The sequence below is a fragment of the Schistocerca piceifrons genome, chromosome 11, assembly GCF_021461385.2.
Source record: "Schistocerca piceifrons isolate TAMUIC-IGC-003096 chromosome 11, iqSchPice1.1, whole genome shotgun sequence".
Lineage (NCBI taxonomy): Eukaryota > Metazoa > Arthropoda > Insecta > Orthoptera > Acrididae > Schistocerca > Schistocerca piceifrons.
The window spans coordinates 58,929,881-59,001,969 of NC_060148.1; the positions used below are offsets into that span (position 1 = coordinate 58,929,881).

Consider the following 72,089-nt stretch of genomic DNA (forward strand, 5'->3'; position numbering starts at 1 on the left):
TAGGTAGGATTCTGCCATCCCATGCTCATATCCAGAATATTGTGTGTTTGAGATGGTAGAAGGCTGAGTGGTTCTAGAATTAACACAGAAATTCTCGAATCACTACACTGCCTGTATTTCTTCGGGTATACCACATGAACAAAAATTTCTAAAACAGTATATCTTCACTCCTCAATACTTCAATAAATAGTAACGATAGATTTTATAAAGAATTTCTATCAAAAAAACTATACAATTTGAGAAAAATGTATAAGACAAAACTGCTGATTTTCGTACATTTGAATGGTAAATATTAGGTACTGTGGGGAAAAATATTAGTATGTCAGTGGGTTGAAATGCAGCAACACTTGATTTGCTTACACCTGATTCACACACAGCTTGCCGTATAGCCTTCTTTGGAGATCTTGTGAAAGCTTGTACCACTGCATCCACTCCTACTTCATCCACTACCAATTTTTTCCTTCCACATAATCCCTTCTTCAAGATTATGCGTAATTTTGTTATTGTTACATGTGATGTGCCATCATCTATGTACTGCTTCCATGTTTTCATATTTCCAATAACATTTTCAAATCCACTTTCTCTGCTACGTGGACAAGTTTCTAGCCACCTTGTTATCTTCATCTACATTGATACTCTGCATAGCGGAGGGTACCCTGTGCCACTACTCATCATTTCCTTCCCTGTTCCACTCAGAAATAGAATAAGGGAAAAATGACTGCCTATATGTCTCCGTATGAGCTCTAATTTCTTGTATTTTATCTTTGGGATCTTTATGTGCAATATATAATGGAGGCAACAGAATCATTCTGCAGTCAGCTTCAAATACCAACTCTCTAAATCTTCTCAGTAGTGTTTCTTGAAATGAATGTTGTCTTCCCTTCAGGGATTCCCAGTGGAGTTCCCAAAGCATCTCCGTAACAGTTGCATGTTGTTCAAACCTACCAGTAATAAATCTAGCAGCCCACCTCTTAATTGCTTTGATGTCTTCCTTCAGTCTAACATGGTAGGAATCTCAAACACTCAAGCAATACTCAAGAATAGATTGCATTAGTATCTTCCTCTGGTGCCCAAAATTAAAGCAACAAACCGCTGTTTCCCCATCCTGTGTCTAATTCGTGACGTAATCGTACAAACTGCCAATCAGATGTCCGTACATTCATGTACTGCACTGAAGACATTCTGGCCAATGCACAACCACGCCAATGTTGTCAGGGCACCTACGAAACGAGATAGTGTTTGCCAGGTAGCCCCACGTCCACAAGCACTACGTACACAGTCACAGACAGTGCAGTACGGCACAGAGATGATGCCTACGAGGATCTCTGAGGTGGAGGGCCACAGAAAGAAAGGAAGCAAAACAGTCGCAAACTGATGTGGCCCGATAGCTTAATGTGAATCGTTCTATTGTTTCTCAGATGTGGATATACTTTATAGAGATTGAAACTGTATCCTGAAGACCAGGGCAGGCTAATCACATGTGACTCCAGACTTGTTGGGTTTGTTGATTTATCATAACAGTTAGGAAGGTCTAGGGAATGGTAGCAGAGGCGGTGGAAGACTTACTCGGCTCATCGTATCAAAATGTTCTTTAGTTTTAGAACAGTCATAGTAAATATATACATAATTTTACAATATTTAATGTCAAATAAAAAATTGTATAATATATTGCACAAGATCAGCCCATCTCTCTCACTGCCCTTCTTCCAACACATCATATTTATTGACTCGAAATAATGATATGTTATCACAAGAAAATTTCAACAAGTCAGTGTCTTAAAGTAAGGATACAGGACACACCACTACATCTGCGGACACAGGCCACAGCACAAGGATCCTACGAGGAGAGATCCTGAAGGACTTCACACCCATTTATCGTACAGGACTCCAAGTGGGGAAGGCCGGCCACACAACTGCCGACAGTCTGCGCCTCGACGTGGCAGTCCGACAGCCGCAGCACGCGCAACCTCTCCAGATAGCGTAGATCTGCGAACGCGTCCTCCAAGAGGCGTCGGCAGTCCGAGACTTCCAGCTCCTCCAGCGTCGCGCTGCAGCCCCGCACGAAAGTCAGGCTGCGGAGCCGCTGGCACCGGACGTGCAAGGTGCGCACTGGGCCCAGACTGCAAAGCCTCTCAAGGTGTTCGTCCCAGATGTACTTGCTGAACACATTCACTTCCTCCAACGCCGGGCACACGGCAGCGTCCGCTCCGGACGTCGCAGCGGGGACCTCCGAGGCACTGCCGCGGCGGCGACCCTTCCCGGAGAAGAGGTCACGGTGTATGTCTCTGACCCTCCGTACGGGACCGTCCGCACTAGCAGCTTCGCGAACCGGCCCGGCGGATTCACACGTACTTTCGGACGGGTTACAAAAATACGACTGTTCTACGACGAATATCCTCCTCAACGTGAGGCGGTCGACCCACGACAAGTAGAAAAAAATGTTTTTCTGCATCGAGTGGTCTATCACGAGGCACTCGGTATCAAAACACCGGAAGTACGGCTCCCACGTCAGGGGGGCGTCACCGTAGTGGTGGAAGACGGTGGCCTCCGGCCAGGCGACGTGGATCCCGAACGAGCCGGAGTAGAGGAGGTAGAGCGTTTCCAGCTGCGGCACCGCACCCGCCGTAGCTAGCACTTCCCTCACGTTCCCCACGTCGTACGTCGCGCACTGCCAGCACCTCCACAGCGACTTCTCCTCCCGTAGAATGGCACGCCACCTGCTGCACGTGTGCGAACACCACGTCAAGTCACACAGCCGCAAGTAGGAGAATATTTCGATGAGAACCTCGTCTGGAAGATTATCTATTCCACAGAGAGCTGTTCCCGGTGCTACTGTCTCTCTGTAAACAAGGAACAAATTGAAATAGCAAGTTATGTAATGCTGCAGAAACATTTGCAAATATACGAGGCGGTTATCATTAAACTTACTTGACAAGGCCTGCACGATAAATGAGTTACTGTAGGGCAGTGAAACTTTTTGGAAATATTTGTAAGGATATGCAGAAGAGAATTAATTAATAAACCTTGGAAAGAAAGATATTTTAATTTGCATACAAGTGGGTACCATTTGTAAACTGTGTACCAAGTTCACATTCCCGGTTACAAACATTGCTCAAAGTGACAACCCTTGCATCCGCAACATCCCAGAGCCACTAAGAGATGCCATTTCATTTCACAACTGTTCACGGCACACTTCGAACAGTGGGCTATGAAATGCTTAGCTGTCGTTAAACGACTCGTGCAATGCTTGAAGATTGCACATTGCATCCAGCATTCTCAGACAGGGCAACAGCAATTTCTTCAACAATTTGTGGTACAACTGGTCCTTGGCCTCCCCCAGCAACAATTCTGAAATCGCCAGTTAATTCGAACTCCCGACTCACGTTCTTGCTGAAAGAGGACCTCTCTGAATTTTTATAATCCGTCAGTAGCCACGCAGAGCAGAAGCACTTTTGCTACTGTTTTGATAAAACAACGAGTAAAGTCCTGCTCACCTCGTCCAGACCCACGTTGACTGCCTGCAAGTTGCTGTTTGTGCTACAATGTACATCACTGCACCAGTACTGATGCCTAACAGCTGACACTGCTAGAAAAGCACGTGCTGCTGTGCGCAGTCTGAACATCATTCCTGTACAGTTGGGTACACTTACAGTAAATAGTTTTCCATCTACACTGGGTCAAGTAACAGATGTTTAATTATAACCACTCTGTACTTTATGACACTGTAATTCTGTCAGAGACGACACAGGACATGGAATATCAATTGAACAGAATGAATAGTGCCTTGGAAAAATGTTATAAAATGAGCATCAGTAAACGTAAGACAAAGTTAACAGGTAGTCAAATTAAAATTAGGTGACACAAAAACTAGTAGACAGGTTTCACTATCTGGGTAGCAAAATAACAAACAATTGTAAAATTGAAAAGAATAAAAAATGACAATAGGGGAAAAAAGTGAATTGCAAACACTTGATTAAGGATGGGTTCAAAGCAGATAATATGAGGATCATATGCCTGGCTTTTGCTAATGAGCTAATATTGCTGGCAAACAACATGCAATAGACTTCTGTGCAATATAGCTCCAAGGACTGTATTTAATATGACATGCGAGAGCCTTTTATGCAACCCTGGCACTGAGGCAAATGCATTTGTTCAGATGTAGACTCTTTACAGCAACACACCACCATTCTCACCTCAACCCTCACAGGACCCTTCACAGGACGTAATCATCCCACCAGTCTAGTTCAAAATCAGATTTCCCAGACCACCACATCCAATTCCAGTACCATTGATCCCTCCAAAAAATTATTTAGGAGTACACCTCTTCTCAATCTGTACAATCCTAGTCTCGAATGTAGTAATCAGCTACATCGACAAGGCCACAACTCCCTAAAATGAGGTTAATTCTGTCGGAGATTTTGCCCACCACACTAAGAATAGCTTTTCATCGTCCTCCCAATTTCCGCAATAGCCTTGTCAGACCGTGTGCACCTTAGTCACCCATCTCCCTACTCTGTGACTGTCCCCACTGCAAGACTCACCCTATGCACCCTCCTACCACCACCTTTTCCAGCTCTGTAACTGGCAAAACATATAATATCAAACGGAGAGGCACTTGCGAAATGACATGTCATATACCAGCAGTTACGTAAACACTGTTTGGCCTTTTACATCGGCACGACTACCACCGAGTTAGCAGTTGCAATGAATGGGTGCAGGCAGAGGGTGTATAGCAGCAGTCATTACAACATCACAGTCATGACCTCAGAGCCTGTTTCACCACACGCATTATCTAGACTCTTCCCCCAGACACCAGTTTCTCAGAACTCCACATGTGGGAACTGGTGCTAAAACATGTCTTCAGTTCTTGCCACCCAACTGACATTAATTTATATTGATTTCTTCAGTTTCTGCGTTTCTTCACAGTAACTATTCTTTTCTTTACTCATTTTTAGTTTTCTACATCTTTCACTTTCTGACCTGTCTATTTTCTGTCGTACCACTCCCACCTCTATCACATTCAATGCAGTCAGCTTCCTGCTCTTATTAACTTGTGCACAATGTTTTAGCATTAATCTCTGTCTAGCATAATACCCTATTTTCCACCTTTAAGCTTTCAGGTTTTCAAATCTTGCCCAGAGCAGTCCCCAGCAATGAGTCTTTCCTTCCCATCCTCTCCGGTAAGTCTACCCTGAGCTGGAGTTCTGAGCAACTTTTCCGAACTCTACTCCTTTTTCTAAACCTCGCCAGTCCTTTACCTTCAACCCTCTTCCTTCCCCTTCAATCGTTCTGCCAGAAGAACCCACTGCCTTGAAAGCTTGCACACATACTACCTTTTATATGTGTGTCTCCTGGCACCACTTGGTGAGTACATTTTTTATCTATCCAATTACATTATGTTTTCAACAACTGTATTTAACAGCAGATAGATCTATTGATCAACATCCATGAAGCATATCAAGAGAGCCAAAGCCACTGTTTTGAGGCATACATTTTTCTGTCCTGTCTGGTTTGATTTTCCTTTGTTTGACAGCTTCTATTTCATTGAGATCATCCGACACGGGGACCGCATGGTAACCACATTTTTATAAGTTTTTGTGTTTATGGTATGTGAAGTTTAGAATTCAAATATAACTCTCCCAGAGCAATTCTGTGCAACTCTCAGAAACACACAAGTATATTAACTTTGAAGTTTTCAACTTTTTTTTTAATATGCTAAACTAAAGTCAAATTAGGTATCTTGAACAGAATGACCCCCTCAATACCAACCAGTGTGGTTTTTGTAAACTATAGTCACCTGAAACCTAACTCGCACTTTTCCCCGTGACATACTGAAAGCTCTGGATCAATGCAACCAGGAATATGCAGTGTTTCTTGATTTCTGAAAAGCATTTGATTCAGTACTGCATATACGCTTATTGTCAAAATATGATCATACGGGGCATCAAGTGAAATTTGTGACTGGATTGATGACTTTTTGGTAGGGAGGACACAGCATGTTATCTCGGATGGAGAGTCATCGTCAGATGTGGAAGTCACTTCGGGTGTGCCCCAGGGAAGTGTGTTGGAACCCTTGCTGTTCATGTTGTACATTAATGGACTTGCAGACAATATTAATAGTAACCTCAGAGTTTTTGCAGATGATGCCATTATGTGAAATGAAGTATTGTCTGAAAGAAGCTGCATAAATATTCAGTCATATCATGATAAGATTTCAAAGTGCTGCAAAGATCGGAAGCTTGCTTTAAATGTTCAAAAATGTAAAATTGTGCACCTCACTAAACATAAAAACGTAGTATCCTATGACTGTAATGTCAATGAGTCACTGCTGGAATCAACCAACTCATACAAATATAAGTGTGTAACTCTGTAGGGATATGAAATGGAATGATCACATAGGTTCAGTCATGGTTGGTTGGTTGGTTGGTTGGTTGGTTTAAAAGAAGGGGGGAAGGGGGGGTGGGGGAGGGAAGGACCCAACTGCTAGGTCATCAGTCCCTCGTTCCGATTAAAATAATTCCACAAGAGTGGGAGTAAAATAACCGAGACATACAAAACATAGCTGGAAGAAAGGAGAAAGCCACAAGACTGACAGAAGAGCAACAAACACTAAAATGGGCAAAATGAGACACGAAAACCACACAGAGACACAAGAAACACATAGAAGAGATCAAAACAAGAGCTCAGATTACTGTGGCTGGATGACCATGAGAATAAAAAGGAGAAACCAGCCACTCTGCAACTCATTAAAACCTACACCCTAAAAGCACTAGGGTGGAGGTCACAGAGCGACAAAGTACATGCGCTAAACCTTAGATCAAATGATAAAACCCACCCTCACGAATAAAATGTAAAACTAAAGCTGCTGTTGAGTCACTGTCACCCAACACCGAAGGTAGGGTGCTGGGAAAATTAAAAACTTGCCGCACAGTGGCTAAAAGTGGGCAGTCCACCAAGAGGTGGACGACCGTCATTTGTGAGCCACAGCGACACTGAGGTGGGTCCTCGCGACGGAGGAGGTAATCGTGCATTAACCACGTGTGGCCAATGTGGAGCCGGAAGAGGACAACTGATTCCCTGCGAGAGGGCCACACAGAAGACTTCCACACATACGCAGTCACCTTAATGACACACAGTTCGTTGTGCAAACTGTTACGCCATTCCGTCTCCCAAAGCCGAAAAACCCTGCGGCGTAAGACACAATGCAGATCAGTTTCGGAGATGCCCGTCTCCAGAAGTGGTTTCCGCGTGGCCCGTTTGGCCAGCCTGTCGGCAAGTTCGTTGCCTGGGATTCCGACATGTGCAGGGGTCTACACAAACACCACTGAATGACAGGACCATTCGAGCACAAAGATGGACTCCTGAATGGGCACTACCAAGGTATGGTGAGGGAAGCACCGGTCGATAGCTTGCAGGCTGCTCGAGCAGTCAGTACACAAAAGAAATGAGTTGCCAGAGCACGAGCGGATGTGCTCGAGAACACGAGATATGGCTGCCAGCTCTGCAGTGAGAACACTGCAGCCATCTGGCAAGGAGTGCTGTTCAATATGTCCTCCACGAACATACACAAAGCCTACGTGACCATCAGCCATCAAACCGTCGGTGTAAACCACTTCAAAGCCACATTAAGTGTCAAGAATCGAGAAGAAATGAGCCGCAGTGTTAAGATAGCCCTTAAGGCAGTGCGAAAGGTCCAGAAGAATCTGAGGCCTCGGTGTACACCGTGGAGGTGTACGTGAATGGACCTTGAGGAGAAGTGGTAACAGGAAGGACTCCAGTTCAGACAGAAGGGACCGGATGCGAACCGCAATCATAAGTCCTGACCTGGGACGCCGATACGGAAGATGAACAGCCGTGGTTGGGAAAAGGAGACGGTAATTCGGATGCTCAGGAGAACTACGAACGTGTGCAACATAACGGGTGAGCAGCTGTTCACGCCTAATCTTCAATGGAGGGACTCCAGCCTCCAGCAGGACACTGGTCAGCGGACTCGTTGTAAAAGCTCCCGTCGCTAGGCGAATGCCACAGTGGTGCACTGGGTCGAGTAAACGCAATACTGAGGGTGCCGCCGAACGTAAACCAGACTCCCATAGTCGAAGCGGGATTGAACAAGGGCTCTGTATAGCTGCAGCAGTGTAGAGTGATCTGCACCCCAGTTGGTGTTGCTCAAGCAGCAGAGGGCACTGAGATGCTGCCAGCACTTACACTTAAGCTGACAAAGGCGAGGTAGACAATTCAGTCGGGTGTCGAAAATCAGTCCTAAGAATCGATACGTCTCCACTACAGTGAGTAGATCACCATTAAGGTAAATTTCTGGTTCCAGATGAACGGTACGACACCAACAGAAGTGCATAACACACGACTGAAAACTGAAAGCCGTGGTCTAGAGCCCACGACTGCACCTTGTGAAGCTCAGCAACACCAGTACTGGAGAAGCAGTACAAAAGGCAGAAATCATCCGCATGCGGAGAAGGTGAGACCGACGGCCCGACAGCTTCTGTAGACCGTTAATAGCCACTAAAAATAGAGACACACTCAATACGGAGCCCTGTGGAATGCCATTCTCCTGAATATGGAGGGAACCGGTTGAGGCACCGACTCGGAACGGAAAATATGGAGCGACAGGCCTCTGGACCTGATGGGATACCAGTTCAATTTTACACAGAGTACGCGAAGGAACTTGCCCCCCTTCTTGCAGTGGTGTACCGTAGGTCTCTAGAAGAGCGTAGCGTTCCAAAGGATTGGAAAAGGGCACAGGTCATCCCCGTTTTCAAGAAGGGACGTCGAACAGATGTGCAGAACTATAGACCTATATCTCTAACGTCGATCAGTTGTAGAATTTTGGAACACGTATTGTGTTCGAGTATAATGACTTTTCTGGAGACGAGAAATCTACTCTGTAGGAATCAGCATGGGTTTCGAAAAAGACGGTCATGTGAAACCCAGCTCGCGCTATTCGTCCATGAGACTCAGAGGGCCATAGACACGGGTTCACAGGTAGATGCCGTGTTTCTTGACTTCCGCAAGGCGTTCGATACAGTTCCCCACAGTCGTTTAATGAACAAAGTAAGAGCATATGGACGATCAGACCAATTGTGTGATTCGATTGAAGAGTTCCTAGATAACAGGACGCAGCATGTTATTCTCAATGGAGAGAAGTCTTCCGAAGTAAGAGTGGTTTCAGGTGTGCCACAGGGGAGTGTCATAGGACCGTTGCTATTCACAATATACATAAATGACCTGGTGGATGACATCGGAAGTTCACTGAGGCTTTTTGCAGATGATGCTGTGGTGTATCGAGAGGTTGTAACAATGGAAAATTGTACTGAAATGCAGGAGGTTCTGCAGCGAATTGACGCATGGTGCAGGGAATGGCAATTGAATCTCAATGTAGACAAGTGTAATGTGCTGCGAATACACAGAAAGATAGATCCTTTATCATTTAGCTACAAAATAGCAGGTCAGCAACTGGAAGCAGTTAATACCATAAATTATCTGGGAGTACGCATTAGGAGTGATTTAAAATGGATTGATCATATAAAGTTGATTGTCGGTAAAGCAGATGCCAGACTGAGATTCATTGGAAGAATCCTAAGGAACTGCAATCCGAAAACAAAGGAAGTAGGTTACAGTACGCTTGTTCGCCCACTGCTTGAATACTGCTCAGCAGTGTGGGATCCGTACCAGATAGGGTTGATACAAGACGTAGAGAAGATCCAACGGAGAGCAGCGCGCTTCGTTACAGGATCATTTAGTAATCGCGAAAGCGTTACGGAGATTATAGATAAACTCCAGTGGAAGACTCTGCAAGAGAGACGCTCAGTAGCTCGGTACGGGCTTTTGTCAAAGTTTCGAGAACATACCTTCACCGAAGAGTCAAGCAGTATATTGCTCCCTCCTACGTATATCTCGCGAAGAGACCATGAGTATAAAATCAGAGAGATTAGAGCCCACACAGAGGCATATCGACAATCCTTCTTTCCACGAACAATACGAGACTGGAATAGAAGGGAGAACCGATATAGGTACTGAAGGTACCCTCCGCCACACACCGTCAGGTGACTTGCGGAGTATGGATGTAGATGTAGATGTAGATGTAGAAATTTCGGATAAAAATCGGGAGCAGGACCCGAAGACCTCACTCCTACAATGTGGCCAGCATATGATGTCACCAGGTCATGTCGCATGCTCAAAAAAGATGGCAACCAGACGTTAGCATCTGGAAAAGGCTGTTCGGATGGCAGACTCGAAGGACACAAGATTATCAGTGGTAGAGCTACCCTGGCGGAAGCTGCCCTGACACGGAGCCAGTAGGCCACGCGACTCCAGAACCCGACCCAACCGCCGACACCTCGTACGTTCCAGCAGTTTACAAAGAAATTGTGGGGCTTGATGGGCCGGTAGCTATCCACGTCAAGTGGATTTAGACTGAGTTTGAGCACCGAAATGATAGTGCCACAGCGATGGAAATTTGGCATCACACCAGATCAAGATGAAGATGATGAGAAGATGTCACTTGCAGTCAGACGAGAGATGTTTAATCGTCTAATTGTAGATCCGATCTGGTCCAGGATCTGTGTCGGGGCAATGTGTAAGGGCACTGAGGAGCTCCCACTCTGTAAATGGGGCGTTATAGGGTTCACTGTGGTGTGTAGTGAACACGAAGACTTTCATTTCCAGGCACCGTTTGAGGGAGCGAAAGGCTGGGGGGTAGTTCTCCGACACAGAGGCTCGAGCATAGTGCTCAGCAAAGTGCTCGGCAATTGTGTTTGCGCCGGTAGGTAACACACCATTGATGCTAATGCCAGGGACACCTGTTGGGGTCCGGTACCCAAAAAGATGCCTGATCTTCGTCCAGACTTGGAAAGGTGACATACGACACCCAATGGTCAACACGTACCTCTCCCAACACTCCTGTTTCCATCATTTTATAAGCAGGTGAACGCGGGCACGGAGCCACTTAAAGGCTATTAGGTGCTTACTTCACTGTAGAGCTTGCCTACACTCTTTAAATGCCTCAGCAACTTCCGGCGACGACCAAGGGACTGTGTTTCGCCGGGGGCACCCTAAACAATGAGGGACCGCGTTTTCCACCGCAGGAACGATCGTTGTAGTGACCTGCCCAACGACAACATCCATGGCACAATGTGGGGGCGATTCAGTGGTGACAACAGAGGTGAAAGCTTCTCAGTCTGCCTTGTTTAAAGCCCATTTGGGTAGGCGTCTGTGGGCATGACGCTGGGGGTGTGACAGGAAGATGGGGAAGTGGAAACTACCACACAGGTCATCTTGTGCTCTCCAGTGGATAGATGGGAGAAGGCCAGGACTGCAAACTGAGTGATCAATGGCTGAATATGTGCCATCTGCCACACTGAAATGTGTGGGGGCACCTGTATTTAAGAGGCAGAAGTCAAGTTGTGACAGTAAATTTTCGACCTCGCTACCTCAGCCAGTAAGCAAGGCGCCACCCCATAAGGGGTTTTGGGCATTAAAATCTCCCAAAAGTAGGAAAGGTTTAGGGAGTTGATCAATCAGTGAGCCAATACATTCAGGGGTACTGCACCACCTGGAGGAAGATATACATTGCAGACAGTTATTTCCCGTGTCATACTTATCCTGACAGCCACAGCTTCAAGAGGGGTTTGAAGGGGCACAGGTTCACTACATACTGAGTTGAGGACATAGGTCCACATTGCCGGGAACCAAGTTTCCTGGAGGGCATTGCAGAAAGCTTATCGGTTGCCGTAGCTCAGCCAGGTGATGGAAAAAACTGCCGCAATTCCACTGGAGGATTACACGATCGTGAGACTGGGTAGGCACGAAACAGTCAATGAGGCTGCCTACGCCTTGGGGTCACCTGATACCACCAGATGAGTACCTGTGGGATCGACATCCATTGTGTCTGAGGGCCCAGTGAGATCTAGGTCCTCAGTGGACGCCAGAATCTGCACCTCATCCTCAGACACACAACTTGTAGGTAGTGGTGGTGTGGGTGCCACTGCAGTGCCTTGATTCTTGGAGATCTTTTTCTTTTTAGGTTTCTCTCCCTGCTCCTTAGGTTTGTCCTGCTGGGAGGGCTTCACTGATTCAGTCTCAGGGACTGAGGAGGACCGTGAAGCCCTACGACCAGCTACCTGTGGTTGCTCCAGCCACTGGCAGCTGTCAGCTTTGCCACTGGTAAGAACCTGGGAAGGGAGTGATCCAAGGGATACCTCCTTCCTGGAGAGAGGAGCCGAAGACGATTTACGCTTCCTAGGCTGAGAAGTGGTGACTGACGTCCCCGATGGTTTGGGGGGGGGGGGGGGGCGGGGGGGGGGGGTCTCCTGAAGTAGGTTGTGCAGGAGCAACAGTGAGGGAAGTGCCCCCCACCACCAAGGGGGCAGGTGGAGTCTGACAGCTCTGAGAGCCAACTGTACCCGGCAGAACGGAAGATGGTACAACCGTTGTCATAGCAGCAGCATAGGTTGGCATCATATGCACAGGATGTAGCCTCGGTGTAGGTCAGTTGGTCGAGGGGTCTTGTATTCCATTATTTTTCTTTCTTTCTGGAGAATCCTGCAGTCTGGCCTGCAAGGCGAATGGTGCTCTCTGCAGTTGACACAGATGGGAGGTGGGGCACAGGGAGTATTGGGATGTTAAGGACATCCACAATCCTGACAGGTGACGCTGGAAGTACAGTGGGAAGACATATGGCCGAACTTCCGGCACTTAAAGCACTACATCGGGGGAGGGACATACGGCTTTACATCACAGTGGTAGACCATCGCCTTGACCTTCTCGGGTAATGTGTCACCCTAGAAGGCCAAGATGAAGGCACTGGTGGCAACCCGATTTCCCTCGGACCCTGGTGGACGTACCGGATGAAATAGACACCTCACCACTCTAAACTGGTGCACAGCAAAAGAAGGTCCATGTGAAATATGATACTCTGCACCATATTTAAGCTCTTATGGGGTGTGATGGAAACAGAAACATCCCCCAGTTTGTCACAGGCGAGTAGCGCCCATGACTGGGCAGAGGATGCTGTTTTGATCAAGACCGACCCTGACCGCATTTTGGACAAGCCCTCCACCTCCCCAACTTGTCCTCTAAACGCTCCACAAAAAACTTTCACTGAGAAGAAAGATTCCCCATCAAGTCTCGTACATACAATGTACCAGGGTGAATAATCTTCGCTGCCATCCTTCGCCTGGCATTCCTCCCATGGTGTGGCAGGGGAGAGGGGGGGGGGAGGGAGGGGGGGGGAGTGATTTGGAGTCACATTTGTTAGCACTGAATTTTGACCTTGATCATTTAGACACTGCTTGTGTTTGACCACCAGCAAGAGATAATGTGCTACACTTCATTGTGTGTCATCCACCCACTCCGAACAGGGGCCCTTCCCGCACCCAGCTGTAGCAAAGGCCACCCTGTCAGGATGGCAATTGCTGGGAAACCCGATGCCCCAGGCTCCTTGGCATACGTGGGGAGTTAATGGTGCAGGCATCAGCAGAGCAATCCCTGTGTAGTCAGGGGGCTACAACCAACAGGGTACATGGTGACCCCACCACAGCAGACGCTAGACGCTGGATATCAGGTGCAAACGAGCTAAGAAGTCCATTATTGTCAACAGCGCAGAAAGTGATACTGCTCAGAGGATGGAGGAAAACGCACCAAGGAGGGTGACCACACCCAACACTTAGAGAATGAACGGAAGTGCAGATCCGCGTCGACAAGCGATGCGAGAGGTCTCAGTGCATGGAGACTATGCACAATGTAAGGCACCCTTCCCCAATTGGCTCGCTCTTCGGGAAAATTTTGAAAAATGGAGGGCAAACCCTACAGGGGACAATCACATAAAGGCCGAAACGTGAGAGACTCCTTTTAGTCGCCTCTTACAACGGCCAGGAATACCTCGGGAATATTCTAAACCTGGACCCGCACGGGGGTTCAGGCGTGGATAAAGCAGGTGGTAGACTTCTGTTTATTGATATAATACTGGGGAAGTGCAATCAGTCTACTAAAGAGTGTTTACAAATCACTCATGCAACACATCCTAGAATATTGCTCAAGTATGTGGAACCCATACCAAATAGGACTAACCGGGAATAATTAACGTATACAGAGAAGGGCAGCATGAATGGTCACAGGTTTTATTAATCCAGAGGAGTGTGTCGCAGAGATACTGAAGGAACTGAAATGGCAGACTCTTGAACACAGACGTAGCACAGAGGCATAAGCATTGTGGCTATGTAGTAGACTCTTTGTCTGACATGTAAGGGCTTGGGTGCGAATCCTGGTGGAATCAAAATTTTAAACCAAAGGTGCACATTCTGTGAGCATTTTCGTGAAGCATTAAACACAACAAACATAGATTTAACTTTTATTCTTTTTTAATTACACACTCATGATGAACAATCATTTATAAAATTTCAGTAGGCTACTTAAGAATTTTTGAGTGCAATGTTGTTGTTGTTGTTGTTGTTGCTGCGGTCTTCAGTCCTGAGACTGGTTTTATGCGGCTCTCCATGCTACTCTATCCTGTGCAATCTTCTTGATCTCGCAGTACCTACTGCAGCCTACATCCTTCTGAATCTGCTTAGTGTATTCATCTCTTGGTCTCCCTCTACGATTTTTACCCTCCACGCTGCCCTCCAATACTAAATTGGTGATCCCTCCATGTCTCAGAACATGTCCTACCAAACGATCCCTGCTTCTAGTCAAGTTGTGCCACAAGCTACTCTTCTCCCCAATTCTATTCAATACCTTCTCATTAGTTATGCGATCTACCCATCTAATCTTCAGCATTCTTCTGTAGCACCACATTTTGAAAGCTTCTATTCTCTTCTTGTCTAAGCTATTTATCGTCCACGTTTCACTTCCATACATGGCTACACTCCATACAAATACTTTCAGAAACGACTTCCTAACATTTAAATCTATACTCGATGTTAACAAATTTTTCTTCTTCAGAAACGCTTTCCTTCCCATTGCCAGGCTACATTTGATATCCTCTCCACTTCGACCATCATCAGTTATTTTGCTCCCCAAATAGCAAAACTCCTTTACTACTTTAAGTGTATCATTTCCTAATCTAATTCCCTCAGCATCACCCGACTTAATTCGACTACATTCCATTATCCTTGTTTTGCTTTTGTTGATGTTCATCTTATATCCTCCTTTCAAGACAACTGCTCTTCCAAGTCCTTTGCTGTCTCTGACAGAATTACAATATCATCGGCGAACCTCAAAGTTTTTATTTCTTCTCCATGGATTTTAATACCTACTCTGAACTTTTCTTTTGTTTCCTTTATTGCTTGTTCAATATACAGATTGAATAACACCAGGGATAGGATACAACCCTGTCTCACTCCCTTCCCAACCACTGCTTCCCTTTCGTGTCCCTCGACTCTTATAACTGCCATCTGGTTTCTGTACAAATTGTAAATAGCCTTTCACACTCTGTATTTTACCCTGACACCTTCAGAATTTGAAAGAGAGTATTCCAATCAACATTGTCAAAAGCTTTCTCTAAGTCTACAAATGCTAGAAACGTAGGTTTGCCTTTCCTTAATCTTTCTTCTAAGATAAGTCGTAGGGTCAGTATTGCCTCACGTGTTCCAACATTTCTACGGAATCCAAACTGATCTCCCCCGAGGTCGGCTTCTATCAGTTTTTCCATTCGTCTGTAAAGAATTCGCGTTAGTATTTTGCAGCTGTGACTTATTAAACTGATAGTTTGGTAATTTTCACATCTGTCAACACCTGCTTTCTTTGGGATTGGAATTATTATATTCTTCTTGAAGTCTGAGGGTATTTCACCTGTCTCATACATCTTGCTCACCAGATGGTAGAGTTTTGTCAGGACTGGCTCTCCCAAGGCTGTCAGTAGTTCTAATGGAATGTTGTCTATTCCCGGAGCCTTGTTTCGACTCAGGTCTTTCAGTGCTCTGTCAAACTCTTCACGCAATATCATATCTCCCATTTCATCTACATCTACATCCTCTTCCATTTCCATAATATTGTCCTCAAGTACATCACCCTTGTATAGACCCTCTATATACTCCTTCCACCTTCCTGCTTTCCCTTCTTTGCTTAGAACTGGGTTTCCATCAAAGCTCTTGATATTCATGCAAGTAGTTCTCCTTTCTCCAAAGGTCTCTTTAATTTTCCTGTACGCAGTATCTATCTTACCCCTAGTGAGATAAGCCTCTACATCCTTACATTCTCCCTCCAGCCATCCCTGCTTAGCCATTTTGCACTTCCTGTCGATATCATTTTTGAGACGTTTGTATTCCTTTTTGACTGCTTCATTTACTGCATTTTTATATTTTCTCCTTTCATCAATTAAATTCAATATTTCTTCTGTTACCCAAGGATTTCTATCAGCCCTCGTCTTTTTACCTACTTGATCGTCTGCTGCCTTCACTACTTCATCCCTCAGAGCTACCCATTCTTCTTCTTCTGTATTTCTTTCCCCCATTCCTGTCAACTGTTCCCTTATGCTCTCCCTGTAACTCTGTACAACCTCTGGTTCTTTCAGTTTATCCAGGTCCCATCTTCTTAAATTGCCACCTTTTTGCAGTTTCTTCAGTTTCAATCTGCAGTTCATAACCAATAGATTGTGGTCAGAATCCACATCTGCCCCTGGAAATGTCTTACAATTTAAAACCTGGTTCCTAAATCTCTGTCTTACCATTATATAATCTATCTGATACCTTTTAGTATCTCTAGGATTCTTCCAGGTATACAACCTTCTTTTATGATTCTTGAACCAAGTGTTAGCTATGATTAAGTTATGCTCTGTGCAAAATTCCACAAGGCGGCTTCCTCTTTCATTTCTTCCCCCCAATCCATATTCGCCTACTATGTTTCCATCTCTCCCTTTTCCTACTGACGAATTCCAGTCACCCATGAATATTAAATTTTCGTCTCCCTTCACTACCTGAATAATTTCTTTTATCGCGTCATACATTTCATCTATTTCTTCATCATCTGCAGAGCTAGTTGGCATCTAAACTTGTACTACTGTAGTAGGCATGGGCTTTGTGTCTATCTTGGCCACAATAATGCGTTCACTATGCTGTTTGTAGTAACTAACCCGCACTCCTATTTTTTTATTCATTATTAAACCTACTCCTGCATTATCCCTATTTGATTTTGTATTTATAACCCTGTAATCACCTGACCAAAAGTCTTGTTCCTCCTGCCACCGAACTTCACTAATTCCCACTATATCTAACTTTAACCTATCCATTTCCCTTTTTAAATTTTCTAACCTACCTGCCCGATTAAGGGATCTGACATTCCACGCTCCGATCCGTAGAACGCCAGTTTTCTTTCTCCGCTTGAGTAGTCCCCGCCCGGAGATCGGAATGGGGGGACTATTTTACCTCCAGAATATTTTACCCAAGAGGACACCATCATCATTTAATCATGCAGTGCAATAAATAATTAGAAATAAGAAGATATCCACTTTTCATAAAAATGGCAGTTATATGTGTTAAATAGAATATATATGATATATGGTGTATGTATTCAAACAATGAGAGAGAGAGAGAGAGAGAGAGAGAGAGAGAGAGAGAGAGAGAGAGAGAGAGAGAGAGAGAGAGACAGACAGACAGAGAGAGAGAGAGAGAGAGAGAGAGAGAAATAGTAAGCAGAACAAGCTTCACTCAATTACCAGTCTTGCACACGTTATGTATTCTATGCTTCACGGAAATGCTCATACAACATACAACTTTGTTTAAAAATATGATTCTACCAGGAATCAAACACATACCTCCACATGGTGCACGAGCCCTCTACCACGGTGTGGCACTGCCCATCGAAAAAAATGAACCTTATTTTAAAAAATGGAAACTCCAGATCAGAATATCAACAATATAACAAAAAGACAGATTGCCACGCACAGTTAAGACAACACACTGAGTTGCAGACAGGCACAATGAATGCACTTACACATTAGCTTTTGGCTCCGGCTTTCTCCAGAAAAGGAAACACATACATTCATTCACACAAACAAGCACACCTTACACACACGACTGCCTGGCCCAGATGGACATGGCGGTCCTATGTATATGAGATGTGTGTGTTTAATTTTCTGAAGAAGCCTCTGGCTGAAACCTTATGTGTACATGTCTTTTTGTTGGGCCTGTCTACACCTTAACATGTCATCTTTACAGTGAATAGCAATCTATCTTTTCCTTATATTGTTGAAACTTATTTTAGCATAATTAAACATGCCCAGGAAAATTTCAAATTCAATTATCACAAGAATTTTTTAGAGTTGCATGTACTATAGTGCTTTGGGAGAGACATTCAAGTTCTGAACTTCACGTACCGTAAATTTAAAACATGACAAAAATCTGATATGCGTGTGGTCCCCTTGTCAGATGATCTCAGTGAAATGGTAGCTCTCGAACAAAGGAAAATCAAACTAGATAGGGCAATTATGCTTGAGGAAAAACGTACACCTCGAAATGTCTATTGTTGAATATCAAACTACAACGCAGTAGTCAGACTATCAATCCTCTATGCAGCAGTGTGTCTATCCCTAACCAAAAAGATCCCAATAGTGTGTCCTCGAATTACAAAAAAGGAAATTCCTGCAAAAGGTAGTGAGAAGCAAAATCTGAAATGCCATAACTCCATTTTAAAATTGCCCTTTACAAAGGAAAACCCGGGAGAACCGTTCCAATTTAATCCTCGTGCCACTGAAAAGATGACTGAAATAAGTATTAGTGTCAGTGGTGTTGAGAAACAGCTGAAATTGTTAAAACTGAACACAGCTCCAGGGTCCGACAGATTCCCTGTCATTTTCTATATAGTGTTTGTGGCTGGGTTATTCTCTCTTCTAACCATTATCTATTGTAGATCCCTCAAACAGAAAACTATGCCCAGTTCTTGGAAAAAAGCTGAGATCACACCTGTCTATAAGAAGGGTAGTAGAGATGATTCACAAAACTATGTCCAATATCTTTTATATTGATTTGTTGTAGAATCTTAGAACATATTCTGAGCTCAAACATAATGATGTATCTTTAACAGAATGACCTCCTCCATGTCAACCAGCATATATTCTGAAAAGATCAGTCATGTGAAACCCAACTTACACTTTTCTCACACGACCAACTATATCCTCACCCACAACTTATTCTCCTTTGAAGGCATTACCTACAAACAAATCCGTGGTACGGTTATGGGCACCCGCATGGCACCATCCTATGCTAACCTATTCATGGGCCATCTAGAGGAATCCTTCCTAAAAACCCAGAATCCTAAACCCCTCACCTGGTTCAGATTCACTCACTGACGACATCTTTGCTATCTGGATTGAAGGTGAGGACATCTTATTCACATTCCTCCATAACCTCAACAACTTCTCCCCCGTTTGCTTCACCTGGTCCTACTCAACCCAACAAGCCACCTTCCTAGACGTTTACCTCCACCTCAGAGATGGCTACATCAGTACCTCCGTCCACATCAAACCTACTAACCACCAGCAGTACCTCCACTTCAACATCTGCCACCCATTACATACCAAAAAGTGCCTTCCATACAGCATAGCCACCTGTGGCTGTCGCATCTGTAGTGATGAGCAGTCCCTCTCAAAATATACCAAGGGTCTCACTGAGACCTTTACATACTGTAATTACCACCTCATACTTGTACTACCTGTGAAACCAGTCATGTGATCTACAAGCTAAGCTGCAACCACTCTGCTGCATTCTACATGGGCATGACAACCAACAACCTGTCTGTCCACATGAATGGCCACCAACAAACTGTGGCCAAGAAACAGCTGGACCACCCAGTTGCTGAGCACGCTGCCCAACACAGTGTTCTTCATTTCACAGCCTGTGCCACCTAGATCCTTCCCACCAACACCAGCTTTTCTGAATTGTGAAGGTGGGAACTCCCCAGCAATATATCCTATGTTCCTGTAACCCTCCTGGCCTCAACCTTCATTAGCCATTGTCCTTACCCATCCAGCCATTTCCCTGTTCGCATTCCAGTATTACACAGCCTTCCATTCCACCAGCCCAAACTTTTTGTTTCTCTCTTCATCTGCAACCACCCCCTCTCCCCCCCCCCCCCTTGTCTAACCACTCGACTGCACATAGCTGGCCTACCCTCTCTTCACCTTGTCCCTGCACACTCTCACTAGTAGCATTTTATCGTCCCCCACCACTACCCTGCTATCCCTACCCCAGCCTCTTCCTTACCCCCACATAGTTGTCTCTCCTACCATGCACTGCTGCTCGCAGTCTGCCTTCAGCTGCCACACACTGTGGTCGCGTGTGTGTGGGGGGGGGGGGGGGTGGTGGGGGGGGGGGGGGAGGCGCTGCAGGTGTGCATGTGCATGTAGTTGTCTATTTTCAATGAAGGCCTTGTTGCCAAAAGCTCTTTTTCCATCAGTCTTTTTGTTGTGCCTATCTCTTACTCAGTATCTCAGCTATATGGTGAGTAGCACATATCCTTTTCATAATACTGTTACATTCCCTTCTGGATTTTCCATTGTTTGAAAAATAAACATCAGTAAGGTACAGGAAGAGTCCAGGTTCAGAAAAGGAGTTAGACTAAGAAGTCCCCTATCCCCATATTTATTTAATATGTTCACTGAGACAGCTATTCAGATCCTGAGGGAGAATATAAAGAAAATAAAATGGTTACAGGATGCAATGTGTTGTTGTTGTTGTTGTTGTTGTTGTTGTTGTCGTGGTCTTCAGTCCTGAGACTGGTTTGATGCAGCTCTCCATGTTACTCTATCCTGTGCAAGCTTCTGCATCTCCCAACACCTACTGCAACCTACGTCCTTCTGAATCTGCTTAATATATTCATCTATTGGTCTCCCTCTACAATTTTTGGCCTCCACGCTGCCCTTCAATACAAAATTGGTGATCTCTTGATGCCTCAGAACATGTCCTACCAACCAATCCCTTCTTCTAGTCAAGTTGTGCCACAAACTCCTCTTCTCCCCAATTCTACTCAATACCTCCTCATTAGTTACGTGATCTACCCATCTAATCTTCAGCATTCTTCTGCAGCACCACATTTTAAAAGCTTCTATTCTCTTCTTGTCTAAACTATTTATCATCCATGTTTCACTTCCATACATGACTACACTCCACACAAATACTTTCAGGAACGACTTCTTGACACTTAAATCAATACTCGATGTTAGCAAATTTCTCTTCTTCAGAAACGCTTTCCTTGCCACTGCCAGTCTACATTTGATATCCTCTCTACTTCGACCATCATCAGTTATTTTTCCTCCCAAATAGCAATACTCATTTACTACTTTAAGCGTCTCATTTCCTAATCTAATTCCCACAGCATCACCCGATTTAATTCGACTACATTCCATTATTCTCATTTTGCTTTTGTTGATGTTCATGTTATATCCTCCTTTCAAGACCATGTCCATTCCGTTTAACTGCTCTTCCGGGTCCTTTGCTGTCTCTGACAGAATTACAATGTCGTCGGCAAACCTCAAAGTTTTTATTTCTTCTCCATGGATTTTAATGCCTACTCTGAACTTTTCTTTTGTTTCCTTTACTGCTTGCTCAATATACAGATTGAATAACATCGGGGAGAGGCTACAACCCTGTCTCACTCCCTTCCCAACCGCTGCTTCCCTTTCATGCCCCTCGACTCTTATAACTGCCATCTGGTTTCTGTACAAATTGTAAATAGACTTTCGCTCCCTGTATTTTACCCCTGCCACCTTTAGAATTTGAAAGTGAGTATTCCAGTCAACATTGTCAAAAGCTTTCTCTAAGTCTACAAATGCTAGAAACAGGATGCAATGTAGCACATTAAAATGAACACATGGAAAATGAAAGCAATGGTAGTACAGAAAAATACAGAAGAAATTAAAACCAACATAAAAATTGATGACGTCAGAACTGATCAGATGAAACAATTTTGTTATCTCGGTAGTGTAATCCCACAGGACTGTACATGCTTAATGAAAGTGATGAGAAGGACTGCAGACATTTATGACTAGGGCAGATGCTTTAACCAGCAAACATATGATTACAGATGTCAGAAAATCATTTGTATGGAGTAAACTGCCCTATGGGAGTAAAACTTTGATCTGGATACATTGGATAGGAATCAACTTGAAGTTGCAGAAATGTGGACACAGTGGAAAATGACAGGAAACGACAAGCAACCTGGAAGTCTTAAGGGTAGTCAACAAATATTAACAAAAAATTAAAAGAGAAAACTAAAATTTATTAGGCATGTCATCAGACACAACACTTTCACCGTTCACATTCTTGAAGGGAAAGTGGTGGAAAAGAAAGGGAAAGAACAATATAGGAAGAGGTATTCGGAAGACATCAAGAAGAGGATACCATCTGGAATATTTTTTGACATTAGTACAGCCTTTGATGTTACTGATCATGAAATTCTCTTGCATAAGTAAAATAATTATGGAATTCGAGGCCAGTCCGAAAGGTAAATCGAGTCAGACCTCAATAATCGTCAACACAGTACAGAAATAGAACTCAAACACAAGTGAAACACAGGAAGTTCTAGTCTTTGCAGTAATGAGGAAAAAAAATTATCAAGTATGGAGTCCCATTAGTGTCAGTGCTGTGATCTGTCCTATTTTTGCTGTATGTAAATGACTTGCGTGATAAAATACATGATGGAATCACAGTACTTTTTTCAGATGACACAAACATTCTAATTAAATCGCACAGTGACAACAATCTGCAGAAAACTGCAGCATCAGTTATGCGTAGTTTCACACATTGGTTCAACACCAACAGCCTCATCATAAAATCGGATAAAACTGGGGCAATTAACTTTCACACCATATAAAAACCTCCATCCTGCAAACCCTGTTTTCAAAATTAAAGGAAAAAAGTCTCAAATGTCAGTGATACAAATGATATACATGTATATGAAACTGGGCAGAAGCTGAACCTACACATAAACACAGTAAGCACAAACTTACACAAATGAGGAGTGTATCGTACTGGAGTTATGTTATTTAACTATATGCCGCCTCACTTAAAACACCTATCAACATTAAAAATATTTAAGGTAAAGTAGAAACAATTCTTGCTTGACCACTACTTCTACTCCATCTCTGGACCGTCATAATACGTAATTTACTTTGAGTTTATCATGTAATCTCTCTTGCTAACCTCTGCTATTAAATGTATAAGCAATGTAGTATGTCAATTTATATTATTATCACACTGAGTGTGTTGACCAGCTAGTTACAACAACTGCTCTAATCATTAATTAATTATCTTTAGCCTTGTCCTACATCATATGTAAAAACAATGTCCTAAAAATGATTCTTGGACTAAATAAATAAAAAAAATAAAACAAATACATGTACAATTACGTGGAACTGAAATGAACAGCCAATGACAGGAGTGAGTGGATTCACTGACACAGCATTAGCCATTAGAATACATAAGTATATATGAAACTTTAACGGTGCACTTGCCTCGAGACAGTTGTTCCTTTGATAAGGTCATCCATTAGAAGAGTTCCTTACAGTTGCCAGTAAATCTCAATCCCTGCTTCAACTGCATCCAGGCATCACTGAACAGGGAATCAGGTATTCCTCCTTCCTGAATATGAGATACTACTCCCAGTTTGCAGCAAATGTTACACACTGCAGAAACAACATCCTTGGAAGTGTTCGACCAAATTTATCAGTCATCTGTGGGCGAAATATCTAATTAGTCATCTTATGCATACAGTGGGAAAAGGACAGGATGTCATGGCAGCTAGCAAATAACAAGCATGCACAAACATAATAAAAATCCTAGAGAAAAAGAGTAAAATTATCTCACTTAATATTCACTCTTTTGTTTCATGTTTCAAACAATAACACACAGTTAAATTTATGTTTTTGACAATAGGGCTTTTTATACACCTACATAAAATGTATTCACAGTTCTGAATACCGAGAATCATCGGCAGTATAATGGAATGATGACAACGAAACTTTTTGTGGGACAGGGACTCGAACCTGCATTTCCTGCTTATTGAGGATCATTGCTTTAACATTAGGCTACCCAAGCATGTGTCTAAGCATCATAATTCTGACCAACACAGACACTGAAATATTGTAATTTTATATATCCGTGGTCCAAAAGTTACAAAAATGGAAAGACAGTTGAAAAATTATCATCATTACCATAGCAGGGTTCACAGTTCACAACTGCCAAAAGGTTACACAATTTAGCAGAATTAAATTTTGGGTAATGTTCCATATACGTTAAAAGTGTGAAAATTTTTGTACTCTAATCGTCTACAAATGAGCAAGTGTGTGCTAATGCAATTGTAATATCTAATTAAAAATAAGAGAGGAGGACAAAAATGTGCTAGTTGTCAGAAAACATGAATAATTTATTTATAAGTTCCTATATTTGTCTTTTTATTTGGGGTACACTCTGAGTGACAACAAGTGGCACACAGAGTGTTAGTCAGCAGATATTCCGAGATCACAGCAGTTGCTGCATGGTGCACCTAGGGGAATGTCAGAGCATTTCATCCCCATACTTCCATGGACATAAAAAAATAATTAATAAATATGCAAATGTTGAATGTATGAATTGAAAGCTATTAACAGTTAGTACCACAAATATCTATACTCTACAAACCACTGTGAAGTGCATGGCAGGGAGTCTGTCCCATTGTACCAGTTATTAGGGTTTCTTCCCCTTTGATTCTTAGAGTTGTTTGGTGGGTCCATTTGGGGGAGGGGACCAATCAGTGAAGACATTGGTCCCGTCGGATTAGGGAAGGATGAGGTAGGAAGTCGAACATGCTCTTACAAAGGAACCATCACAGCATTTGCATGAAGCGATTTAGGGAAATCACAGAAAACCTAAATCAGGATGGGCGGACGAGGATTTGAACCGTCGTCCTCCCAAATGCGAGTCCAGTGTGTTAACCACTGTGCCCCCTCACTCGGTCATTCTTAGAGTACTCATTTAAAGCCAATTCTTGAAACTTGTGTTAGTAGGCTTTTTCAGTCTGCCAGTTCAATTTCTTCAGCATGTCTGTGACACTCTCCCACAGGTCAAACAAACCTCTGATCTGATTCAAATGGCTCTGAGCACTATGGGACTTAACATCTGTAGTCATCAGTCCCCTAGAACTTAGAACTACTTAAACCTAACTAACCTAAGGACATCACACAACACCCAGTCATCACGAGGCAGAGAAAATCCCTAACCCCGCCGGAAATCGAACCCGGGAACCCGGGCATGGGAAGCGAGAACGCTACCGCATGACCACGAGCTGCGGACCTTCTGATCTGATGGTAGAGCATTTGCCCGCAAAAGACAAAAGTCCCGAGTTCGAGTCTCGGTCCGGCGCACAATTTTAATCTGCCAGGAAGTTTCATATCAGTGCACACTCCGCTGCAGAGTGAAAATCTCATTCTGGAAACCTTTGGTCATTCATGCTGACCTTCTCTGTATAAGTTCAACATCCCCTTAGTCCTATTTGGTGCGGGTCCCACACACTTGGGCAATATTCTGGAATGAGTCACATGAGTGATTTGCAAGCAACCTCGTTTGTAGACTGAGTGCACTTCCCCAGTATTCTACCAATAAACCGAAGTCCACCACCTGTTATACCCACAACTGAGCTTATGTGATCATTCCATTTCTTTTACTGAGAAAATTCTGGTCCTATGTACAATTGTTGAGGTGTAAAGGCTTCTATCCAGTCACTTGCTGACCAGTCTGGTGTGGCAGTTGAAGATAGCAAAACAAAGACTGGAAGTTTTAAATTTCACGTTCAAGAAATCATTCACACAGGAAAATTGTTTGAATGTGCAATCATTTGACCATCAAACAGACAAGCATCTCAGGCATGGAAAAACAACTGAAGGAGTTGAAAACAACTTAAGTCACCAGAACTGGATGAAATCCCAAAGCAACTGGAAGAAAGCACGAGTGACTCCCGTGCATAAGTGCAAAAGAACAGACACACAAAATTATAGACCAATGTGCCTAACATTGGTTTGCTGCAGAGTCCTTCAACTTATTCTCATTTCAAATATAATAAATTTTTCTTGAGACCAAGAAGCTTATGTTTGCGAATCAGCATGGTTTCAGAAAGCATTCTCATGCTAAATTCAGGTTGCCCTTTTCTCACAAGATATACTGTGAACTATGGATGAAGGGCACAGAAAGATTCCATATTTCTACATTTCCAGAAAAGTGTTCAGCACCGTGCATCACTGCAGACTCTTAAAAGGAAATACAAGCATATGGAATAGGTTCACAAGTATGTGAGTGGCTCGAAGACTTCTAGTTATAGAAACCAGTATGTTGTTCTTAACAGCAAGTGTTCATCAGTGACAAGGGTATCGTCAGAAGTGCCCCAGGGAAGCGTCATAGGATCATTCTTATTCTTTATATTCATAAATGACTTGGCATACAATCTGAGCAGCAATCTGTGGTTGCTTGCTGACGATGCTATGGTGTATGGTAAGGCATCAAAATTGAGTGATTGTAGGTGGATGCAAGATAACTTAGACAAAATCTCTAGTTGGTGTGATGAAAGGAAAAATGTAAGTTAATGTGGATGAGTAGGAAAAACTAACCTGTAATGTTCGGATACAGCATTAGCAGTGTCCGGCTTGACACGATGACATTGTTTAAATACCTGGGCGTAACGTTGCAAAACGGTACGAAATGGGACAAGAGTGTTTGGATTGCGTTAGGAAAGGCGAATTATCGACTGCAGTTTATTGGTTGGATTCTATAAGAGTGCAGTTTGTCAGTAAAGGAGACCACATTAGGATGCTAGTGTGCTGCTGGGGGGATTGTGATCTGTACCAGGTCTGATTAAAGGAAGAAATCAAAGCAATCCAAAGGTGGGTTGCTATATTTGTTACTGGGAGGTTCGAACAATACGCAAGTGTTGCGGAGATGCTTTGGGAACTCAAATGTGATTCCCTGGAGGAAAGGTGACATTCTTTTTGTGGAACATTGCTGAGAAAATTTAGAGAACCAGCATTTGAGGCTGACTGCAGGACACTTCTGTTGCCTCCAATGTATACTGCGCATAAGGACCACAATGATATGACAAATTAGGGCTTGTACAGAATCATACACACAGTCGTTCTATTGCAACTGGAAAGGAAATGGCTAGTAGTGGTGCAGGTTATCCTCAGCCATACAACAACATAAGGTGAACTGTCGAGTATCGATGTACATAGTGTTACACCCAGATATTTGTATGAGTTGGCTGATTTCCACAAGCTCATTGATATTTTAGTCATAGGATGCAATGGTTTTTTTTTTTTTGCATTTTATGAAGTGCAAAATTTTACTTTTCTGAACATTTAAATCACATTAATACCACACAGGGAACAGTTGAAATTGTACTCCTGAAAAATCTCTTTGTAAGTAATATGAGGTTGTGTGGAGTTTTAAAAAAATTTATCAATATGGGAATCTGATTATTTAAAGAAGATAAAAATAAAATTATTTATTTATGGAAGAATCTGAATGATGAAAGTAGAGCTGATGCAGTCAGAAAAACTGAGCAGTAGTAGTTCGCCTCAAATAGTCCATAGACAGCCTACTGTTTGAAGAACCCACAAAGTGGAAGCGAATTATGTTAATTCCATATCTCTTTGTTCGCTTTATGTCCCCAAAGCAAAGTCATGTCTTTCACCATCATTCATATTGTGAGAGATTGTGGAGAGGTATCAGACTTTGCTGTGTGGTACAAAACTTTGTTGCAAGTCCTGTTATCAATTCAACTGTTTTAATCTGCCAGGAAGTCCCGTATCAGCACACACTCTACTGCAGAGCAAAAAATTCATTCTGGAAACATTCTCCAGGCTATGGCTAAACCACTCGCCACAATATCCTTTCTTCCAAGAGTGCTTGTCCTGCAATGTCCACAGAAGAACTTATATGAAATTTGGAAGTTAGGAGGTGAGGCAACACTGGAAGAAGAGCTATGAGGACAGGGCGTAAGTCTCGTTTGGGTAGTTCAGTTGGCACAGCTCTTACCCAAGAAAGGAAAAAGTCCTGGTTTCGAGTCCCGATTCGGCACACAGCTTTGATCTGTAAGGAAGTTTCATATCAGCGTACACACTGCTGCAGAGTGAAAAATTCATTCTGGAACAATTGTATTTTTGTTTAATATCTAAGAGCATTTCACTGTCATATTTATAATCCTACTGAAAACATATATTTTCCCATATTTCTCTGGTAGTTTCAGGCTTTTAATACACAGCCTGACAAAAAAGTGAAGAACCCAGAAGACATGGTCAGATGTCAATGAAACTTTGTATATGTGCACACCACTGGATGCCATATAAATGACAAGAGTTGCAATTCTATGTGACATGTACAATACCCACCAGAGGGCATTAATGTTGTTTGTGTTTAGTGTTGTTACGAGGTCTGACAGGATATATAAGGGGCATGAACAGTGTCAGATGTTACGTAATCACTGTGAAGGCAATGGAGATGACGTGTATTCATGTGAGCCAGTATAATCAGCTAATTGGAAGGGGTCTCATTATGACTCTCTAAAAAACAAAGCAACAAAAACCCCATTAACTTTATTTTCCCAAGTGATAGCCTGTGCTTTGAGTAATATTTTGGAGGAGGGGTGGGGGATTTAAGGAACATTCCTTACATTGTATACAATATTCAATGTAACGGTAGAGGATTTGTTGTTGTTGTTGTTGTTGCTTTTTGCAAAATCAAATACAAAATGTAAGTGTAGGCTACATTTCTTTCCGGTCTCGGTGGTTTCATTAAAAGGTATGGCAAATTATTTTCTACAATACTTACACTATAGAGTACATAACCTCCAAATTCCACACTGCCTGCATGATAAACAAAAAAAATGTAATTTATTTTCAAAAAGTTAGAAAGTGTTATTTTGTACCATCACAGTGTTGAAAATGACAAAACTTCCAAACTTTGAAATGCCACTAAAAAAGACATAAAATGCTAAAATTTGGTATGGTTATTTATGTTCATGACAGGACGAATAAGCTGTTTCGTCCAAATCTCAGGTGGTGGATGAGGTGACCTGGACGACTTGAAATATTCTGTGTAGGTCTATGTGTAAATTTGAGCTACCCATTTTCATTTTATCATAAATTCTGTATTATTGTGAGATGATCCTTAGACTAATGAGTAAACAAAAACTTGACAACAAAAATATAAATGATGTTCATTAAAGTCATTCGGATGCAGTTGCTTCTATTTCAGGTGGTGTTTATTACGTAATATCCTATCAGGCTTATACTATAAGATTAATACCTCAGCTTAGTTTTAGAACTAAAGTGCTATTTCACTGTTTGCTACGAAACTTTCTCAGTTCTTTTATGTGGTTTAATGTTCTTAATTTTGTATCTCAAGAACACGTTGTTGAGAATACAATGCTGTTGGTAAATACAAATTTTAGAAAAACCTTGTTTTAGTAAAAAAAACTGTGGTTCTGACAGTTTCCAAAATGTACTTTCATTTTAATAAGATGGTGAATGTTACAGCATTACTATTACATATCAATTTAAGGTGTATACTACAGCATTCACTATATCACCAGTTTTAGCTGGCTAGCATCAATCTTTTTAAAGTTACGGGCATTTTTGTTTTGTGACATTCTTCAAACAGTGATCAATTTCCATTTTTTAAAAACTGTTTTATACATCAGAAGGGGCTGAAATAATGGACTTTTCGTTTGATCCTTGAGTACATTCAATAAAGGAAATAGCAATAAATATATTACCTAACATTTGGCTGCTTTGACACATGCCCACCCTACATATGGTGTACGTAACATGAATAAAGGGGGGGGGGGGGCAGAGGTAAAGAGGAGGGAACTATGAAACGCTCGCTAAGGGTAACTCGATTTAACGCCTCTTATTAACTATTCCAATATTACAGAAAACTTAAAACTTCTGTGTGTTTAATGTGTTATGGGACAATGTTTGACCAGCAGCACACACACACACACACACACACACACACACACACACACACACACACACACACACACACACACTGTTCAGAAAAGGTCTTTTAGTGTTATACTATCCTCACTTAAAACTCAATTCTTGTGGGTACAATTTAAGTGCTGCACCAAGTGAGTATGTCTACCAGTCCGTTGTGCGTAAAAGTGAAAATATCACTACAGCTTTTTTACTAATTTTTCTATACATAATCATGGAACAAGAACTAGTTTGAACTTACTTTTACTAAGATAAAACCAACAAAACTGAAAACAGCATTTTCTATCAGGTAATAAAAAAAAATTATAAGTAAAGCACACTACACAATCAAGGATTCCTCAGAGAAGTCAGAGTGGTGATTAATAATGGAAGGCGATAATAACAGCACCCTGTCACATTACAATCCTGTAACAACTTTGCACGATCATGTCAATAACTACAGTGTTCAATAGTAATGCCTTGTCATTCTCCCAGGTTCAAAATCTCTCTCATTATGGTCAGATGCTGACAGCTTTTCAGTTTAACTAAGGGAAGGACATGCGAGTTTTCTAAACATATTGGATTTACAGCGGGGAATATAACATCAAGTTCGCGGTTCCAGACACATTGACAGCAGTGTTTGATGTGTGCAGCGATGAAGAGTGAAACTGTTTTTATATCAATGAACGTTATACATAGGGACCAAACAAATGACGTGGTGGTGTTACGCCGCAGAAATATTTAGGAGGATGAATTGACCGTTTGGATATAGGTTTTCTGTGGTTTTCCTAAGTCACTTCGGGTAGATGCGAGAGGGTTCCTTCACTGTTGCCACGTCCGACCACTTATGCTATCCTTTTAAAGCAGAATTATATGTTCTAAGATTATGCATTATGTATTTGTTTTGCACTTATTATTTTCATTGATTTATAATGAGAAATTCTACATTATTGTGAGATGACCCTTGAATGAATGAACCAACAAATTAATTAACTGGGGTCTTTTTTAACCTATACACTGTCTGCCGATGAAACATTTCCGTTCTTGCATCGAAGGAAAGGATTTGATTTGGTGCCAGTCATGTAGCAAACTGTAACTGTATATACATTAACTTAACTTTCAGGTTTTCGTAATTGCCGAAATCAGAAAAAATCGCCAGCAGATCGTTTCCGAGTTGCAGATATTAATGTGGGGACTTGACGATGCCAGATTCAGAGTAAAAGGAAGATAACAGTACATTATTACACTGTGCGAAAATATTATTGTAATAAGAACTATTCTCAGGAACTCAACAGCAACGATATCAAACATTAACATACACTACACAGTACACTATAAATAGAATAAAGTTCCCACAGATGTTATTTAGCCTCAGCGCAATTTCATGAATATTGCAAATCACGCTGGAAACAAATGAATTCCGCTCCCAACAAATTCGAACAGCCATGAACAGAAGCACCATAGACATAAATAACATAGATTGCGCACGCTTCTATCTCACGTGCCTTTATTTGCATATCCCACACTCATGGTCTACAGGTCTTACATAAAAGTCGCGACACGAACTGCTGTTAGTGTTAACAGTTGTTACTTGTCACCGTTTGACAGGTGGAGCGACACTAGTGCTCCAAGTGGCGACTAAGGACAACGTCAGATGCGTCTAAAGAAGCATAATGTCCCTTTCCTACGTGACGTACGAAATATTTGAATTAGTTTTTTGCCTCCAAGAACTTGTGTAATAACAGAAGACATAGATGTTTCTAAAAATGATTCTAAAACAAGCGCAAGTAGGGATAAAAATCATGAGTCCATAGGCAAGCTACAACACATTCGAGAAGAAACACTTGTGACGTTGGATACAACTACAGGTTGCCACGTCGATATCAAAAGGATGTACTCACCAATTCACTCGTATGAAGCACAGATACGTACCTCTATGAGCAAAAGGGATCAACGCCCCACTTGACGTTCCGTAGGCCTACTGTGTTTTAATCATTGTCGCCTGTTGCCACATTATATTATTCTAAGTGCGACAAGAAACTGCCAAATAGTGGGAGACATATGCTGTGTGTGTAAACCCTAAGTGCTCAAATACAGAATTGCTGCCATATGTTAAATTTGCCATTAGAGACATTTCACCCAATGACATATTGACTAGAATGAGATTTTCACTCTGCAGCGGAGTGTGCGCTGATATGAAACTTCCTGGCAGATTAAAACTGTGTGCCCGGCCGAGACTCGAACTCGGGACCTTTGGCTTTCGAGGGCAAGTGCTCTACCAACGTTTTTTTTTTTTGTTGTTGTTGATCTCATTTTGTTCTAGATTGTTCGTTGAATTTGTTCTTCGCGGACGTCTGATGACGCCTGTTCAGGTTGATCGTTGATTCGTTCACTCAGTTTTTTGTTACAGAGGGTAGCTAAAACCTCTGACCGAACACGCTGAGCTACCATGCCGGCTCCAACTGAGCTACCCAAGCACGACTCACGTCCTGTCCTCACAGCTTTACTTCTGCCAGTACCTCGTCTCCTACCTTCCAAACTTTACAGAAGCTCTCCCCGCGAACCATATTCACTAGTTTATCTGTACCTTCTGCTTCAATAGTGATATATAATGTCACTTATCCCACATTTTATTTGTATGCCTTCCACATCCCTCTAATGTATGCACTGATGGAAGCATAAACATTCTGACAAAACCAGTATGCCTAAGTTCTGTAATAAATTTAGAACAAACAGCTTATTTTAGTCGTTCCATATTTCTGCACGTTCCTCCTTCAATGGCATGCTAATCTGGCTTAACAGCAAGTCAACAGCATCCTATAATCTTCAATTTTTTTTTGTCCTTCACTTGATCCTTCTAATACAGTTTCTGTTGCTGTCTGCACTTGAATTGACACTAATTTTCCTTGTCCCGTAATAGTTTGCAAGAAGTGTAGTGATCTGCACATTGACACTTTACACGCTTTTGCAAGACACGAATAACTGCACTTAATCTAGCCACTACATCGTCAAAGTAGGTGTGTGTTGTCGATTCAGATGAATCTCGCACTGGAGATTTGAACTGGCTGCCTCTGGGCCACAGTAGTGTTTTACAGCTTTAGACTGATTGCCGAATCTTTTCACAGTTTGCGCTTCATCGTCAGCTGAGGACGTAACGTTAGCGACAGCTCTGGACCTGGAACAAATCCCGCTCACTTAACCATATGCTAAGCCCCGCCCACGGTCACCCACATGTTCCAGCACCAAACTTCTTAGTGTCACAGGTATACCAGTCATGAAAACTAGGGAAAAAATCAGTAATTAGTACTAATTTCTATTTTTCTGGTACCACTGCCAAAAGAGGATATTACTAAAGAAATAAAAATATCTATATTGAGTGTGTGAAGTGAAAACAAAAATAAAATTGTTTCATGAACCTTCTTCTGCAGTATCTTAAAAATCTGGCGTTTGTTAATCACAGTGAGCGCCAGTTTCCATCAACTTACTTACAAGGGAACCTCCCCATCGCACCCCCCTCAGATTTAGTTATAAGTTGCCACAGTGGATAGACCTTGAAAAACTGAACACAGATCAATCGAGAAAACAGGAAGAAGTTGTGTGGAACTATGAAAAAATAAGCAAAATATACAAACTGAGTAGTCCATGTGCAAGATAGGCAACATCAAGAACCGACAGAACACACGAGCGCCGTGGTCCCGTGGTTAGTGTGAGCAGCTGCAGAACTAGAGGTCCTTGGTTCAAGTCTTCCTTGGAGCAAAAAGTTTAATTTTTTATTTTCAGACAATTATCAAAGTTCAGGCGCTCACACATAATCAACTTCGCTCTCGAAAATTCCAGGACATGTTCAGATGTGCTTGGACATATGCAGGATTTGACGGTCTACACACGGAAAAATTTGAAAACGTAAAAAAATATGTTTTGACAGAGCACAGGGAAAAGTGTGCGAGTGTGAGACTTTTGGATTCATTTGTTGCAGTTTATGTGACAAACTCTTATGTTTTCATCACTTTTTTTGGAGTAATTATCACATCCACAAGTAAAACTAAATCGGGCAACGTAGAAGAATCTTTTTACCCATTCGCCAAGTGTACAAGTTAGGTGGGTCGACAACATATTCCTGTCATGTGACGCATATGCCGTCACCAGTGTCGTATAGAATATATCAGACGTGTTTTCCTGTGGAGGAATCGGTTGACCTATGACCTTGCAATCAAAAGTTTTCGGTTCCCATTGGAGAGGCACGTCCTTTCGTCTACTAATCGCACGGTTTTGCGGTGCGGCCGCAAAACACAGACACTAAACTTATTACAGTGAACAGAGACGTCAATGAACGAATGGATAGATCATAACGTTGCTAAAATAAAGAAAAATTTTTCGCTTGATGGGAGACTTCAACCAAGGCCCTCTCGTTCCACAGCTGCTCACGCTAACCACGGGACCACAGCGCTCCTTATCTCGGAATGTCCATGATGTTGCTTATCTTCGCGTGGACTACTCAGTTTGTATATTTTGCTTATTTTTTTATAGTTCCACACAAATTCTTCCTGTTTTCTCGATTGATCTGTGTTCGGTTTTTCAAGGCCTATCCACTGTGCCAACTTATAACTAAATCTGAGGGGGGTGCGATGGGGAGGTTCCCTTGTTAGTATAAGAAAGTCTGTTGAAAATATCTTTTAGTAGCAAAGCCAAGGATGCAGTCTATTATCTCGAGTGCCTAAAGTCAACTTGTGCATAAAGAAGCCAAAATCATTTTCTTCATTTGTTTGTGATTATCTCATCAAAATTAAAGAATACACATGTGAGATAATGTAGATATACTTAATGAAACCAATCAGATATTTCTGTATATGGCATACTTCATTAGTATTTCCATCTGTAACATGCGAATTTTTACTAGTGAACTCTTATGATAGCTTGCATGTTCCAGACATGAGATTATTTTACTTTAAATTAGTCTTTAGTGTTCGAAAGTGTAGTAGCTTCTGGTGAGTGATATGTTATTGTTGTAAAGTCGTTGCAAACACCTTAGTAAAATGAATTGTTGATTTTCTTAGTTGTAGAGCTGTCTGATGTTTAACATTTGTATATAATTTCGTCAGTGTCATTCCAACCCATCTTATTGTACTTAAATGAGCGTTGGAATTCAGTTTTGTCAGCACTTGGAAACAACAGCCAGGACTAGGTAATTTGTGTATGATAAATTTAGCAAAACTGCATACCTATGTTTCCATTCTGACAATGCATAAATTCTGTAAATACTAGCAGTTCCAGTTTACCGTAATGTATTCACATAATTTGACAACATCCTGACAAATGATCAGGGTAGTGAGCATTATATTCAGATGTTTTGTTTTTTACGTTACACTTTCCAACTTGTTCTACACCTATGAGAATCATCTCATTTTTGGGTCTATGGAACAAAAACTGCATATAAACTAATAATTGGGATGTGGATCTAAGAAACATGCTAGCAAACTGGGACAGCATGAAACAAATATCACATTATGTTTTTTTAAGGCCATAACCAGTGTTCTTGATGTATTGCTAAATTCTTTTTCCACCCTGAAGGGGGGATGTAATGGACAATGTAAACATTTATTTAAAAAATCATTACAGCCATATTTACTAATGTACCAATCTAAAATTTTGCATGTGTAAAGCAGAAGAGCTGTGTTACAACAGAAAAATATAATAAAATATGCAGGATTAATATTTTGCTAGAAGTTAGAATTTTTAATTTTTTGAAATTTCTTTTTAATAAAAAGCCCTTAACTCCAATTCCAATCACGCAACCAATCTGAAAATTTTACTCAAGTGTTTTGAGAAGGTTATAAGAACTACAGTTATTAATTTATGGCACAAATTGTATCATTAACGAAGTTTTTAATTTTGCACATTCAAAATTAACTTTTTTCTGCATACAATCATCTAAAAATCAGAACGTAATTGCAGGATCTCGAATGTTTTATTTCCAGGGAGTCAGCAACACATTGCGAGCAGTTCCTGAAAATTTCATAGCATTAGTGCATATGCTTTTTGAGAAAAAGCTTCTAATAACATAAAAAACGTAAAACAGAGAAAATGAAGAGCAAAGATTTTCTTCTCATACTTCTACATGTAAAACGATTACCTCAATTTCAAAATCCTCCATACTGATACTCCTCATCCTCCAGGTTTCTCTTCTGTCCTCTTCGAATCTGCCTGGCCTGTATATGCAGGTAAGGTACTGACTGATCTGTTAGCTTTTTTGACCCTGCTCTCGTCGATGGTGAAAAATACTTTCGTCGTAAGCACAGCAGGACCTATATAAACTCTCTTCAGCACTTCAATACTGTCATTATTTCCGTTATTGTAACATAAAACTGCACCATAAACACCTATTTTGAGAACTTCAAGTCCACAGAATGTCCTTCTTGAACACCTAACCCAAATTAAATTATTGAGGTTTTCAGTTGCATTTTGTGTCTTTCCATGAAGACACTTTCTCATTAAATCAGGGTTTGCAAGAAACCTGAACCTGTGCGTAATTGCATTCATAACAGGTTCTGGTAACAAGGTTTACCTGAATATGTCTCATTTCTGTTGTTGAACTTACACCAACCATCTTTCGGTCACAGATTGTGCATTGGTGTTTGGTTAGTGGATACTTTGTGGAAAAAAAAACTGGCCACTCAGCGCACATCATTGCCTCTAAATTATGTGTGTTTTTCGTGATAGCTCTCCCATAAAATAACTGAAGAGAATCAATTTCTTTCAGACTAAGCCTGCCTTTTCCTCCAAGAGATTTTCCATCCTCAAGTACTTCACCTTTCTTCTCTTTCGACAAGCGACAAAACCTACCACCTAGTCCCTTTTGGATGTGGCCAACACATTCCAACTTTTCTATTGTCGTATTGTACGGATTTTTATCTGTTATAGCTTTGAATGAAGAGGTGTCCTCATCACCAAGGTATCTAATAACGTACTGGTCCTCAGATCTGGAGAACATCCTCACAACTGCAGCAGGTTCCATGCCCCCACTTGAGCCACTATAATTTTAGAGCATGCTACTGCGTGCTTTACTTGTTGAACACTGGTGGCGGTATTCAGACATAATTTCTACATCTACAACTTTACCTGAGTCAATACCAATAACTGATGCAACTTCATGCAGAGATGTGTGACCCCTTATCATCCAGGTAACATCTACACACACAGGTCAGTAACATTTGTAGGAGATACACTGCCATGAATATCTACCCCAGAATCAATTTCTTTTTGGTTTATTTCCATCAGTTCCTCCACTGCTTTGTTGATAGAAGCTTTGGCAGTATCACATACAGCATCAGACATTTCTTTATTTACTTTTTCAGACCTTGCACAAGGTGGAGGCATATTCAGAAAACCACACAATAAATTACCTCCTTCCCTGCCCTTTCCAAGGCATCTCAGAGCACATGTTAACCTAAAATCGCTTTCATAGGTACCAGTGTCAGTCTTTTTGGAGGAGGAAAATGAAAATTAATAGCCACACGAATTACAAATTAATTTAAAATCACAAGCTTTTCCCACTCCTCTTTCTTCAACAACAATAAGCCATTCCGTATTTTTACAGCTAACACATGAACATGAAAACTTCATGGCCCGGCAGAGAAGCTCTAAATCAATAAGTCTGAACCCAGAGGAATACATATCAACATCATTCACGCACCTGTGCAATTCTCCTGTCCCAGATTGCGATGCTTCATTTCAAGCTGCTTCCTCTTTTTGGGTCTAGTTTAGCAGGGGATACAACCTGTCGGCTTTGACCAATGACGTCAGAATTTGCCAGAGAGAATGTATTACAAAGATGAAAGAGCTGAGAAGAATGTTCAGAAACAAAGGAATGCGAGAGAGAAAAACTTTACTTCACATATATAAGGGCCAGTAGTATTTTCACGTTAACGATATCGGGTATTTATGTCTTAGTATTTCTCCGCAAAATACAATGGAAAGAAATGAATGGAATATATTACTAGCAAAGAGTACATCACGTTACATGCACGGGTATGTCAGTTGTATCTTGAAACTCTTTCGAACTATATTGCTTAAGTGCAGTACGGGATACAAGTTTAGCGTACGTCGATTTCTTAGTTTTAAGTAGCATTGCTGTCCTGTTGTTCACTTGAAATATGTATCGCCTGTTTCACTAAACCGTAAATGAAACACCCGATACAAATTAAAAGCTCATTCGAAGTGTGTTGCCTAAGTACAGTACGGAAAACGAGTGTGTCGGAAGTCGATTTCTTCGTTTTCACTAGCATTACTGTTGTGTTCTTCACTTGAACGATATATCCTCCGCTTCAGTAAACCCTAAATGAAACACGGCATACAAAGTTTAGTTGTGTCGGGGGCTTCGCAAGTACACATTCGAAAATGTCGTACTGATACTAGAGCTGGAAAACTAAACAAGATCGACAGCTGTCAAATTTCTGTTACGTACTTCACAACACGAAAATACACATATTGGTGGAATAAAACAGTGAAATATGGCAAAATAGTGAAATACAGTGAAAGAAGCAAATGGAAAAGTGAACTTACCACACGGAAACGTCGAGGAATAACGGAAGCTCGCCTAGACAGACAGTTAACGAAAATCACATACCCACACTCACAACAAACACGACATTACGAAACCTCTCCCTCCCTCCCAAGCTCTCTTCCTCACACACACACACACACATTCCCCAACTCCCCTTCCCTCCCTCCCCTTCTCTGAAATTAACTGAGATGTTTGGGACGGTACATTTTGCCAACGTGTTTAGTAAAACACTCAAACAGGCAATATGTCCGCGGAATACTTTGTCTCCACGAATACTCATCTAGGTGGCTTTCAAGAGTCGAAATCTGACGTTTCCCTTTCCCTATTTTACCGCTGACCAGTAACCCTCTATCCTGTTAGTGCAGGCGCCTGGCGATAGAGATCTAAATTCAATGTTGTGGTTTACTACTAGATGTTGATAACCCCTATCCCCTAAATCCCTATATAAGGAAAACCCGTCTAAAATAACAATAGAACCCTCTGCAACCTGATCTTCAGTTAACCTAACCAAAACTTCCTTACTTCTATTTGGTACTACTGTAAACACTACATCGTCACAATGCTGACTCATACGACATTCATGCAAACAGAGCCACACAGGAAATCTTAAACACCAACCGTTTGTGATTTTCATTATGTCTCTCAGGGCGAGCTTACATTTCTCGAACCACGTTCCCCTCGTAATAGATCGCCATAACCGGTCTCTACTGCCCTACCATACAAATAAGTCGTGAGTGTGGCGACTTGATACACTGGTGAGGCGCATATGTTCGCCGCACTCACGACATCGGACGTATTCAGCAATGAGACCGCACATTTGCAAGAAGCAAATTGTGGTCAACATGTCTTCGCCCATGGCTTCTCTTAAATCGTCAAGATTCATTGGGATAGACAAATCCATTCCTATAAAAGAAAATAAGACACTAAAAATTGTTCTACAGAAAAAACTAATACTCCAAATTACCTCAATATCACTACGAAAACTATTAAGTACCGTCTGAATAAGAAACAAACAATTAACTTAATTAAATCACACGATTAATAATTTAACGAATACCAAGCGATCGCTTTTAGATTCACATTCAATTATTTTAATGATTGCGCTTATTGGAACACAGAACTGTTCCATTATCTACGTCTCGAAGTGAAGACATTACTATCTATGACTAAGGTATGACGTCATTGGTCAAAGCCGACGGGTTGTATTCCCTGCTTCATTAGACCCCTCTTTTTTATTGGTAACCCGATTTCCACGAAACTTTTGTTTCCTAAGCACAGTTTTTCCATCACTCATTATGCATAAATCTTGACTTCCACGTAAAGGTTTGCGAATTCAACCCTCCATCTACTAATATGTGTATTGTCAAAACATAAGTAAACTACATGTAAGAAAATTTTCAGGTGAAGATATAGATGCCAGCCAGAGATATAGATGAAAGGCAAAGATATCGAAAGAAAATAGCCTTCACACTGACAAAAATTCCGTTTCAGCAAGCAGTTTCAAAATGTTGGAAAAGGTGGAAGTGGCTGCCAGTGCAGAGTTAATCAGTTTAACAATTTGAAGGCATTTCTAATGCTGCTATCACGATAAAATTCACACACAATAATGACTAAACTGTGAAGATCATGAAAATAATATTTTTGAAAAATCGATTTTTTGGACCAAAATCCATTACATCCCACCTTAAAACATTGCAGAAAAACTTTACGCTGTGTGAATCACACACATAGAATGTTTGGGTCGCACTAGCAACAATACTGCGATTAGGCTCCCCTGCAGAACTTCAGCCAAAATTTGTATTTTGTCACACATACTGTCTGAATTTTGAAACTTACATCTCATCTAGTGTGTTTGCTCCACTTTCTCTAAGTTCTTCCTCTTATTCTTTTTCTGGTAGTACTACTTAATCCCAACATTGAGGTTACAGTTTTCAGCTTTTCTTTTCCTTACACTGAAGCAAATTTCCTCTGAATCTATTCACCTAAATACCGAGTACTTGTGTTTAAAGAGTATTGTGTAAGTTCAGGTGCTGTCTTCTTCACCTACATTTTCTGTAGAAGTTGCTGTCACAGCTGTGACCAAATCAGCTAGTATAGGGTTTTGTAACGTCTGTCTTCCAACTTGATTGAAAACCAAAGGATACATATTTAATGCTCATACCTGAAAGTCCTTAAACTTTTCTGTACTCTTGCATTACATCTATATGTACTGCATTGGCATGATTTTGACTGAGTTAGTATAACAATGACAAATCTTACATCACTGTAAGATGATCCCTGAATGAATAAATAAACATTGCAACCACGTGGTTAGTTTTTGGCATTTAAAAAGAATACATTCATGTGGACATATGCACTGTACAAATGAAACTGGAAGCAACAGAGATACACACTTTCATATCAGTCTATGGAAGTCACCAGGAGACAACATACTGATGTTAATAAAGGTTCCACTTTACCACAGGCCATCTTGACAGCTGTCTGGCAACAGCCTGGAGTATGGAGGGAGAAGGAGTAGCTATAGGAAGTGAGGTCATGTTACCCAATAGTGTAAAACTCTAGTAATTTATTTTCCAGTGAGAGAATTTCCATTGCTGCAACTGGACTAGAACCACAATTTAGTACTTTACCTTGAGACATATCTGTGTAAAGATTTCATTGTTTCTGAATTTGCAAATGCATAACTTTCCATCGAGTTGTCATGTACTTCTACAAATTGGCATTTTTCATCTCTTACCAGGATCACTGATTGCAGCAAATCGAGGACATTTAAGTTGAAAATGTTTTGCTTTTGTGTTGTCTACAAGGACGATCCATTAATGTACGATTGTTCATCACATTCTCTCAGGTTCAAACAAATAACACTTACTCTTTTCCCCCCTGCCAACCTATTTTGTCTAAATTAGGTTAGTTCAGCTGAGAGTCAACATTTGCTCTCCTAGACGCTACCACCCACTTAATACTGATTCAAATAAAAATGTTTTCCACTATTACAGTTTTTTATGCAGAACAAAATCAGAAAGCCATTACATTACTCTATTATTCATCTGCGTCCACAAGGGCTCTTTCTCACAACAATGTAACAACACATGTCCACATTTGTGTAATTTTATATTGTGCACTAGGTTTTGTTTGTGTTGTCAGAGGACTCATAATATAATAGTTCATTTCAATATAAATATGTTACCATTAGAATAGCAAGTTGAAGTTTCAGTGTTGACAGATTATCCATGTAAAGTAAAAAGATAGACTGCTCTTTCTTCAGTCACCTACATATAACTAAACGGAATTATAGAAAAAAAACTGTGTGCATGTGTTTCTTTCTTGTATATATTTCCTCAGAAGATCACTTTTCAGATGATGTTTTGTTTCCCCTCACCTCACAGTTTCATATCCCTTGTGTACTCGCATTTTTTATTCCAATTGTCCTGTCTCAGGCAAAATCATTCACTCTGCAGGTGAGTATCTGTTCTTTTGAGAACTGTTACTGTCTTCATATATATAGTTAAAGGCTACCCAGCCATTGACCTTCGTCTGTGCGAATGGGCACAGGGTGGCCAAACTCTTATAGGAATCGCCAAAGTGTGCGTGAGTAATGAGTGGATGGGCAAATGTCTATAAGGTACATTACATATGTAGACTTGTGGACAGTTGTGAATGTGAGTCTCGCGGGAAGTGTGCAAGGGATAAGTACCTTCAGTCGCGCTATTCGTCTGTGTCCTCGGTGGCTCAGATGGATAGGGCATCTGCCATGTAAGCAGAAGATCCCGGGTTCGAGTCCCTGTTGGGGCACACATTTTCAACTGTCAACATTGAGGTATATCAACAACACCTGCCGGCAGCTGAGGGTTTCAGTTAGTCATCATTTATTGTTCTACGAGTTTTCACATATCTCCATAAGATTTTCAGTATTATAAATTGTGTGCTGCATGGGAGTCTAATAGTTTAATTTTGAAAAAGCAAGATTTGCAACTCGCCACATGGAGGAGATATTGAGTCACAGGCAGGCCCAACAAAAGACTGATATACATGTGAGTTTTAGACCAAAAGGCCTTGTTCATCACCAGATAGTGTTCGTTTGTGAGAGGGTTGTGGTTGCATGAATATGTAAATTTTCTGTGTTAGAAGAAGGCCTTTTGGCAGAAAGGTCACATATATAGCAATATTTTTGTTATGCCTCTCAGTAACTAAACAGCTTTTCTTAATATCATTTTTATTCCATCCTCGATTTTCCCTTGTTTGATTTCAATTTTTAAAGTATTTTCGCACAGTGGTGCGTGTTTGAGTAACCATAAAGAATCCTTGTTATGAAGTCACCTTAACTAATCAGTGTAGAACTACACACTAAGAATTATGTACAGTATACAGATAATTAGATAGCATTGAAAGTTGTCAACAGTAGTTCACAACTCAGGCAGCCACAGGTACTGTGAAGGATACATGCAGCACATTATAAAACAGTCGGATTTTTGTGATGGGTGAGAGCTGGGAACATACATTGTATACTTTCACTGAGAAGCACTGTAGCACCATTTGTAAGTTGTACATTACTCTGTAACATTACTAGGATGACAGTTTCATTAACAAATATTTACCAATCTTCATAAGTGATGAGCTTTCAAATGTACCACATCATATTTCCAATGGGTAAGTTTAATTATGCAAAATAGACAAAGTAATCAATAAGATGCAAATTCTGTAAAGATATTCTTTTATTGTTGTTGTTATAAGTTGTACATGACCTGCTATTGGATATCTGTAGTTCAAAGTAGTCAATCAACTAGTTTTGATAGGGTGATAAACTCAAGAGTTTATTAATGACAAAATGTAATGGTTATGAATGATTTCACTTTTGACTATCATAGATGATTAAAAAACTTGAAGTGCTTGCTAAAATGAAATATTAAACTCTGAACACTTCAAAAACACAAAAGCATTTTTCTCACTGTATCCACTGCAAACAATTAAGGAAATTCAGTGTTATTACTGTTTTATGGAGCCAAGTATTTTAATTGGTGAAAGATAGATAATAGTGTGTTTGAAACAAATTACAATTACCATTACTAAAATGATCTAAAACTGAAAACCAGTATTTGCTTGGCAAAGGTTGCACAGAACATTAAAGTATCTGCTAAACATAAAAATAAAAAAAGAATATACTGTGTACATTAAATTATGCCCTACAGTGGGTGTGAAAGTGTAATAAATCAAGATAGGGATATGACATCACATGTATGTTATGTAAAACAAATCAAAATACTGGGCACCAAAAATATAGTACATTGGGAATAGGATCTGCAAATACCATTGATCAAAATATGAGAAATGAGTTATCACATTAACATTCATTCAGTTGCACTGAAACACATAGGCTACAGGCTCTGAGCTTTCACATGGATCAGAGTATATGCAAAGTAGTAGTTTTAGAGTTATACATATATAGTGGGGAGAACCAGGTAGACATAGACTACTGCTGAGAACAAATACAGAATACATAGATGATTTCTTTTGGATTCTCACAACAGCCTTAATAAATTTGAAGGAGAACTGTAGGGTCCTGCCCACTCGTCTCTTATACGGTGCCTGAAGGATGTTGCTTTCTTGGATAGCTATACAACATTTCAAGCAAATCACATTAATAGTTTTTATTACAATAAAGAAGACTGACAATACTTAACTTTCGATTTACAACGAGTTGTCTCAAGTGATGGGCGACATGCAAACATTCAGTGCCCTTCACTATATACAAGTCCATGTAAGCATTCACACTCGCTCATAAGTCACTGCTATGGTTAATATAGCTGCTCATCTAAGCCTCTCTGTTAGTGTCTGTCTCCTACTGCCCGGCAGAGGCTGGCAGGAATGGCGCTTAAGTTCTATTCTTGTAGAGGCCGCTCCTGTCATGGTGTCATCCTAGTCCACAGGCTATTGGCTGATGTCATCACACAGCCGTCTCTGCTCTTCTGTTCTTCATCTTCATGCTGTAGCTTGTCGATACATTGGATCATTCCTCACCCCAAAAGCGGCGGACCATCATCGGGTAGGCAGTGTGACCACTGTGGGGGAGGCTGGAGTGTGGACGAATCGCGGGACCAGAAGCTGTAGGCGCAGGGGACGTCAAGCTTCCGTCCATACCGCGCCATCCGGCCTTCACCCTGGCAGAAACCTCCCCCAGAAAACGACCAGAAGGATACACGTCCATCTCCTGCTGCCATGAACCAGAAGAAGAAGGTGGCGACTAGTGCGGCGTGGGCGGGTCCAGCTCCATCGGTAGGACGAGAGGAGGAAGAGGAAGCGATGGCTCTTTCTCCATGGCGTCGTCCCACAGTGTCGTGATGTCACCATCTGGGGGCTGCTGTGGCTGCGCTGTCCTCTGGATCTATGTATCTGGGGAAAGAAACACTGAAAGATCATCGTGCACATGATAGAGGCAAAGTTGATTTTAATGGCAGCACTGCAAGCCATCTGGACCTGAAATAAGATACATGCAAGAGCCAAGTCGACAGACGATCGCCGGCTAGTATGGCTGAGCGGTTCTAGGCGCTTCAGTCTGGAACCGACTGACCACTACAGTCGCAGGTTCGACTCCTGCCTCTGGCATGGATGTGTGTGATGTCCTTAGGTTAGTTAGGTTTAAGTAGTTTTAAGTTCTAGGGGACTAATGACCTCAGATGTTAAGTCCAATAGTGCTCAGAGCCATTTGAACCATTTTGACAGACGATCTCGGCTCGCGCTTAAAGTCTGCTGTCACTAAACACCCTTTAAAATACAATATCAGTAATGGGACAATGCCGGTCTCAAGCCACTCTGCATAGTTGCCGGATGTATCCAAGATAGTGGCGATTACGTCCTCCAAGACTTGGCAACAGTGGATGATGTCATGCAAGATGACAGCCATGACGTCATTCAAGATGGCGGGAAGTTTGAATTTTGGTGGGGAAATGCCACACCACCCTCCCCCAGAAAAAATGGCGCGAAGTTCAAATTCCAACAGGATAATGCACCACACCTCTAATGTCTCTACTGAGCAAAGAAAATGGCGGGAAGATATTTAACTTTTGCTACCTCCACTAATCTAAGTCACCCTACCACCATTTTCCTCCTACGAACTGGAGCCCAGTTTGAATTCCAACATGATAATGCATCACACCCCGGTTATCTCTACTAAGCAAAGAAAATGTCGAGCAGATACCTCACTTGAATTTTGGTGGGATGACAGGTCACTTAGGGTTTCGCTGCTGGTGCGAAAGAAAACTGTGGGAAAGAAAGCACACTTGTACTAACCTCCTCCTAAGAAGGCGAGTTGGTCAATGACAGTGAGAGAAGGGTCTTTTACCCTAAGACGGCGAGAATGCTCTGCGACTCCCATACGCAGAGAGATGGATCATAAATTAAATACTGTGCACGAAGTCTAAGAAATATGTAGAGTGCTGTCTGGTATACTTTGATGATTTATGTGTTCGAGAACTAACTGTGAATGGGCGTACTGATCAGTCATCTATCCATGTTCAAAATGATACTCGCAAAGTAGAGAAGGGATGGTTTAGCTACGATACTGAAACTGGCGACAGATACTGTCACATGATTGGCCGGTGTAGGAGTTACTGTAAAATTCTTCACACTATCAAGTGTGTTGCTTAATTTTACAGTACATCGGCAGTGTCTTTTCTATCCCATCCATGCATTGGTGAGCTGTTGGATGCCACATAATGATTGACTGACGACGCTTGTTTGAGTTAGGGAAAATGTTCGGTGGATAGGTGACAACTTCTGGGGGTAGCTAGCAGCAAAAGAGTGATCGTGTACGTGAATGCAAAATGAGGAATCACTCGAAATGGAGTATGGAGCCACAATCTATTCCATCAATGCGACATACAAGACTAAATGTAGAGGTCGTCAATCACTTTCAGGTGGTAGTTTGGAAACTCTCCACAACACAGCCAAACTCTTCTAGTTTCCTTATGTTGCAACTGTCTTTTATTTAAAATCATCCAGTGTTATGCTATACATCGTAAGAATATGATTTACACCATGTGATGTCTAGTTTTCTGTGAGAGGCCGTGGATCAGAGCATCTTAATGTCAGTTTAGAACCTGACACAGGCATCGAAGTCTTGGCAAAAAAAGGGAAATATTTGCCATTGTAGAAAAGCGTGTTAGAAAACAGTGTTTGAAACAACTAAACAGGACCAGAGGAAGTATCTCATACGATCATTCACCTAGAGTATAGGTAATCAGACTTTAAAGTGGCCTCTGCGATGGCTGCACTCTGCGCTATTCTGGGGAAGTATTGTGAAATCTGTTTCTCCGCACTGGAGGTCTGCTGCAGCTATGTGTCATTGCGCCCGCATCGATGGCTAGGTGGCTTGTAAATCGTATAAGCTTTTATAGTGCGTAATTGGTATATGTTGGGGGGTAGAGAATAACAATGATAGCATGCTGGGCTGATTGATTTGAATGTACACGGATCGGTAGCACTTGTATCTAGTTTGGGGACAGACCACATTGTGCGCAATTCCACCGTATGCTCAAAACACGGTTCTGCCGCAGTAACTCAGGTCGTTCTGTTTCTACACGGGTTGCAGAAGGTTGTGGATATGTCTTCTCACACTTCTGCTCTGTTCAACCTTAAATTGGAATGAACACTTGTGGAAAGCTGTAGCAATGGGCACGACTACAAGATGTGTAGGGTGTGACTAAAACCAGGTTGTAATTTTACTGTAGTAGACAAGTTCGAGGAAGGTGACTCGTTTAAAGATATGAGAGTGTCTGAAATATAATTGAGCCTATGCAAGTATGTGCTTGAATGGAAAGACCTGATTCTAAATGATGGACATAGTTTCTAACACATAGCGTAACATTAGAAGCTAATGTACATTTTTCTCCTTAGGTCCTCAGTCGGCACATCGTCTACTACTACTGTTTGTGCTCCTTCTCAATCAGTCATTGCCTATAACTCAGCAGATATATCGCGGAACCTCTGATATGGTCTCGAGACAGAATGCGTTGCAAATACTAAAGAATTTTCTAGTTGGAGCAGTGTTAGGGAGTCGCAAATACCTATTACATATCAATTCCAGTAGGCGAATCACTTTCAAAGTTCATTGATTTTATCACGAGGTTGCATTGTTGGCTGATAGATAATACGTATTCGTACGATCACCGTCACGGTATTTGTCCAGAAAACACCACCTCATTCAGAGCTAATGTCGTACCTCGATTTGTAAAGCGGATATAGCATTTGACATGGATACTTGTGTGCACCTGTAGAACCAAGACCGCTTGTGACAGTAGCATGCAGTAGTTATTGGGATCGGATTCTTTTCTTTAACTTCTGGTCGATTACATCTATGACACTGTGGTAAGACTCGCAAGAAGAACGTAACAGACATGCACACCGATAGTTGATTCTCGGTTGGTATTATTTCGTATCGTAGGCAAACAGTTATTGACTAAGTATTATACTAAGTACTAGCGCTGGGTGCGTGATATGTTCGTATTTGACCATCAGGTTTATAAAAATACCTGTGTTTGTGTAAAGGAAATGACTATGTCCAGTCCCAAGATGGGTTCGGATTTGACTTGGAGTACTGTGATAGCAAAGGGAAGAGTATGTCAAGTAGTGAGTGAGATACAGATATTTTCATTTCCAGAGCCACAGCCTTCAGCGGGGTGTATTTCCAATACTTCGCTCATTGCCGAATGCTGTCAATTGAGATCACAATCGTAACATTTAATTGTAAGTATAATGATAGAAGATATATGTGGCCAGTTTTCTAGAATGTTTCTGTGAATGCAAAGTCTGTGGTGGTGTTGATTCACATTCCCCGTTAATAGCATCAGCCTTCCGAATGCAGGGGCCTGTTGGAGTGTAGGAATCTATCAAGTTAACTTTGCAGTCGTCTAGACGACCGAATAGCGAACTAATACTTGGTATGTGTTGGGTGGCTTTCGTGATCAAGTGGAAATTTGAGAAGATTGTGTATGGATGTGCGTTTGCGGTGGAGCGCTTTTCCCTCCTGTGTAAATTGTTCGGTTGAGCACTTCTGGACATTTGTTGAGGGAAGATCAGTTGTGGTGTGTGGATACAAAAAATGGTTCAAATGGCTCTGAGCACTATGGGACTCAACCGCTGTGGTCATAAGTCCCCTAGAACTTAGAACTACTTAAACCAAACTAACCTAAGGACATCACACACATCCATGCCTGAGGCGACCGTAGCGGTCGTGCGGTTCCGGACTGTAGCGCCTTTAACCGCTCGGCCACTCCGGCCGGCTGTGTGGAATACACATTTGCCTGTTCTCTAGACATGGGAAGGACCTTAGTTGGTTTGTAAATTATCTGAGTGATTTAGTGGTTTACAGCATGCTGCACCTCTCTAAAGTTTGGGGTTTGTAGAGAAATAATTTCCGGTCTGTATCTTGGGAATTATATTGCGCTAGCGATATGTATGGTGCTGTCTAGTGCTTGATATCGAGAAGTGCCGCGAAAATGGTATAATATTATGGCGAAATAACGGGTGTTCTTGTAATCCCCGAGTCTGGATATGTGCGTGGAAAACCGAATGAGCAAGGAAGCACAGACAGTAATGCGTGTCTTGTGAGCAGGTCTGTAGGCTGTGCTATGCGTTATTTGGACGGTTCACGAGTACTGCGCGTGTCTACACATCACTGTGAAGCATTATTTAGGAACAGTTTGCAATTGTGTACTGAAATTATTTCGAAAAATTAGGAGTTGTTTGCGTGTCTGCAGACTGTGTCTTGTGACCCTAAGCACGTCAGGGTGGGTGTTTTGTGTCAGTGTGGTAAATATACTCCATCCCTAAATAATTTATTTAAAAATAAATAGAGTGCACTTCTTCCTTACTCTATACAGCAGTCCAGAGCAGGCTGAGTAATTTTCACGCCATTTTCCCCCTACAGACCACCACCTTGGATTACATCACAGGAGGGAAGACAGCACCATCTGGTGGCAGTACTGTGTACTAGGTCAGTTGTACTCTAAATCTCATGGTGGAGAGATTGTTTGCAAAATAAGGACTTGCGTCCAAGAGTTGTTTTCTCACTATTTTACCACATCATCTTGGGTTATGTTACAGGAGGGATGACAGCATCCTCTGCAGGTGGTACTGAGTACTAGCCTTTATAAAAATGGCTCTGAGCACTATGGGACTTAACATCTATGGTCATCTGTCCCCTAGAACTTAGAACTATTTAAACCTAACTAACCTAAGGACAGCACACAACACCCAGCCATCACGAGCCAGAGAAAATCCCTGACCCCGCTGGGAATCGAACACGGGAACCCGGGCGTGGGAAGCGAGAACGCTACCACACGACCACGAGATGCGGGATAGCCTTTATACAGGAGCCTTATACATGAGACTTAGACATGAGTTATGTAGGAGTTGTTTGCATGTCTGTATGCTGTGGCACATGTCAGAGCACGTGTTCTGTATCACTGTGATAAATATACTCCATTCCTAAAAAATTGCTCCAAAATAAATGAAGTACACTCTTTCCTCTCTGTATCAGCCTAGTGCAGGTTGCGTCCTTTTACCACCAACCCCTAGGAAGAGGTGGCAGCCGGATGATTTAGGTTAGTGGAGGTGAGCTTTGTTTGCTACAATTTTCTTAGGTTGGTAGCAAAAGCACAAGTGACATTTCCTCACTGCCAAATTTCAAACTTGGCGCCAGTTACTAGGAGAAGGTGACAGTCGGGTGACTGAGGTTAGTACAAGTGCGCTTTCTTTCCCACAATTTTCTTTCGCACCAGCAGGGAATCCCTAAGTGACCTATTTTCCCACCAAAATTCAATCTTGCGCCAGTTCGTACCAGGAAATGGCGGCGGGTGACTTAGGTTAGTGGAGGTAGCCCAAGTATGATATCTTTCCGCCATTTTCTTTGATTAGTAGAGGTGTGGTTCATTATTCTGTTGGAGTTTCAACTTCGTGTCATTTTTTCTGGGGGAGGAGGGTGTGGCAGTTTCCCGCCAAAATTCATACTTCCCGCCACCTTGAATGACGTCATGGCCGCCATCTTGGATGAAGTCATGCGCTGTTGTCAAGTCTACACGACTCCATCTTGGACGACGTCATCGCCGCCATCTTGGATACATCTGGCAACAATGCAGAGTGGCATGAGACTGGCGTTGTCCCAATACTACTATCATGTGGTGTGAATCGATACATACGGGTTTTCTTCCTCGCCGGATGCTGAGGAGGATGGAGAAGAGGAGCAGTGTCTGATGGCGGTGGCTGTGAAGCAATTCCGCCGGCGATGGCCCATCTCCAGGGTGTGAACGATAGGAGGTAAGAAGCAGTTGTAATGTTTAATCACTGGTGTGTGTGGAGTGAAGTTTGGCCATTTACTGCTTGAAGGTACTGACGAAATGTTCCACGTCACCGTTTCACTGTGGATGGGACGGTACACTAGATGCTGTATGCCATTGCATTCACAGAATGTTTCAGATTCAATTGACGTGAACTGAGGGCCGTTGTCTGACACTATTACTTCAGGTAAACCTTCGAGGCAAAAAATGGAGGACAACACCTGAATTGTGCTACGTGACGTTGTCCAGATTATTGGCACAGCCAAAGGAAATATGCTATAAGAGTCAACCACAAGCAACCAACGAGTGTTCCAAAATGGTCCTGCAAGGTCTATGTGCACACATTGCCATGGTGATTACGCTTTGGTCAAGCAGAGAATGTTTTGTGGCAAAGAAGAGTGATTTTCCGCACATGCATGACACTGTGACATCATCTGTTTCATTTGGGCACCCATATCCTGCCAAGTACAGTGTCGACACGCTAAGGAGCAATCCCCCAGTGTCCTTGGTGAAGTAACTGCAAAGCTTTAGGGATCAACATACATGACAGTCCACTGTCAGTTTGAACAAGAATTACACCTTTCTGTACAGCGAGGCTATTTGTTCAAATCTGAATCAGCTTCCGTGGCCTACGCAATTTTCTTATACACTCCTGGAAATTGAAATAAGAACACCATGAATTCATTGTCCCAGGAAGGGGAAACTTTATTGACACATTCCTGGGGCCAGATACATCACATGATCACACTGACAGAACCACAGGCACATAGACACAGGCAACAGAGCATGCACAATGTCGGCACTAGTACAGTGTATATCCACCTTTCGCAGCAATGCAGGCTGCTATTCTCCCATGGAGACGATCGTGGAGATGCTGGATGTAGTCCTGTGGAACGGCTTGCCATGCCATTTCCACCTGGCGCCTCAGTTGGACCAGTGTTCGTGCTGGACGTGCAGACCGCGTGAGACGACGCTTCATCCAGTCCCAAACATGCTCAATGGGGGACAGATCCGGAGATCTTGCTGGCCAGGTTGTTGACTTACACCTTCTAGAGCACGTTGGGTGGCATGGGATACATGCGGACGTGCATTGTCCTGTTGGAACAGCAAGTTCCCTTGCCGGTCTAGGAATGGTAGAACGATGGGTTCGATGACGGTTTGGATGTACCGTGCACTATTCAGTGTTCCCTCGACGATCACCAGTGGTGTACGGCCAGTGTAGGAGATCGCTCCCCACACCATGATGCCGGGTGTTGGCCCTGTGTGCCTCGGTCGTATGCAGTCCTGATTGTGGCGCTCACCTGCACGGCGCCAAACACGCATACGACCATCATTGGCACCAAGGCAGAAGCGACTCTCATCGCTGAAGACGACACGTCTCCATTCGTCCCTCCATTCACGCCTGTCGCGACACCACTGGAGGCGGGCTGCACGATGTTGGGGCGTGAGCGGAAGACGGCCTAACGGTGTGTGGGACCGTAGCCCAGCTTCATGGAGACGGTTGCGAATGGTCCTTGCCAATACCCCAGGAGCAACAGTGTCCCTAATTTGCTGGGAAGTGGCGGTGCTGTCCCTTACGGCACTGCGTAGGATCCTACGGTCTTGGCGTGCATCCTTGCGTCACTGCGGTCCGGTCCCAGGTCGACGGGCACGTGCACCTTCCGCCAACCACTGGCGACAACATCGATGTACTGTGGAGACCTCACGCCCCACGTGTTGAGCAATTCGGCGGTACGTCCACCCGGCCTCCCGCATGCCCACTATACGCCCTCGCTCAAAGTCCGTCAACTGCACATACGGTTCACGTCCATGCTGTCGCGGCATGCTACCAGTGTTAAAGACTGCGGTGGAGCTCCGTATGCCACGGCAAACTGGCTGACACTGACGGCGGCGGTGCACAAATGCTGCGCAGCTAGCGCCATTCGACGGCCAACACCGCGGTTCCTGGTGTGTCCGCTGTGCCGTGCGTGTGATCATTTCTTGTACAGCCCTCTCGCAGTGTCCGGAGCAAGTACGGTGGGTCTGACACACCGGCGTCAATGTGTTCTTTTTTCCATTTCCAGGAGTGTAGTTCTGCGGAAGAGATTGAAATAGTTCAGAATCATGAGCATCGATGTGACTACAAGATGCAGCAGAAGTATCAAAGTCTCTGTCAGGGCCAATCGGAACATGTGAAAGTGCGTCCGCACTACCACGTTGCGCTGTTGGACGATACACAATCTCGTACTGGTATTGAAACAACAACAAAGACCATCTTTGCACTTTTTGGGCAGTTCGTACAGTAACCGGTTTCGTCGGAAGAAACAAAGGCGGAAAATGCTTAATTTGTGAATAGTTACACTGAGCTTTGGACAACACTTTTGATGCGAAAGCAGTAGGTCTGTCTTTATCACCAATTATGTGCAAAAACACTGCACCATTTCGGTAACAGGAAGTGTCAACTTGCAATACAACTGGCTTGCCAGTATTAAAGTGTACTAAGATCGTTGACTGAGCAATGCATTTTTAAGTTTTTGAAATGCTATTTGGCACTCACCAATCCCAACAATGGGAACATTTTTACGGCGCAAGCGATCCAATGGCGCCGCTATTCGCGCAGCGTTCAGTATGAACTGAATGTAATTGTTCATTTTCCCTAAGACTGACTGCAATTCTGTGACATTGCGAGGAACTGGCAAGTCTCGTATTGCTAACAAATGCGACTAGAGGATGAGTACCTTAACTGTTTCTGACAAGAGCAAGATACTACAACGCAGGTTTAAAAAAATCGCACTTGTCTAATCTACACTTTAGTCCTGCATCAGATAACACATGAAACAGAGCACATAAATTTGCAATATATTCTTCAGGTGTACGACCTGCTGTGACAATATCATCCAAATATTTTGAACAGTTTGGCACTTGTGCAGTCAGCTGCTCCAAATGCCATCAGAAAATGGTGGGTGCGGAAGCACTGCCAAAAGGCAATCGCAAATATTTAAACAAGCACAAGTCAGTATTCACTACACACAATTTTCGAGATTCTTCATTGAGCGGTATTTGAAGGTACGCATGAAAAGTAGCGTCCAGCGCATAATTTGTCCACGAGATCCTCTGGGCGTGGCAACGGATAAGTATCAATCACAGTTTGTGGGTTGACTGTAGACTTACAGTCAACACAGAGATGAATGCGACCTGAAGGTTTGGGGGCAAAACCAGTGGATTTGCCCATTGTCTAGCTTGTATGGACACAATAACTCCACTACCTTGCAATCCTGTAAGTTCAGGAACGACTTTGTCCCCTAATGCAACGGGAACAGTTCTGGCCCAGCATTGTCTTTCAGCGAAATATGTGCAACACAATTGTTGGCCTTGCTGAAGCCTTCAGAAAAGAGTTCCAGGAATTATTTTAGGAAGCTAGCTACACTGTCTTTTACGTTGAATGGAGACATTGACAACACATTGTCTTGAATGTTAAAGCCAAACAAATCAAAAGAATGGAGACCTAAGACGTTTTCACAATCGCGTGATTGTAGCACGGTAAAAGTCACATATCGCGTATGGAGCGATACATGGCAGGCAATGTGCATTTTCCAAGAACGGGAATGTCTTGTCCATTATAAGCAGTCAGAAGCATGTTAGTTTTAGACAGGCGTGGGGAGCCTATCAGTTCATACGTGTGACAACTGAGCAATGTGACAGAGGCGCCCGATTCCAAATGACATTTCCCACGTTTCCCACAAAGAATCAAATTAACAAAAAGGTTGTTTGACTGGCGTATCAATGAAGAAACTGCACGCTTGCTAGGTTTGCTAATGTCTATTGCAGGTTTGGAATATGCTGCATTAATGATATGGGTCTTGTGACTAGGATGTTGTGAGTGGGCCGAATTCATATGTTTGTTCCGCTGCAAACACATGAATTGCACATGTCCTTTCCTACCACAAGCGTAGCACTGAGCTTGTTGGGAGGGGCAGTCTTGGCGTTAGTGTTGTGTATAACACCATGGGTAAGACTTCATTCTGTTCGCCTGTGTAGCCACCTGTTTAGTAACTGGTTACGTGGCGTAGAGAGATGTTGTTTACTCTGCTTCGCTAGAACAAGCTGCCGCCGCTGAATGGGCCGACCGTGAAGAAGCAAGTCAACCCGACAAACAGCTGGCTGCTCAGATTTAGCGGCTGACAGGGCACCTGAATCGTACTGATCTAGTATTTGCACTACCTGCTGAAAGATGGACTGGGCTGTTTCAAAATCTGATCTCTGAGTTTGGCATCAGGTACATTGTACGCGATCGCATCAGGCAACATAATATCTGAAAATAAAGCACTGTGGGCACATTATAATTTGTATTTCCTTGTCATACCCTACAAATCTGTTACCCACTCGCGATAAGTTTGTTCTGACCGTTTTTTGCAATGAAAGAATTGATACTGAGCTGCTACCGCATTCACTTGCTGGTCGTAATAGTCACTTAACGACTGTACCACTTGTTCACAACTAAGTTCACTCGGTACTTATAAGGATATATATACATATCCATATACACTCCTGGAAATTGAAATAAGAACACCGTGAATTCATTGTCCCAGGAAGGGGAAACTTTATTGACACATTCCTGGGGTCAGATACATCACATGATCACACTGACAGAACCACAGGCACATAGACACAGGCAACAGAGCATGCACAATGTCGGCACTAGTACAGTGTATATCCACCTTTCGCAGCAATGCAGGCTGCTATTCTCCCATGGAGACGATCGTAGAGATGCTGGATGTAGTCCTGTGGAACGGCTTGCCATGCCATTTCCACCTGGCGCCTCAGTTGGACCAGCGTTCGTGCTGGACGTGCAGACCGCGTGAGACGATGCTTCATCCAGTCCCAAACATGCTCAATGGGGGACAGATCCGGAGATCTTGCTGGCCAGGGTAGTTGACTTACACCTTCTAGAGCACGTTGGGTGGCACAGGATACATGCGGACGTGCATTGTCCTGTTGGAACAGCATGTTCCCTTTCCGGTCTAGGAATGGTAGAACGATGGGTTCGATGACGGTTTGGATGTACCGTGCACTATTCAGTGTCCCCTCGACGATCACCAGTGGTGTACGGCCAGTGTAGGAGATCGCTCCCCACACCATGATGCCGGGTGTTGGCCCTGTGTGCCTCGGTCGTATGCAGCCCTGATTGTGGCGCTCACTTGCACGGCGCCAAACACGCATACGACCATCATTGGCACCAAGGCAGAAGCGACTCTCATCGCTGAAGACGACACGTCTCCATTCGTCCCTCCATTCATGCCTGTCGCGACACCACTGGAGGCGGGCTGCACGATGTTGGGGCGTGAGCGGAAGACGGCCTAACGGTGTGTGGGACCGTAACCCAGCTTCATGGAGACGGTTGCGAATGGTCCTCGCCGATACCCCAGGAGCAACAGTGTCCCTAATTTCCTGGGAAGTGGCGGTGCGGTCCCCTACAGCACTGCGTAGGATCCTACGGTCTTGGCGTGCATCCGTGCGTCGCTGCGGTCCGGTCCCAGGTCGACGGGCACGTGCACCTTCCGCCAACCACTGGCGACAACATCGATGTACTGTGGAGACCTCACGCCCCACGTGTTGAGCAATTCGGCGGTACGTCCACCCGGCCTCCCGCATGCCCACTATATGCCCTCGCTCAAAGTCCGTCAACTGCACATACGGTTCACGTCCACGCTGTCGCGGCATGCTACCAGTGTTAAAGACTGCGATGGAGCTCCGTATGCCACGGCAAACTGGCTGACACTGACGGCGGCGGTGCACAAATGCTGCGCAGCTAGCGCCATTCGACGGCCAACACCGCGGTTCCTGGTGTGTCCGCTGTGCCGTGCGTGTGATCATTGCTTGTACAGCCCTCTCGCAGTGTCCGGAGCAAGTATGGTGGGTCTGACAGACCGGTGTCAATGTGTTCTTTGTTCCATTTCCAGGAGTGTAAGTATACAGGGTTTTACAAAAAGGTACGGCCAAACTTTCAGGAAACATTCTTCACACACAAAGAAAGAATATATGTTATGTGAACATGTGTCTGGAAACGCTTACTCTCCATGTCAGAGCTCATTTTATTACTTCTCTTCAAATCACATTAATCATGGAATGGAAACACACAACAACAGAACGTACCAGCGTGACTTCAAACACTTTGTTACAGGAAATGTTCAAAATGTCCTCTGTTAGCGAGGATACATGCATCCACCCTCCATCGCATGGAATCCCTGATGCGCTGATGCAGCCCTGGAGAATGGCGTATTGTATCACAGCCGTCCACAATACGAGCACGAAAAGTCTCTACATTTGGTACGGGGTTGCGTAGACAAGAGTTTTCAAATGCCCCCATAAATGAAAGTCAAGAGGGTTGAGGTCAGGAGAGCGTGGAGGCCACGAAATTGGTCCGCCTCAACCAATCCATCGGTCACCGAATCTGTTGTTGAGAAGCGTACGAACACTTCGACTGAAATGTGCAGGAGCTCCATCGTGCATGAACCACATGTTGTGTCGTACTTGTAAAGCCACATGTTCTAGCAGCACAGGTAGAGTATCCCGTGTGAAATCATGATAACGTGCTCCATTGAGCGTAGGTGGAAAAACATGGGGCCCAATCGAGATATCACCAACAATGCGTGCCCAAACGTTCACAGAAAATCTGTGTTGATGACGTGATTGCACAATTGCGTGCGGATTCTCCTCAGCCCACACATGTTGATTGTGAAAATTTACAATTTGATCACGTTGGAATGAAGCCTCATCCGTAAAGAGAACATTTGCACTGAAATGAGGATTGGCACATTGTCGGATGAACCATTCGCAGAAGTGTACCCGTGGAGGCCAATCAGCTGCTGATAGTGCCTGCACACGCTATACACGGTATGGAAACAACTGGTTCTCCCGTAGCACTCTCCATATAGTGACGTGGTCAACGTTACCTTGTACAGCAGCAACTTCTCTGGCGCTGACATTAGGGTTATCGTTAACTGCACGAAGAATTGCCTCATCCATTGCAGGTGTCTTCGTCGTTCTAGGTCTTCCCCAGTCGCGAGTCATAGGCTGGAATGTTCCGTGCTCCCTAAGACGCCGATCAATTGCTTCGAACGTCTTCCTATCGGGACACCTTCGTTCTGGAAATCTGTCTCGATACAAACGTACCGCGCCACGGCTATTGCCCCGTGCTAATCCGTACATCAAATGGTCATCTGCCAACTCCGCATTTGTAAACATTGCACTGACTGCAAAACCACGTTCGTGATGAACACTAACCTGTTGATGCTACGTACTGATGTGCTCGATGCTAGTACTGTAGAGCAATGAGTCACATGTCAACACAAGCACTGAAGTCAACATTACCTTCCTTCAATTGGGCAAACTGGCGGTGAATCGAGGAAGTACAGTACATACTGACGAAACTAAAATGAGCTCTAACATGGAAATTAAGCGTTTCCAGACACATGTCCACATAACATCTTTTCTTTATTTGTGTGTGAGGAATATTTCCTGAAAGTTTGGCCGTACCTATTTGTAACACCCTGTATAGTTCTGTCAATAGCGGCATGACCTCCTTCTTCTGCGCGGATGCACACATACTCCCCAAACTCTTACGGGACTTGGTAAGAATGTCTTCCATGGGTAATGAGAATGTTGGGGTGCGACACTACGAATGTAGTGTGTGGACAAACGAGGTGGAATGTGGGTCTCGCGGGAGGCGTGCGCGAGATGGTCCCTGCAGTTGCGCTATTCTCTGTGCTTTCGGTGACTCAGCTGGATAGAGCATCTGCCATGTAAGCATTAGATCCCGGGTTCGACTTCCAGTCGGGGCACACATCTTCACCTGTCCCTGTTGGTTGATATTTATCAACACCCGTCAGCAGCTGAAGGTATTAATATAATTCTAAGTTCACTAGGAGTGGCGTTAGGGAAACGTTTTTGGAGAAGCCTAAACACTGCACTTCCTACTGTTGATATTAGATAGGGAAGTTTCACAGTACCTGGTATATTGTGAGCGAGGGTATGGGCTTCAAACTTTGACAACCACTCGAGTCATTAATCACGAAATTCTCGAAAAGATAGAATAGCAGTAGGTGTTGCTGCAGCTGGTGCTTGTTCCGGTGGGCGCGCAGCGTCGGCCAGTAGCTACAGCACCGTGTTGAGTAGTGTAGAAATCTGCTGTGTCTGGAAATGAAAATCTGCATTAGCTGTGTGGCATCTAACGCTTGCGGCTGTGGCGCCTGAGTAGGGGGCGGGACAGGTAGTGTAGGCAAGTTGGAAGACACAAATGCACAAAACAGGCAAGGAAAGCAAGTAAAATAGGCAAAGAAAATTTCTGCAACGCCCACCTGAAAACACTGATTAGAAAAATCGACGAGAAAATGTTAAAGCAGTAAGCGCCCCTGCAAAGTAAAGACAAAGAGAAAATTAAGGCGACAGCACAATATAAAAGAAAATTACGTGACCGTCAGGCACTGGGTTCGGCGGATCCTCGTCGCCAAATGTGGGATCCACCCTACTAGTCTCTTATAGGGTGCCTAAAGGATGCTGATTTCTCGGATAGCTATACAACAATTCAAGGAAATCACATTAATAGTTTTTATTACCATAAAGAAGATTGACAATACTTAACCTTCAATTTTCAACGAGTTGTCGCAAGCCATGGGCGAAATGCAGTCAGTTTCCTTCACTACATATAAGTCTATGTAAGCATTCACACTAGCTCATAAGTCACTGCTATCGTTAATATCATTGCTCATCCAGGACTCTCTGCTAGTGTCCATCTCCTACTGTCTAGCCGAGTGTGGCCGGAGCGGCGCTTATATTCTCTTCTTGTAGAGGCTGGTCCTGTCGTGGTGTCGTCGTTGTTCGCAGGCTATTGGCTGATGTCATCTCAAAACCTTCTCTGCTCTTGAGTTCTTCATCTTCGTGCTGCCGCTTGTTGATACGCTGGAACAAGAACACCAGTCCACTAGGCTTTATTTCAAATTACATTGAGGAATAGTGTGACTCCTGCAAATATGTTTTACTTTAACAGTATCAGCTCTTCAGTCCAAAGAAAATAGCACATGACAGTAATGTTAATAATTTAATAGTGATAAGCTACTTCCAATATGGTTATTCAAACCTCGAAAAAAATTCCCTGAGAATTCTAGGTGTGGGGAGGATCATTGTGCTAATACACTACTGATAAAGTAATGATAAGAGGGGAATGGGGGGAGGGCAGAATACCGCAATAGTGATTTTTCTTTTCATTTAGCTGCACTATATACCAGCCATAAGCAGAAGTTTAACCACAGTTTTTAAACTTCAATAATTTATATGGAATAATATTCATATAATTACCACACTTTGAAATATTAAATATCTTAAAATTTGTGATTTATAAAATTCAATTTCAATGCTAGATTAAAACGCAGAATTCGATGGGATTTTATAAAATTCTTGAAATTCCCTTAGATTTTCCAGGCAAAATGTAATTCCCTGAGACTTCCTGGTTTTCCAGAAGAATCACCACCCTGTACTTATTGGCAGTTTTGTGTAATTAAAAGTATTTAAAATGAGTTCTTTTAAGTGATAAATTTGCGGAAACTAGTAGAATCATCACAAGACTCTGGGGCAGGATATTCCCTAAGTGCACGCGCAGCAACTGAACTAAATCATATCTCATGTTACAAATAATGAATGTTCATGTTCCTAACAGTGCTACATATTCTGCAAGAATTTTACTTGTAAAAGAAATTAAACTGCCACCAACAAAACATTCATGGTGTAATGCAACAGGAAACATTGAACTATGTGATGTATACATTTGAAGCTGATTCTAAACATTTATGGACTGATCATTTTCAATCCTCTCATCAAATATGTTTGAAATCTGAGGATCTAGAGTTCTCTAATGAAGATGAATTTTAAAGCTTGAAGAGGAAATGGAATGTGCTACATAACTGAAATACGCCTAACAGTGTGCCACTAAATTTGTTCATTGCTCAACTTGTAAATGTATTTGCCTTTGTTCAAGTTAATTTATCTCCAAAGGTGAAGGGATAAGACACTTAAAATTGATAGGAAGTAACAAAAGCAATGGAAAGTGCCCTGCAGAGGTCCTGTATAAGGAAGGAGAGTGCCTTGTTAATTTGGACTTGGCTCATGTTAGACACGATCTAGACTTAAGTATCTAAATGTGATACCATTAGCACCAGAGAGGATTGCTGCACGCATTACTGTAGGATTCCCGTTTCTCACCCATCCCCCGATGGGTCGCTCTATAAATCTGGTATAAACGGGCTAGACAGGAGAAGTGCTTTCTATGAGCAATGCTGTCCTTTGACAGAATGTGTAATGATATAGACAGTTGTTGGCAGCGCCGTTTCCGGAGGCACCATGGGTCACGGTTGATGGCCTTCTTCGGCTATTGAAATCTGCATGTAGAGCTGCCGCTGCTTGACAAAAATTGAGTAACAATGCAGGATTCATATTTGGTGAGAGTACATCTCACAATAAGGCGGGGTTTGTATTACATGCAGCTTCTTATATTTTGGCATCAGTCAGTCGAAGCTTACATACACAAAGTTAAGCTAATCGATAATTCATGTATACTGCTTTTACAAGCCATAATGACCAGTACCTGGAATTATGATGTGAAGATTTCTTGTTACCTGCACCTGGAATTAAGAACTGAAGATTTTGTGTTAGTAATAATTAATAATGCACAAGGTGAATTATTAGCAAAATACAGAAACGATTATATTTGTGTTGATGAGACTCTCAGTCTAAATGGCTATGATTTTAAACTTACCATGAAAGTAGTACTAGATTAAATGAAGTATTGATTTACATGCACTTTCCACCTTTCTGTCAGAAATGATAATGATGTGTTGAGTGTATTTCAATTATATAAAGTCATAGGTTGGACAGATTTGACTCAAGGTATTCATGTCAGATCTGGCAGAGCCCTACAGTATTGCTTGGAACAGAGCAGTAGAAGGTCCTAGAATGAGACTTTTGTGCACCTGGCATGTGGGCAGAGTATGAAGGAATAACACCAAGAGTAAAATTCTACAGAAGGACAACAGAAATTAGATGTACAAGCTTGTTAAGACATTAATTCAGGTGAGAGATGTTTCTATGTTTGAAGGATCGCTGGAAAAAGCACTCCAGAAACTTTGTAGTGATCCGGATAGTCCGAATTTGCTCATTATTCCAACACCTACTATCAAAAAAATGTAAAATGTTGAGCATATTGTCACAGGATGCAAGCTTTGAAATACCTATATGATAATGCAAAGCAAATGAAATGACTGGACAAAAGTATATCTGCACTGATGACGTTTGTAACAATAAAGCTGTTTGATAGGCTTATTGTGACTGTGAAGAAAAGTAAACGACATTTGCATTAAACACAAGCCTATTTTAATGGACAACTTCATTACTAAAGTACAAAGTGGTTGAGAAGTACTTTCTTCAAGACAGTAATGTCCACTGCAAGTGTAGATTAGAGAACAGTAAATGTGAAGTATGAATTCATTGGTATTCTTGCACATGCATTGATTACTATATCAAATATGTGTAACCACATTCATATTGTTTGCAAATTGGGAAAGAGCAGAGGTGATACACCCTTACAAAAACATGAACTGTCAGATGCATTTGTCACTGATGCTGGAGATGTGTTTGTGGTTAAAGGGAGGGAAGCAATTTTGGACTAAGTAGGTGTAATTGCTAACTCCAGTACCCAAGAAGCACTGTCAGATGAAAAGAGAAAGATTATTGAATGTTGCTGGAATGTAACCAAACGAAAAAATGGTGACATCATCGAAGACAGAAGTAGATGGTGCTCAAACCCATAGCAGCAGTCCTTTCACTAATCCAAGAAGTATGCACAAATTCCTGATGCCTATGCAAGGTTCAAACCTGCTTGTACAAGCATTAGTTTGTTTACCAAAAAAGTCGAGCTCAGTCAACAATGTGCTGGCTGTGGAAACCTTACAGTTCGTTTTAAAAAATGGTGATAGGTGGAGTAAAAAGTAGTTAAAGAAACAAAAAAATTATTCCCATATTAATTATTCGTGGTAGACATGCCACGGAAACTGTATTTAACAGAACCAGATTTTAACTCAAACCATATAACTGATGATGTGAAACTTCCTGGCAGATTAAAACTGTGTGCCCGACCGAGACTCGAACTCAGGCACACAGTTTTAATCTGCCAGGAAGTTTCACATCAGCGCACACTCTGCTGCAGAGTGAAAATCTCATTCTGGAAACATCCCCCAGGCTGTGGCTAAGCCATGTCTCCGCTATATCCTTTCTTTCAGGAGTGCTAGTTCTGCAAGGTTCGCAGAAGAGCTTCTGTAAAGTTTGGAAGGTAGGAGACGAGATACTGGCAGAAGTAAAGCTGTGAGTACCGGGCGTGAGTTGTGCTTCGGTAGCTCAGATGGTAGAGCACTTGCCCGCGAAAGGCAAGGTCCCGAGTTCGAGTCTCGGTCGGGCACACAGTTTTAATCTGCCAGGAAGTTTCATATAACTGATATATGCTTGCACAAACCTCCCCATTTTTTGTACACACACTATAGCATACACGCACTTCAATGCCTGCACAATAATTCATAAAAGGAATTAGATCAAACATCTCGCTGATTGTACAGTTTTTATACTTGCGCAAATTTTCCTGGGCAAGAACGCCAGCGCAAGCATGCTTGTCAAGCATGCACTTACGTGTGTGGCTATCTTAAGTTTTGTGATTCGGGGCCATAAGCCAAGTTTCCATCATTAAAAGCTATGTGAAGTGCAGCTGACAGCTATAGTCTTTTCTCATTTATAACTGAAACAAAGCATTGATTTTAACAATAAAACAATGTGCCTTATTGTTATTACACATGTAGTAGCACAGTTAACCTAATGTCTCTGAAATTCCTAATATTAATTAGACAGTTATCGTTTTTACATATGGCCATGTTAAACATACTGACAATTCTGTTTACAAACTACAGAATTACGGTTCTTCAGTGAATACCTGTTTTTGTTGTACTGACTATTTTCTTCAGCACTTTCACAGGAGTAAAAGATAAAATGATGATTCCTTAACAAGACATGGGAAATGTTTTGTTATGCTCTTTTAAACGAAATCATTTTATATCTATAATGGCTGTTGTTTACTAAAAGTAAGAATATATGTTTTGCAACTGTTGCATAATGCAGTCAGATATCGACAAAATGTATATAGTAATATATAAGAAAAAGTTGATTATAGAGAAGACTCCTGTTAGTTGGACATTGAAGTTCTGAGGTCTTAAAATCCTTAGTCTTTCATCAAGCCTTACTTCTAAAACATTCATCCAGACTTTGATCTTATGGAAATAACTCTACAAGAATTGTGACATAGTGCACTTTTACTACCGCTGGTTTGTCTAAACTGTAGGCTGCGAAACGATACTTATCTGCGCATATATTGTGTGCTTATTTGCAAAACCCTTTTCAGTACAGATTTGGTCATTTTTGAATTATATATGCATTCTGCATCAGAAAATGAATATTTTTCGTCTCATGTAACCAGTTAAGTGCAGTTCTTACTCTAAGAAGTTAAGTAGACGTGGCAGATATCTGTTAAGTGCATAGGTGAACATTCCATACAGTAAAAATCATTTGGGCGCCATCAAATGATTTTTCGTGCAATTTGTCGACGGGCTTGGTGAAATTATTTGAGCAACAGCAATCCATCAAGTGTAGTTAATGGAATAACTTTATGTTGGAACTATTCCATTTGGTCCGTGCTCGCATAGATAAACAACAATATCAGAAATCGAGTTCTCCTTGATGCAAAACACCTTGTTATTTGCTTACTTATTTTTTCCCGCTACAGTTTTCATAGCCTTCTCGCGACATGCGATACACCTCTCGCGACACACGCTAACAGCAAGATGTCGTAATGTTCTTGAACATAAACAAAGTGCGAAAGTTTTGTTTTTCTATGTACAGAATTAGCTACATGCAGTCCAACGAACATAAGTTCACGAACAACTAATTAACAGCTCAGTACACACCAAAACTGCATTCCACAACACTACCGCAACCCCAAGTGTATAATACTGACATACTAAGTTCACCTTTTAATATTTTTTTATTAACATCCTCTTACACAGTTGCAGATGGCATGATGTAGGCTGAGAGAAAACGGCCAACAGAAAAAACCACAGAAAATACGCCACAGACAGCGAGAATAACTGTTAAAAACATGACATAATAAACAATGAAGAATGTTTTATGAAAGTATCCGTAGAAAACTGTATTTCAAAAAACGAACAGTAAAAATGTAGTAAGGTGTTAATGTGTTTTGTATAACTATGCTATTTTCTCCATGTTTTAGATTTAAAAAAAAACACCGATGATGGTGATATTTCTCGCTGAAACTAGTTTCGGGAAAAAATAAACAAGTAAACAAATGACAAGGTGTTTTGCATCAGGGTGGACACGATTTCAGATGTTGTTGTACTTCACGGATTTTAGCAGAAAAATGTAGTGATACAAGAGAGATAACTTTTATTAGTAAATCGGGGTATGCTTATAGTTCTTAGCTTCAGCTACCAGAAAAGTGATCTAAAGTTGGTGTAAAATAATATTACGTTACATAAACAGTGTGGCATAAATGTTTTTGGTGATTGTTTGAAAGATATCAAAGATAAATTTTGTTAGCAGACTGTGGCGAATTCTCAACAGCTGGCAAGAATGCTGGTGATTCATTGTTGACCTCCAATAATATCACGTTACCTCAGCAATGCAACATCAGTTTTACTGTTGATTATTGTAACTGACATGCATGAATAACTAAACTCCAATTGTAGCAGAAGGTTCTATGAGTTACGTGAGTGCGGTAGTATTGTGCCAGTTGCCTACAGTGAGTTTAACTCTAAAAAATGTTTGCAAGAAGCATCCTGCTTGTGGGATTGGCCAAGCAAATTATTCCCACAGAAGATGAAAATGCAGGTAAGTAATAAAATGATACTCCAAACATGAACTTAATTCTTACAACACAATGAAATTTTAAAATGCATGAATAATTTTAGTTCATATTTTTATTAAGGAAATGAATTTGAATCTCCAAGTGCATCAACGGGAAGCAGAGCACCTGCATCCACATCTACATAGATACTCTGCAAATCACACTTAAGTGCCTAGCAGACATTTCATCGAATCACCCTCACAATATTTCTCCATTATTCCACTCTCGAACAGGGCAGTAAATACGAACACCTATATGTTTGCATGTGAGCTCTTTTTTCCCTATGTAGGTCGGCGTCAACAAAATATTTTCGCATTCAGAGGAGAAAGTTGATAATAGCAATTTCTTGAGAAGATTCTGCTGCAGTGATAAACGCCTTTATTCTAATGGTGTCCATCCCAAATCCTGTATCATATCTCTCCTCTATTTCGCGATAAAACAAAACGTACTGCTCTTTGTAGAAATGTCTCGATGTGCTCCGTCAGTTCTATCTGGTAAAAGATCCCAGATTGCCCAGCAGTACTCCAATAGCGGACGAACAAGTATACTGTAGATAGTCTCTTTAGTACATCTGTTACATTTTGTAAGTGTTCTGCCAATAAAACACAGTCTTTGGGTTGACTTTTCCACAACTTTTTCTAAGTGTTTTTTCCAATTTAAATTGTTTTTAATTGTAATTCCTATGTCATGGTCATAAATTAAAGATAATGCTGGTACATGGTGAAACAACGGTCTGGTGAGCGGTTTGCAGGTTTAAATCACCTCAGGGTATCACCATGTGGTGCATTTGACCTGTGGTCGTCGCACAGTGGCGCTGGCAGCAGTCCACATATGCAGAGGTGTGTTGGTGCAATACAGGGTACAGTGTAGCGAGTAAGTGTGCAGACGTTTTCAGAAGTGATAATGGTACTGTGTGTTGAAAATGGCTTAAAAAACCCATATTTATGACATAATGAGGGATCGAGCACGTCTGGTATGCTCTCGGTCGACGTATCGCTGCATGTCTTCAAACCCCTAGGACACTTCAGGAGCTCCGACAGGCACTGGTGCAAGAATGGGAGGCTATACCCCAGCAGCTGCTCGACCATCTGATCTAGAGTATACCAACCCATTGTGCGGTCTGTGCACGTATGCATGGTGATTATATCCCATACTAATGTCTGGGTACATGTGCAGGAAACAGTGGCGTTTTTTAGCACATGTGTTTCGGGACTTATAATCAATACCGAGGACTTACAGATCTGTGTCATGTGTGTTCTTTATGTGCCTATGCTATTAGCGCCAGTTTTGTGTAGTGCCAAGTTGTGTGGCACCACATTCTGCAATTATCCTTAATTTATGAACATGAGTGTAGTTGAATTTATGCCCTTTTTTATTTATTTATTTATTTATTTATTGTTCCGTGGGACCACATTAAGGAGAAGTCTCCATGGTCATGGAACGAGTCAATACATGAAATTATAACACGATTGTAGAAACAGATAAAATGAAATATAAGAAACATATTTGGGCGACAAGTCGTTAGTTTAAATAAAGAAAATCAATAATGTAACATTGGAATTTGCTTAATTTTTTAGCTCTTCCAGGAGCTCCTCGACAGAATAGAAGGAGTGTGCCATGAGGAAACTCTTCAGTTTAGACTTAAAAGTGTTTGGGCTACTGCTAAGATTTTTGAGTTCCTGTGGTAGCTTATTGAAAATGGATGCAGCAGAATACTGCACTCCTTTCTGCACAAGAGTCAAGGAAGTGCATTCCACATGCAGATTTGATTTCTGCCTAGTATTAACTGAGTGAAAGCTGCTAACTCTTGGGAATAAGCTAATATTGCTAACAACAAACGACATTAAAGAAAATACATACTGTGAGGGCAATGTCAAAATTCCCAGACTATTGAATAGGGGTCGACAAGAGGTTTTCGAACTTACACCACACATAGCTCGAACAGCCCGTTTTTGAGCCAGAAATACCCTTTTGTATCAGAAGAATTACCCCAAAAAATAATACCATATGACATAATCGTATGAAAATATGTGAAGTAGACTACTTTTCGTGTTGAAATGTCACTTATTTCAGATACTGTTCTAATGGTAAATAAAGCAGCATTTAGTTTTTGAACAAGATCCTGAACATGGGCTATCCACAACAGCTTACTATCTATCCGTACGCCTAGGAACTTGAACTGTTCCGTCTCGTTTATAACATGCCCATTCTGTCTGATTAAAATATCAGTTCTTGTTGAATTGTGAGCTAGAAACTGTAAAAACTGAGTCTTACTGTGATTTAGCATCAAATTATTTTCCACAAGCCACGAACTTATTTCATGAACTACATTATTTGATAATGTTTCAATATTACACACAAGATCCTTCACTACCAAGCTGGTGTCATCAGCAAACAGAAATATTTTTGAATCACCAGTAATACTAGAAGGCATATCATTTATATAAATAAGAAACAGCAGTGGCCCCAGCACCGACCCTTGGGGAACGCCCCATTTAACAGTGCCCCATTGGGACTGAACATCATTACCACTCTCAATATTGCGGAGGATTACCTTCTGCTTTCTGTTCTTAAAGTAGGAGGCGAACCAATTGTAAGCTACTCCCCTTACTCCATAATGTTCCAACTTCTGCAGTAATATTTTGTGGTCAACACAGTCAAAAGCCTTCGTTAAATCAAAGAAAACACCTAACGTTCGCAACTTTTTATTTAATCCGTCCAAAACCTCACAGAGAAAAGAGACTATAGCATTTTCAGTTGTTAAGCCATTTCTAAAACCAAACTGTACATTTGACAGTAAATTATGTGAATTTAAATGCTGCAGTAACCTTGTATATACAACCCTCTCGATAACTTTAGCAAACACCGATGGCATAGAAATGGGTCTATAATTGTCAACATTATCCCTGTCTCCCTTTTTATAAAGTGGCTTCACTACCGAGTACTTTAATCGGTCAGGAAACCGACCACTCCTAAAGGAAAAGTTACAGATATGGCTAAGTACTAGGCTAACATACATGGAACAATACTTCAGTATTCCGCTAGATACCCCGTCATATCCATGAGAGTTCTTGGTCTTTAGTGATTTAATTATTAACTTAATCTCCCTCTTGTCAGTATCATGGAGGAGCACTTCAGGTAACAGTCTCGGAACACTTTTTTCTACGAGCGCTATATGATTCCCTGTTGGGACTAGGTTTCTATTTAGTTCACCTGCTATATTCAGAAAGTGATTATTAAATACTGTACATATATGCGACTTATCAGTAACACGGACATCCCCACTACGCACTGATTCTATATTCTCGACCTGTCTCTGCAGACCAACCACTTCCTTTACGACTGACCATATGGTTTTAATTTTATCCTGAGACTTAGCTATTCTGTCTGCATACCACATACTTTTTGCTTTCCTAATAACTTTTTAAGCACCTTACAATACTGTTTGTAATGGGCTGCTGCATTTAGATTTTGACTGTTTCTAACGTTTTGATATAATTGCCACTTTGTTCTACAAGATATTCTTATCCCTTTAGTCAGCTACCCAGGCTGCCTGTTTGTGCTAGTACCCTGTTTTGAACGTTCTAACGGAAAGCAACTTTCAAAGAGCACGAGAAAAGTCTTGAGGAAAGCATTATATTTATCGTCTACTGTATCAGCACTATAAACATCTTGCCAATCTTGTTCCTTGATAAGGTTTACAAAAGTCTGTACAGCAACTGGATCAGCTTTCCTAAAAAGTTGGTAACTATATTTAACATGTGCTGCAGCACAAAATTCTTTTAGACTTAAAATTTGTGCATCATGATCTGAAAGGCAATTCACCTTTTTGCTAACAGAATGCCCTACTAGTAATGACGAATGAACAAAAATATTGTCTATGGTTGTTCTACTGTTCCTTTGCACTCTCGTTGGAAAGAATACGGTTTGCATAAGATTATATGAATTAAGGAGGTCTACCAGCATCCTTTTCCTTGCACAATCACTTATCCAATTAATATTGAAGTCACCACATATAACTAACTTTTTGTATTTCCTATAAAGTGAACCAAGAACCTCCTCTAGCTTTAGCAAAAATGTTGTGAAATCTGAGTCTGGGGATCTATAAATAACAACAGTAAGAAGTTTAGCTCCACTAAATTTAACCACACCTGCACAACATTCAAACACCTTTTCAGTGCAGTACTTTGAAACATCAATTGACTCAAATGGGATACCGTTTTTCACATACATGGCTACTCCCCCACACCGCAAAGAGCTCCTAGAAAAGCTGCCAGCCAACCTGTATCCTGGTAAAGGAAGCCTCTGAATTATCTCCTTATTTAAGAAGTGTTCAGATATACCAATAATTTCAGATTCAACATCTATAAGAAGTTCACTAACTTTATCTCTAATACCTTGTATATTTTGATGAAATATACTAATTCCCTCATTAATCGGATACCCAAGCTTTGTAGAAAGTGGTTTCTTTGTTAGAGAGACTTCCCTTAAGCAGGAATACCTATCAGCTGACTTCAATCTAAAAAAGGTACAGCTCTAACACCCACAACTACCGGAATTTTCCCATGAGTGATCCCACCAACCCCACCTATGCTGTCACCTATAAGCTTTGCCAACCTCCCCTTCCCATACCTGTTGAGGTGCAGGCCATGTCTAGTGAAACCCGTCCTGCTGATAGACTCCACCAACACCACTGAAATGTGACTCATGCCTTCTGTCATCAGCGCACCCCCAAGTCTCATGTTATTACGCCTGACGGCTGTATTAAGATGAGGCCGATCGTGACGCTGAAACAGTTCCACGAAATGCACATTCGTGTTGCCAGTCTGAGTGGCTATCTTTTCCAGGTCACCATCTATGTCATACTCCCCATCCCTATCAATACTATTGCCAGCCCCACCCACAATCACTACCTGATCCTGTTTAGCAAAATCCCTACATAACCCCCCTATGTTAAAAGTCACCTGAGCCAATCCTGCATTAGGCTTCACAATGCTGGTGACCTGGTACTCACTCCCCAGTACTTCCTGCAACTTCTGGCCCACACCTCTGCCATGAGAACTACGTAACAGCAGAACCTTCTTCTTTCTCTTAGACTTTGCAACTGTCCTAGCCACCGTAACTACTGAGGTCTGCTGCATACTTCCTACATCTACAGCTACTAGAGATTCCTCTCCACTAGACTCTGACAGTAGGTCATATCTATTACAAACACCAATAGTAAAACTATCTGAAAATCTCCTTCTCCTAGGAGATCTCTTGCCAACAGCCAGCTCCCATTCCCCAACCCCCTTCTCCCTCCTCATCCTATCTAGCTCCTCCTGTGCGTTTTTCAGCTGCACCTGAAGGGCACAGATCTTACGCTCCTGCTCCTCTATCAACTTACTCTTGCTGCATAACCTGCAGTTTGTGATATTCGCTATTTTTGACTTAATTAAAACAGCAAATACGAGTAGTTAATACTTTCAGCCAGAAGGCAAATACTTGTTTGTAAATAATGATTAATGTATAATGAGGCGTCGCATGGCGACGGTGGAATTTTCTAAATAATGTAATTCGTCGTCTTTGGGCGGCAATATAAACAGAAAAATACGAATAGATATGCGCTCTTTCACTATTTTGTTCGCTGGAGAACAAATGAAGCCTTGAGCGCTAAAGAGACTTCTACTGTTTTTCTTGAGTAATACGGACGCAGATTTGTGGCAGTCTGATCTAATTTCTTACTAAATGTATATAAAAACGTGTTATGTCTAAGTTTGAGTGAAGTGTAAAGAACTGTTATAACTTACCGTGACGACGCACGAGCGACCCAAAGAAGACAATGGCTATATAAAAGAGCGCTCAATGGACATTAAACAGACATAAAAATCTACTGTCATTGTAGTACTAAGCTTAAGGTACGATATATGTTTTAGTTATAATAAATATTTGTTTTGGGAATACTGAATCATTTAGCAGTGCTCATTCCTATTATCTCCTCAGTATTATTTTCATTTTAATTATGCATTTTGCTAAGATTACAGACACGGAGGTCAGCAGTCCAATGTGCGTGTTACATTGATGAAAAGAAAACTGTTTTATCGTCTTCTTGCATCAGCTTTAATATTGAATTTCCCTTTGTGTGATGTTACAGTTGTTTTTGCGCCCTTAAGAACTTTCTGGTCCCTTAGGAAATTGTTTTGTCATAACAATAACTTCACAACCGGGTATGATCGTATCTACGATCATGAAGTAATTAGAAAGACGATAATGCGATTTCTTAATCAATAGCAC

At 42.0% G+C, this 72,089-nt stretch overlaps 1 protein-coding gene across 1 annotated transcript; it reads right to left on the minus strand.

The window, feature by feature from the left end:
* Positions 1–1,574: 1,574 nt before the first annotated feature.
* LOC124720006 lies at positions 1,575–31,551 on the minus strand. Its single transcript, XM_047245243.1, has 3 exons — positions 31,488–31,551; positions 23,456–23,674; positions 1,575–2,840 (listed from the first exon to the last, which is right to left on the minus strand). Exons 2-3 carry the CDS (start codon positions 23,488–23,490, stop codon positions 1,838–1,840), a joined length of 1,038 nt encoding a protein of 345 aa, XP_047101199.1. The 5' UTR covers positions 23,491–23,674; positions 31,488–31,551; the 3' UTR covers positions 1,575–1,837.
* Positions 31,552–72,089: the final 40,538 nt, after the last annotated feature.

What these genes read in the sequence shown, in the direction of transcription:
- LOC124720006 (XM_047245243.1), bottom strand. Translation starts at nt 23,490, where the DNA reads ATGGATGACCTTATCAAAGGAACAACTGTCTCGAG. An exon ending in AAAGGAACAACTGTCTCGAG is followed by an intron (nt 2,841 to 23,455) that starts GCAAGTGCACCG and finishes CCTTGTTTACAG; the next exon opens with AGAGACAGTAGCACCGGGAA.